We start from the raw sequence: 72,089 nt of genomic DNA, 5'->3' as shown, positions 1-72,089 counted from the left end.
AAACATTCTAAATGTAAAGCATGTTGTCTGTCTTCCTCTGCCTTCTAAACATTCTAAACATTCTAAACATTCTAAACATTCTAAATGTAAAGCAGGTTGTCTGTCTTCCTCTGCATTCTAAACATTCTAAACATTCTAAACATTCTAAATGTAAAGCATGTTGTCTGTCTTCCTCTGCATTCTAAACATTCTAAACATTCTAAACATTCTAAATGTAAAGCAGGTTGTCTGTCTTCCTCTGCATTCTAAACATTCTAAACATTCTAAATGTAAAGCAGGTTGTCTGTCTTCCTCTGCATTCTAAACATTCTAAACATTCTAAATGTAAAGCAGGTTGTCTGTCTTCATCTGCATTCTAAACATTCTAAACATTCTAAACATTCTAAATGTAAAGCATGTTGTCTGTCTTCCTCTGCATTCTAAACATTCTAAACATTCTAAACATTCTAAATGTAAAGCATGTTGTCTGTCTTCCTCTGCATTCTAAACATTCTAAACATTCTAAATGTAAAGCAGGTTGTCTGTCTTCCTCTGCATTCTAAACATTCTAAACATTCTAAACATTCTAAATGTAAAGCATGTTGTCTGTCTTCATCTGCATTCTAAACATTCTAAACATTCTAAACATTCTAAATGTAAAGCATGTTGTCTGTCTTCCTCTGCATTCTAAACATTCTAAACATTCTAAACATTCTAAATGTAAAGCATGTTGTCTGTCTTCCTCTGCATTCTAAACATTCTAAACATTCTAAACATTCTAAACATTCTAAATGTAAAGCAGTGTTGTCTGTCTTCCATCTGCATTCTAAACATTCTAAACATTCTAAACATTCTAAATGTAAAGCATGTTGTCTGTCTTCCTCTGCATTCTAAACATTCTAAACATTCTAAACATTCTAAACTCGTAAAGCATGTTGTCTGTCTTCCTCTGCATTCTAAACATTCTAAACATTCTAAACATTCTAAATGTAAAGCAGGTTGTCTGTCTTCCTCTGCATTCTAAACATTCTAAACATTCTAAACATTCTAAATGTAAAGCATGTTGTCTGTCTTCCTCTGCATTCTAAACATTCTAAACATTCTAAACATTCTAAATGTAAAGCATGTTGTCTGTCTTCCTCTGCATTCTAAACATTCTAAACATTCTAAATGTAAAGCAGGTTGTCTGTCTTCCTCTGCCCACTTCTAAACATTCTAAACATTCTAAACATTCTAAATGTAAAGCAGGTTGTCTGTCTTCCTCTGCATTCTAAACATTCTAAACATTCTAAACATTCTAAATGTAAAGCATGTTGTCTGTCTTCCTCTGCATTCTAAACATTCTAAACATTCTAAACATTCTAAATGTAAAGCAGGTTGTCTGTCTTCCTCTGCATTCTAAACATTCTAAACATTCTAAACATTCTAAATGTAAAGCATGTTGTCTGTCTTCATCTGCATTCTAAACATTCTAAACATTCTAAACATTCTAAACATTCTAAATGTAAAGCAGGTTGTCTGTCTTCCTCTGCATTCTAAACATTCTAAACATTCTAAACATTCTAAATGTAAAGCAGGTTGTCTGTCTTCCTCTGCATTCTAAACATTCTAAACATTCTAAATGTAAAGCATGTTGTCTGTCTTCCTCTGTATTCTAAACATTCTAAACATTCTAAATGTAAAGCAGGTTGTCTGTCTTCCTCTGCATTCTAAACATTCTAAACATTCTAAACATTCTAAATGTAAAGCAGGTTGTCTGTCTTCATCTGCATTCTAAACATTCTAAACATTCTAAACATTCTAAAGGCATGTGCTGCCCCGACAACTCACCGTAAAGCAGGTTGTCTGTCTTCCTCTGCATTCTAAACATTCTAAACATTCTAAACATTCTAAACTCCCCCGTAAAGCAGGTTGTCTGTCTTCCTCTGCATTCTAAACATTCTAAACATTCTAAATGTAAAGCAGGTTGTCTGTCTTCATCTGCATTCTAAACATTCTAAACATTCTAAACATTCTAAATGTAAAGCAGGTTGTCTGTCTTCACTCTGCATTCTAAACATTCTAAACATTCTAAACATTCTAAATGTAAAGCAGGTTGTCTGTCTTCATCTGCATTCTAAACATTCTAAACATTCTAAACATTCTAAATGTAAAGCATGTTGTCTGTCTTCCTCTGCATTCTAAACATTCTAAACATTCTAAATGTAAAGCAGGTTGTCTGTCTTCCTCTGCATTCTAAACATTCTAAACATTCTAAACATTCTAACATTCTAAACATTCTAAACATTCTAAATGTAAAGCAGGTTGTCTGTCTTCCTCTGCCTTCTAAACATTCTAAACATTCTAAATGTAAAGCAGGTTGTCTGTCTTCCTCTGCATTCTAAACATTCTAAACATTCTAAACATTCTAAATGTAAAGCAGGTTGTCTGTCTTCCTCTGCATTCTAAACATTCTAAACATTCTAAACATTCTAAATGTAAAGCAGGTTGTCTGTCTTCCTCTGCATTCTAAACATTCTAAACATTCTAAACATTCTAAACATTCTAAATGTAAAGCAGGTTGTCTGTCTTCCTCTGCCTTCTAAACATTCTAAACATTCTAAACATTCTAAATGTAAAGCATGTTGTCTGTCTTCCTCTGCATTCTAAACATTCTAAACATTCTAAACATTCTAAACATTCTAAATGTAAAGCAGGTTGTCTGTCTTCCTCTGCCTTCTAAACATTCTAAACATTCTAAACATTCTAAATGTAAAGCAGGTTGTCTGTCTTCCTCTGCCTTCTAAACATTCTAAACATTCTAAACATTCTAAATGTAAAGCAGGTTGTCTGTCTTCCTCTGCATTCTAAACATTCTAAACATTCTAAATGTAAAGCAGGTTGTCTGTCTTCCTCTGCATTCTAAACATTCTAAACATTCTAAACATTCTAAATGTAAAGCAGGTTGTCTGTCTTCATCTGCATTCTAAACATTCTAAACATTCTAAACATTCTAAATGTAAAGCATGTTGTCTGTCTTCCTCTGCCTTCTAAACATTCTAAACATTCTAAACATTCTAAATGTAAAGCAGGTTGTCTGTCTTCCTCTGCATTCTAAACATTCTAAACATTCTAAACATTCTAAATGTAAAGCATGTTGTCTGTCTTCCTCTGCATTCTAAACATTCTAAACATTCTAAACATTCTAAATGTAAAGCATGTTGTCTGTCTTCCTCTGCATTCTAAACATTCTAAACATTCTAAATGTAAAGCATGTTGTCTGTCTTCCTCTGCATTCTAAACATTCTAAACATTCTAAACATTCTAAACATTCTAAATGTAAAGCAGGTTGTCTGTCTTCATCTGCATTCTAAACATTCTAAACATTCTAAACATTCTAAATGTAAAGCATGTTGTCTGTCTTCCTCTGCATTCTAAACATTCTAAACATTCTAAACATTCTAAACATTCTAAATGTAAAGCATGTTGTCTGTCTTCCTCTGCCTTCTAAACATTCTAAACATTCTAAACATTCTAAATGTAAAGCAGGTTGTCTGTCTTCCTCTGCATTCTAAACATTCTAAACATTCTAAACATTCTAAATGTAAAGCATGTTGTCTGTCTTCCTCTGCATTCTAAACATTCTAAACATTCTAAACATTCTAAATGTAAAGCATGTTGTCTGTCTTCCTCTGCATTCTAAACATTCTAAACATTCTAAATGTAAAGCAGGTTGTCTGTCTTCATCTGCATTCTAAACATTCTAAACATTCTAAATGTAAAGCATGTTGTCTGTCTTCCTCTGCATTCTAAACATTCTAAACATTCTAAACATTCTAAATGTAAAGCAGGTTGTCTGTCTTCATCTGCATTCTAAACATTCTAAACATTCTAAACATTCTAAACATTCTAAATGTAAAGCATGTTGTCTGTCTTCCTCTGCATTCTAAACATTCTAAACATTCTAAACATTCTAAATGTAAAGCAGGTTGTCTGTCTTCATCTGCATTCTAAACATTCTAAACATTCTAAACATTCTAAACATTCTAAATGTAAAGCAGGTTGTCTGTCTTCATCTGCATTCTAAACATTCTAAACATTCTAAATGTAAAGCATGTTGTCTGTCTTCCTCTGCATTCTAAACATTCTAAACATTCTAAATGTAAAGCATGTTGTCTGTCTTCCTCTGCATTCTAAACATTCTAAACATTCTAAACATTCTAAATGTAAAGCATGTTGTCTGTCTTCCTCTGCATTCTAAACATTCTAAACATTCTAAATGTAAAGCATGTTGTCTGTCTTCATCTGCATTCTAAACATTCTAAACATTCTAAATGTAAAGCAGGTTGTCTGTCTTCATCTGCATTCTAAACATTCTAAACATTCTAAACATTCTAAATGTAAAGCAGGTTGTCTGTCTTCATCTGCATTCTAAACATTCTAAACATTCTAAACATTCTAAACATTCTAAATGTAAAGCATGTTGTCTGTCTTCCTCTGCATTCTAAACATTCTAAACATTCTAAATGTAAAGCAGGTTGTCTGTCTTCATCTGCATTCTAAACATTCTAAACATTCTAAACATTCTAAATGTAAAGCAGGTTGTCTGTCTTCCTCTGCATTCTAAACATTCTAAACATTCTAAACATTCTAAACATTCTAAACATTCTAAACATTCTAAATGTAAAGCAGGTTGTCTGTCTTCCTCTGCATTCTAAACATTCTAAACATTCTAAACATTCTAAATGTAAAGCAGGTTGTCTGTCTTCATCTGCATTCTAAACATTCTAAACATTCTAAACATTGTAAATGTAAAGCTGTAACTTAGCTAGTGCTGAAGTCAAACCAAATAATGCAACGTAATGCTTGACTTGGGGATCCTCTGTAATCGGTGTGTTTGGTGGACGTGTTTAACCAAACTTGAAGACCAGATATCCACACAAGAATAGTAATCAAACACTAATGTGACCAACTGGGGACATTTTGTTGGTCCCCACAAGGTCAATTTCTATTTCTAGTGGGTTAAGGATAGAATTAGGTTTAGAGTTAGAATTAGGTTTAGAGTTAGAATTAGGTTTAGAGTTAGGAGCTAGGGTTAGGTTTAGAGTTAGAATTAGGTTTAGAGTTAGAATTAGGTTTAGAGTTAGGAGCTAGGGTTAGGTTTAGAGTTAGAATTAGGTTTAGAGTTAGGAGCTAGGGTTAGGTTTAGAGTTAGGAGCTAGGGTTAGGTTTAGAGTTAGGAGCTAGGGTTAGGTTTAGAGTTAGGAGCTAGGGTTAGGTTTAGAGTTAGGAGCTAGGGTTAGGTTTTAGGGAAAATAGGATTTTGAATCAGACTGAATTGTATGTCCCCACAAGGTTAGTTATGCAACACTGTGTGTGTGTGTGTGTGTGTGTGTGTGTGTGTGTGTGTGTGTGTGTGTGTGTGTGTGTGGCTCTGACCAGGTTAATGATTAAATACATTGCAACAGATTTAGACAAACACTTAGTCAGATAAGCAGAGCACCAACAACCTGTATAACTAGAGGTTAGAGACAGGTCAGAGGTTAGAGGTTAGAGAGAGGTTAGAGGTTAGAGGTTAGAGGTTAGAGAGAGGTTAGAGGTTAGAGGTTAGAGACAGGTCAGAGGTTAGAGGTTAGAGAGAGGTTAGAGGTTAGAGAGAGGTTAGGGGTTAGAGAGAGGTTAGGGGTTAGAGGTTAGAGAGAGGTTAGAGGTTAGAGGTTAGAGAGAGGTTAGGGGTTAGAGAGAGGTTAGGGGTTAGAGGTTAGAGAGAGGTTAGAGGTTAGAGAGAGGTTAGAGTTTAGAGGTTAGAGAGAGGTTAGAGGTTAGAGAGAGGTTAGGGGTTAGAGAGAGGTTAGAGGTTAGAGGTTAGAGAGAGGTTAGGGGTTAGAGAGAGGTTAGAGGTTAGAGAGAGGTTAGGGGTTAGAGAGAGGTTAGGGGTTAAAGAGAGGTTAGAGGTTAGAGAGAGGTTAGGGGTTAGAGAGAGGTTAGGGGTTAGAGAGAGGTTAGGGGTTAGAGAGAGGTTAGAGGTTAGAGAGAGGTTAGGGGTTAGAGAGAGGTTAGGGGTTAGAGAGAGGTTAGGGGTTAGAGAGAGGTTAGGGGTTAGAGAGAGGTTAGAGGTTAGAGAGAGGTTAGGGTTTAGAGAGAGGTTAGAGGTTAGAGAGAGGTTAGGGGTTAGAGACAGGTTAGGGGTTAGAGAGAGGTTAGGGGTTAGAGAGAGGTTAGAGGTTAGAGAGAGGTTAGAGGTTATAGGTTAGGGGTTAGAGAGAGGTTAGGGGTTAGAGAGAGGTTAGGGGTTAGAGAGAGGTTAGGGGTTAAAGAGAGGTTAGGGGTTAAAGAGAGGTTAGGGGTTAAAGAGAGGTTAGAGGTTAGAGGTTAGAGTGAGGTTAGAGTGAGGTTAGAGGTTAGAGAGATGTTAGGGGTTAGAGAGAGGTTAGGGGTTAGAGTGAGGTTAGAGGTTAGAGAGAGGTTAGGGGTTAAAGAGAGGTTAGAGGTTAGAGCGAGGTTAGAGGTTAGGGGTTAGAGAGAGGTTAGGGGTTAGAGAGGGGTTAGGGGTTAGAGAGGGGTTAGTGGTTAGAGAGGGGTTAGTGGTTAGAGAGAGGTTAGGGGTTAGAGAGAGGTTAGAGGTTAGAGAGAGGTTAGAGGTTAGAGAGAGGTTAGAGGTTAGGGGTTAGAGTGAGGTTAGGGGTTAGAGTGAGGTTAGAGGTTAGAGAGAGGTTAGGGGTTAGAGAGGGGTTAGGGGTTAGAGAGAGTGTAGAGGTTAGAGAGAGGTTAGGGGTTAGAGAGAGGTTAGGGGTTAGAGAGAGGTTAGGGGTTAGGGGTTAGAGAGAGCTTAGGGGTTAGAGGTTAGGGGTTAGGGGTTAGAGAGAGGTTAGGGGTTAGAGAGGGGTTAGTGGTTAGAGAGAGGTTAGGGATTAGAGAGAGGTTAGGGGTTAGAGAGAGGTTAGGGGTTAGAGAGAGGTTAGAGGTTAGAGAGAGGTTAGGGATTAGAGAGAGGTTAGGGGTTAGAGAGAGGTTAGAGATAGAGAGAGGTTAGGGGTTAGAGAGAGGTTAGAGATAGAGAGAGGTTAGGGGTTAGAGAGAGGTTAGAGGTTAGGGGTTAAAGAGAGGTTAGGGGTTAGAGAGAGGTTAGGGGTTAGAGAGGGGTTAGTGGTTAGAGAGAGGTTAGGGATTAGAGAGAGGTTAGGGGTTAGAGAGAGGTTAGGGGTTAGAGAGAGGTTAGAGGTTAGAGAGAGGTTAGGGATTAGAGAGAGGTTAGGGGTTAGAGAGAGGTTAGGGGTTAGAGAGAGGTTAGAGGTTAGAGAGAGGTTAGGGATTAGAGAGAGGTTAGGGGTTAGAGAGAGGTTAGAGATAGAGAGAGGTTAGGGGTTAGAGAGAGGTTAGAGATAGAGAGAGGTTAGGGGTTAGAGAGAGGTTAGAGGTTAGGGGTTAAAGAGAGGTTAGAGGTTAGAGAGAGGTTAGAGGTTAGAGAGAGGTTAGAGGTTAGAAGGAGGTTAGAGGTTAGAAGTTAGGGGTTAGAGGGAGGTTAGAGGTTAGGGGTTAGAGAGAGGTTAGTGGTTAGAGAGAGGTTAGGTGTTAGAGAGAGGTTAGGGGTTAGAGAGAGGTTAGAGGTTAGAGAGAGGTTAGGGATTAGAGAGAGGTTAGAGGTTCGAGATTAGGGGTTAGAGAGAGATTAGGGGTTAGAGAGAGGTTAGGGGTTAGAGAGAGGTTAGAGGTTAGGGGTTAGAGAGAGATTAGAGATAGAGAGATGTTAGGGGTTAGAGAGAGGTTAGAGGTTAGAGAGAGATTAGGGGTTAGAGAGAGGTTAGAGGTTAGAGAGAGATTAGGGGTTAGAGAGAGGTTAGGGGTTAGAGAGAGGTTAGGGGTTAGAGAGAGGTTAGGGTATAGAACGCTGTCATATAGATAGATGATAGATGTACCAGTATAGAATGCTGTCATACAGAGCCCTATGTAGAGCCCTATACAGAGCCCCATGTAGAGCCCTATGTAGAACCCTATGGGAACCCTATGTAGAGCCCTATGGAAGCCCTGTGTAGAGCTCTATGGGAGCCCTATGTAGAGCCCTATGGAAGCCCTATGTAGAGCCCTATGGTAGCCCTATGTAGAGCCCAATGTAGAGCCCCGTGTAGAGCCCTATGTAGAGCCCTATGGGAGCCCTATGTAGAGCCCTATGTAGAGCCCTATGGTAGCCCTATGTAGAGCCCTATGTGGAGCCCTATGGGAGCTCTATGTAGAGCCCTATGTAGAGCCCTTTGGGAGCTCTATGTAGAGCCCCGTGTAGAGCCCTATGTAGAGCCCTATGGGAGCCCTATGTAGAGCCCTATGTAGAGCCCTATGTAGAGCCCTATGGAAGCCCTATGTAGAGCTCTATGGGAGCCCTATGTAGAGCCCTATGTAGAGCCCTATGGTAGCCCTATGTAGAGCCCTATGTAGAGCCCTATGTAGAGCCCTATGGGAGCTCTATGTAGAGCCCTATGTAGAGCCCTTTGGGAGCTCTATGTAGAACCCTATGGGAACCCTATGTAGAGCTCTATGGAAGCCCTATGTAGAGCTCTATGGGAGCCCTATGTAGAGCCCTATGGTAGCCCTATGTAGAGCCCAATGTAGAGCCCCGTGTAGAGCCCTATGTAGAGCCCTATGGGAGCCCTATGGGAGCCCTATGTAGAGCCCTATGGTAGCCCTATGTAGAGCCCTATGTGGAGCCCTATGGGAGCTCTATGTAGAGCCCTATGTAGAGCCCTTTGGGAGCTCTATGTAGAGCCCTTTGGGAGCTCTATGTAGAGCCCCGTGTAGAGCCCTATGGGAGCCCTATGTAGAGCCCCGTGTAGAGCCCTATGGGAGCCCTATGTAGAGCCCTATGTAGAGCCCTATGTAGAGCCCTATGGAAGCCCTATGTAGAGCTCTATGGGAGCCCTATGTAGAGCCCTATGGTAGCCCTATGTAGAGCCCTATGTAGAGCCCTATGGGAGCCCTATGTAGAGCTCTATGGGAGCCCTATGTAGAGCCCTATGGTAGCCCTATGTAGAGCCCTATGGGAGCCCTATGTAGAGCCCAATGTAGAGCTCTATGGTAGCCCTATGTAGAGCCCTATGGGAGCCCTATGTAGAGCTCTATGGGAGCCCTATGTAGAGCCCTATGGTAGCCCTATGTAGAGCCCTATGGGAGCCCTATGTAGAGCCCTATGGTAGCCCTATGTAGAGCCCTATGTAGAGCCCTATGGAAGCCCAATGTAGAGCTCTATGGTAGCCCAATGTAGAGCCCTATGTAGAGCCCTATGTAGAGCCCTATGTAGAGCCCTATGGGAGCTCTATGTAGAGCCCTATGTAGAGCCCTTTGGGAGCTCTATGTAGAGCCCTTTGGGAGCTCTATGTAGAGCCCTATGTAGAGCCCTTTGGGAGCTCTATGTAGAGCCCTATGGGAGCTCTATGTAGAGCCCTATGGGCACTACATAGGCAATAGGGTGACATTTGGGATGCACCCACAAACAGTTCTTTGAAAACAGAAGTCAAAACAAAGCATTTATGTGTGGTTATGCGAGTACAGACACAAACACACATTTGTAACTTACTTGCAACATGTCTGTTTAGGTGAGCGATGGTTGATTGCCGCTGTTTCATTAAAATCTTTGATGTCTTCGAATGACAAACACTTTCAAGTTCTATTTAGGCAATGGAAAGGAGTCCGCTAGCTGTAATATGATTGGCTAATCATTACATTAACTGTAATATGATTGGCTAATCATTACATTAACTGTAATATGATTGGCTAATCATTAGCTAATTATTACATTAACTGTAATATGATTGGCTAATCATTACATTAACTGTAATATGATTGGCTAATCATTAGCTAATTATTACATTAACTGTAATATGATTGGCTAATCATTACATTAACTGTAATATGATTGGCTAATCATTACATTAACTGTAATATGATTGGCTAATCATTACATTAACTGTAATATGATTGGCTAATCATTGTTGCTTTCCAGGAGTTGTTTTCTGTCTTTTCAACAAGACCAATAAAGCATCATGGTGCTAGACCATAGAAATAGGATGACTAGAAGGGAACCAAGCCACTCGGGCCCATGACTGGAATGAGAATGTCCATTCTAGTCATCCTATTTCCCTGTGCTAGAGTAGACAGTACAGCAGTAAGAAGCAGATACACTAGGGTTGCTTTCCAGAAATCCTGATTGGGACATTCTGAATTTCCTGCTTATTCTCTTCCAAAACCAGGATTTCCAGAAAAGCTGGGAATTTTAAGAACGTTTCCAGAATTCCACAACTATTATTAGACAGCGTGTAATATGAACATAGCATTATTTAATGTCTCCTTAATGCACTGGTTCAGTAGTTCCCATAGAGTTCTCCTCTCCAGAACTATTACCCATAAAGCCCATTATATTTCAACACAACAATAATATGAACATGCAAAATAACAACCATTAAATACATTTAGAAACACACATTTCACCTTTATTTAACTAGGCAAGTCAGTTAAGAACAAATTCTTATTTACAATGACGGCCTAGCGGGGAACAGTGGGGTTAACTGCCTTGTTCAGGTTGCAGAACAACAGAACAACAGAACGACCTTGTCAGCTCGGGGATTCGATCTTGGTTACTGGCGCCAAGGCTCTAACCACTAGGCTACCTGCCGCCCCCTCAGTACAGTGAGCTCCAAAATTATTGGGACAGAGAAACTTGTTTTGTTGTTTTTGGCTCTGTACTCCAGCACTTTTGATTTGAGGGTATTTTCATCCATATCGGGTGAACCGTTTAGAAATTTCAGCACGTTTTGTACATAGTCCCTCCAATTTTAGGGGACCAAAAGTATTGGGACAAATTCACACTTATATATGTGTTAAAGTAGTAGAAGTTTTTTGTCCCATATTCACAGCACCTAATGACTAAATCAAGCTTGTGACTCTACGAACTTGTTGGATGCGTTTTGCTGTTTGTTTTGTTTGTGTTTCGCATTATTTTGTGCCCAATAGAAATGAAGAGTAAATAATGTATTGTGTCATTTTGGAGTCACTTTTATTGTAAATGAGAACAGAATACGTCTTGGGGGTATATTTGTGCGTCTGTAACTTTCTCAGTCGTCATTATTCAACAGTAAAAAAAAAATGCTAAACAAAACAAACAGCAAAACGCATCCAACAAGTTCGTAGAGTCACAAGCTTGATTTAGTCATTAGGTGCTGTGAATATGGGACAAAAAACTTCTACTACTTTAACACATATATAAGTGTGAATTTGTCCCAATACTTTTGATCCTCTAAAATGGAGGGGTACTATGTACAACAAAATGCTATAATTTCTAAATGGTTCGCCCGCTTTGGATGAAGATTACCTTCAAATTAAAGCTGACAGTCAGCACTTTAACCCCATAGTCATTGTTTGATTTCAAATCCAAAGTGCTGGAGTACAGAGCCAAAACAACAAATATTTTTTTTATTTATTTAACCTTTATTTAACTACGCAAGTCAGTTAAGAACAAATTCTTATTTACATATAATGTGTCACTGTCCCAATACTTTTGGTGCTCACTGTATATAAACACACAAAAACACACACAGAAGCACTGACGAAATGAAGTGAGTAACACACGGACACACACATATTTGGTCTTGATACAAAAATTGGAAATAACATTGGTACAGCCCATCACCACCTTCTAGTGGTAAACTACATCTAAAACAGTAACTATCATAGAGAATGATAGAGGCCTCTGGTGGTAAACTACATCTAAAACAGAACCCAATTAGTTCACCACCATAGAGAATGATAGAGGCCTCTGGTGGTAAACTACATCTAAAACAGAACCCAATTAGTTCACCACCATAGAGAATGATAGAGGCCTCTGGTGGTAAACTACATCTAAAACAGAACCCAATTAGTTCACCACCATAGAGAATGATAGAGGCCTCTAGTGGCCAAAAGGCCGTTTTAACATAGACAGTGCCATTGAGGGCTTACGCCATTTTAAAGTAGTCAAAGTAGTCAACTGGGTGGGGATTCCTATGAGTTGTAGCCTCAATGGTGCTGCCCATGCTGTTACAGACGGTATAATGGCACAGATAGTTTTATGTGCAATACATACTGTAGGGAATAGGGTGCCATGTCGGACACAGCCCCAGTTTTTATGTGGGTGACCCTACTAAACTCTCATTAGTCACTAGGACTCTACTGTAACTCTCGTTGGTCACCGGCCTGTTTGACAGCCATCGGATAGAAAGGAGTTGGTAACCAGGGTAACGTACACTCGCGGCCACCAGGTGGTGCAGCTGGTCTAAAGTATAATCTCCTCTGGCCTTCTCTTTGTGTACAGTCTGAGTAGGACCAGGAGGTATCCCTGTCTTTAATGTCTGGGTAGGACCAGGAGGTTTTCCTGTCTATAATGTCTGGGTAGGACCAGGAGGTTTTCCTGACTATAATGTCTGGGTAGGACCAGGAGGTTTTCCTGTCTATAATGTCTGGGTAGGACCAGGAGGTTTTCCTGACTATAATGTCTGGGTAGGACCAGGAGGTTTTCCTGTCTATAATGTCTGGTTAGGACCAGGAGGTTTTCCTGTCTATAATGTCTGGGTAGGACCAGGAGGTTTTCCTGACTATAATGTCTGGGTAGGACCAGGAGGTTTTCCTGTCTATAATGTCTGGGTAGGACCAGGAGGTTTTCTTATCTGACCAGGGGAAACTCTAGGCCCTCCAGGTTACACTAGTTGTGACTATCCTATAGCTGAACCAGTCCCCCCCCCCCCCCCCTTATCTAACCTATCCCCTATCTCAGGGGCAGGGAACTAGATTCATCCGCGGGCCGATGTTTGATCTAACCTATCCCCTATCTCAGGGGCAGGGAACTAGATTCATCCGCGGGCCGATGTTTGTCGGAGCGAATGGTCGGTGGGCACGTAACATAATTATAATAACTAGTACACCGCAAATTGACCACATCTAAACCCCAAAAAACAGATCATAGATAACAATCATTTCCTACCTTGATTACATTGCGATCACCCGCGGGCCGCCTGTTGCCAACCCACGTTGAGACACGATCACCCGCGGGCCGCCTGTTGCCAACCCATGACATCTATGGTGGACTACTTTTGACCAGGACCCATTGGGAAACCCATAGCAGTGTATTATATAGTGTATTATATAGTGTATTATATAGGGAAACCCATAGTAGTGTACTATATAGTGTATTATATAGTGTATTATATAGTGTACTATATAGGGAAACCCATAGCAGTGTATTATATAGTGTATTATATAGGGAAACCCATAGCAGTGTATTATATAGTGTATTATATAGGGAAACCCATAGCAGTGTACTATATAGTGTATTATATAGTGTATTATATAGGGAAACCCATAGTAGTGTACTATATAGTGTATTATATAGTGTATTATATAGTGTACTATATAGGGAAACCCATAGCAGTGTATTATATAGTGTATTATATAGTGTATTATATAGGGAAACCCATAGTAGTGTACTATATAGTGTATTATATAGTGTACTATATAGGGAAACCCATAGCAGTGTATTATATAGTGTAATCTATAGTGTATTATATAGTATACTATATAGTGTACTATATAGGGAATATGATACCAGTCTCTCTTTGGTTGTGGTGAGAATAGATCCTATATTTATTCATATTCAAATTACACAGCTACTAACTAACCAACAAACAGAAATATAGTCAGACAAAATGTCTTCACTGTCTTTCCTTGAAGTGCTATTCTATACCATGTCAGACCTATAGACACTCTCTTTATCTGGACAGTCAATCTACACTGAACAAGAATATAAACGCAACATGTAAAGTGTTGCCCCCATGTCATGAGCTGAAATAAAAGATCCCAGAAATGTTCCATACACACAAAAAGCTTATTTCTCTCAAATTTTGTGCACAAATGTGTTTACATCCCTGTTAGTGAGCATTTCTCCTTTTGCCAAGATAATCCATCCACCTGACAGGTGTGGCATAATCAAGAAGCTGATTAAACAGCATGATCGTTACACAGGTGCACCTTGTGCTGGGGGACAATAAAAGGCCACTCTAAAAATGTGAAGTTTTGTCACACAACACAATGCCACAGATGTCTCAAGTTTTGAGGGAGCGTGCGATTGGCATGCTTGACTGCAGGAATGTCCACCAGAGAGAGCTGTTGCCAGAGAATTCAATGTTAATTTCTATACCGTAACCCGTCGTTTTAGAGAATTTGGCAGTACCGCCAAACAGGCCTCACAACCCGCAGACCACGCGTAACCACGACAACGCAGGACCTCCACATCCGGCTTCTTCATCACCTGCGGGATCGTCTGAGACCCAGCCACCAGGACAGCTGATGAAACTGAGGTGTATTTACAACCGAAGAATTTATGCACAAACTGTTTGACACCGTCTCAGGGAAGCTGAGCTATTTGTGACGAAACAGATGCATATCTGTATTCCCAGTCATGTGAAATCCATAGATTAGGGCCTAATGAATTTAAATCAATTGACTGATTTCCTCATATGAACTGTAACTCTTTGAAATCGTTGCGTTTATATTTTGTGTTCAGTGTAAAACATTTAATTTGTCTCTATACTCCAGCTTTTTGGATTTCAGATCAAATGTTTACTTGTATTTCAGTAAATTTTATGCCCAATAGCAATGAATGGTAAATAATGTATTGTCACTTTTATAGTAAATAAGAATAAAATATATTTCTAAAACACTTCTACATTAATGTGGATGCTACCATGATTACAGATAATCACAAATGAATACTAATCTCTCACCATTACCAATAACAAGGGGAGGTTAGCATTTTTGCTAATCTCTTACCATTACCAATAACAAGGGGAGGTTAGCATTTCTGCTAATCTCTCACCATTACTAATAACAGGGAGAAATGCTAACCTCTCACCATTACCAATAACAGGGGAGGTTAGCATTATTGCTAATCTCTCACCATTACCAATAACAGGGGAGGTTAGCATTATTGCTAATCTCTCACCATTACCAATAACAGGGGAGGTTAGCATTATTGCTAATCTCTCACCATTACCAATAACAGGGGAGGTTAGCATTATTGCTAATCTCTCACCATTACCAATAACAGGGGAGGTTAGCATTTTTGCTCATCTCTCACCATTACCAATAACAGGGGATGTTCGCATTTTTTTTTGGGGGGGGGGGGGTTGTACAATATTTACACTCATCATTATTCATCCATTCATTTCTATTGGGCGCATCATAATACAAAACACAATCAAAACAAACTGCAAATGCATCCAACAAGTTTGTAATCACACACTTAGTAGTCAACGTGCGCTATGAATATGGGACCAAATACTAAACATTATGAACGACAAGTGAATTTGTCCACATAGCCTACTTATGAAAAACCTTCAAATAGGGGGACTAGATACATAAAGTGCATTTAGTTTCTGAACGGTAAAACAGATCTGCATGACAATACTGTCACATTCTGTCACCTCATATAAACATTTTGATCTCAAATTCAAAACGCTGGAGTATAGAGACAAATGAAACGTTTTAGCTTCACTGTCCAAAATAAATGCGCAGGGGAGAGTACATCCTTCATACATACATAGTCATTATTACCAGACAATATTGTATATTTTCCATACTATATGCAGTACACACACACACACACACACACACACACACACACCATAGTACTTGATAGTGTGACCGACAGGTCTAGGTGTAGTCCAACTGTAATTGGGGTGTTGGGGCTATTTTGGAAAAGCTGTTCAAAAGAGAACATTGTATTATTTCTTTGTACTCCCTGAAGAAAGCTATGCAGCCGAAACATGTCGGAGTTTATAAACATTGTTTCTATTGAACATTCCATACTAATAAAGGCATTTTAATTAATTATATGAAGAGTGCCTTGGTCCTCCTTTCTATTTTGTAGTTGGGGTGTATTTAAAATGTTGTCAGAGTGTAGCTTGGGGGTAGTCCTGGTGTGTCGTAGTCCCGGTGTGTCGTAGTCCCGGTGTGTCGTAGTCCTGGTGTGTCGTAGTCCCGGTGTGTCGTAGTCCCGGTGTGTCGTAGTCCCGGTGTGTCGTAGTCCCGGTGTGTCGTAGTCCCGGTGTGTCGTAGTCCCGGTGTGTCGTAGTCTCGGTGTGTCGTAGTCCCGGTGTGTCGTAGTCTCGGTGTGTCGTAGTCCCGGTGTGTCGTAGTCTCGGTGTGTCGTAGTCTCGGTGTGTCGTAGTCCCGGTGTGTCGTAGTCCCGGTGTGTCGTAGTCCCGGTGTGTCGTAGTCCCGGTGTGTCGTAGTCCCGGTGTGTCGTAGTCCCGGTGTGTCGTAGTCCCGGTGTGTCGTAGTCCCGGTGTGTCGTAGTCCCGGTGTGTTGTAGTCCCGGTGTGTTGTAGTCCCGGTGTGTTGTAGTCCCGGTGTGTTGTAGTCCCGGTGTGTTGTAGTCCCGGTGTGTCGTAGTCTGGGGGTAGTCCATCTGTAGTTGGGCTGTAGTTATGGTCTGAAATCAATTGCAGTCTGATTGTAGTTGGGCTGTAGTTTTGGTGTGAAATCGATTGTAGTTGGGCTGTAGTTATGGTGTGCTGACAGGTGATCCCTTGAGACTGTTGAGAGCTGCGTGGATCCGGAAGTGAAGCCTGGACTCCATGGAATAGTCCTTGTAGTTCAACCTAGTCACACACACACACAGACACACACACACACACACACACACACACACACACACACACACACACACACACACACACACACACACACACACACACACACACACACACGATTTAAACACATATCATATTTTATTACAATATTAGTGTAACTGACAGAAGAACGTGGTCGTGTCTGTATCTCATTTGGTAGAGCATGACGCTTGTGTCACCGACAGCGTAGCCTAGTGGTTATAGCGTTGGACTAGTAACCGAAAGGTTGCTTGATCGAATCCCCCAAGCTGACAAGGTAAAAATCTGTCTTTCTGCCCCTGAACAAGGCAGTTAAACCCCACTGTTCCTAGGCCGTCATTGAAAATAAGAATTTGTTCTTAACTGACTTGCCTAGTTAAATAAAGGTTACATAAAATAGTGACTTTCATATGTCAAATGTATATAGCACGACAGTGGCTCTGGATAGAAGTGTTTGCTAAACGGTATATTACATGTGATCCAGGCTGCGGCCCAAAACGACACCCTTCTCCCTATATAGTGTGCTCCTTTTTTAGTAAGTGTTACAACCTATTCCCTATTTAGTGCAAAAGTAGTGCGCTAAATAGGGAATAGGGAGCCATTTGGAGAGACTTACTTGGCGTTCTCTATGTATCGCGTCGCCTTGATGTAGTCCCCCTGTTGTTTGTAGAGCAAACCCAATTCATACAGGGTGAAGGGGATCAGGTAGTGGTCATATCGGATTCTCCGCTCACTAGGGGAATGGAGAGAGGAGGAGAGAGAGGAGGAGAGAGAGAGGAGGAGAGAGAGGAGGAGAGAGAGGAGGAGAGAGAGAGGAGGATGGGTATGGAGAGAGGAGGAGAGGAGAAGAGAGAGGAGGAGAGACAGGAGGACGGGTATGGAGAGAGGAGGAGAGAGAGGAGGAGAGAGAGGAGGAGAGAGAGAGGAGGATGGGTATGGAGAGAGGAGGAGAGACAGGAGGACGGGTATGGAGAGAGGAGGAGAGGAGAAGAGCGAGGAGGAGAGAGAGGAGGACGGGTATGGAGAGAGGAGGAGAGAGAGAGGAGGACGGGTATGGAGAGAGGAGGAGCGAGAGAGGAGGACGGGTATGGAGAGAGGAGGAGAGAGAGAGGAGGACGGGTATGGAGAGAGGAGGAGAGAGAGAGAGGAGGACGGGTATGGAGAGAGGAGGAGAGACAGGAGGACGGGTATGGAGAGAGGAGGAGAGAGAGAGGAGGATGGGTATGGAGAGAGGAGGAGAGAGAGAGGAGGACGGGTATGGAGAGAGGAGGAGAGGAGGAGAGAGAGGAGGAGAGAGAGGACGGGTATAGAGAGAGGAGAGAGGAGGAGAGAGAGAGGAGGATGGGTATGGAGAGAGGAGAAGAGAGAGGAGGAGAGAGAGAGGACGGGTATAGAGAGAGGAGAGAGGAGAGAAAGGAGGACAGGTATGCCGAGAGGAGGAGAGAAGGAGAGAGAGGAGGACGGGTATGGAGAGAGGAGGAGAGAGAGCATCAGATACACTAGGCTAACAACCAAACCACCTCCATGCTCAGCTAACAACCAAACCACCTCCATGCTAGGCTAACAACCAAACCACCTCCATGCTAGGCTAACAACCAAACCACCTCCATGCTAGGCTAACAACCAAACCACCTCCATGCTAGGCTAACAACCAAACCACCTCCATGCTAGGCTAACAACCAAACCATCTCCATGCTAGGCTAACAACCAAACCACCTCCATGCTCGGCTAACAACCAAACCACCTCCATGCTCGGCTAACAACCAAACCACCTCCATGCTCGGCTAACAACCAAACCACCTCCATGCTCGGCTAACAACCAAACCACCTCCATGCTCGGCTAACAACCAAACCACCTCCATGCTCGGCTAACAACCAAACCACCTCCATGCTAGGCTAACAACCAAACCACCTCCATGCTCAGCTAACAACCAAACCACCTCCATGCTCGGCTAACAACCAAACCACCTCCATGCTCAGCTAACAACCAAACCACCTCCATGCTAGGCTAACAACCAAACCACCTCCATGCTCGGCTAACAACCAAACCACCTCCATGCTCAGCTAACAACCAACAACCAAACCACCTCCATGCTCAGCTAACAACCAAACCACCTCCATGCTCAGCTAACAACCAAACCACCTCCATGCTAGGCTAACAACCAAACCACCTCCATGCTAGGCTAACAACCAAACCACCTCCATGCTAGGCTAACAACCAAACCACCTCCATGCTCGGCTAACAACCAAACCACCTCCATGCTAAGCTAACAACCAAACCACCTCCATGCTCGGCTAACAACCAAACCACCTCCATGCTAGGCTAACAACCAAACCACCTCCATGCTAGGCTAACAACCAAACCACCTCCATGCTAGGCTAACAACCAAACCACCTCCATGCTAGGCTAACAACCAAACAACCTCCATGCTAGGCTAACAACCAAACCACCTCCATGCTAGGCTAACAACCAAACCACCTCCATGCTAGGCTAACAACCAAACCACCTCCATGCTAGGCTAACAACCAAACCACCTCCATGCTCAGCTAACAACGAAACCACCTCCATGCTAGGCTAACAACCAAACCACCTCCATGCTCGACTAACAACCAAACAACCTCCATGCTCGGCTAACAACCAAACCACCTCCATGCTCGACTAACAACCAAACCACCTCCATGCTAGGCTAACAACCAAACCACCTCCATGCTTGGCCTCTGAAGGATACAACCACCAGAGGAGATCTCATTACTTGATCTCTATCAATTTTCGCCTAGAATGAGAAACCCAAATCTAACTGCCTGTAGCAAGGATATGCATATTATTGGTACCATTTGAAAGGAAACACTTTGAAATTTGTGGAATGTAGGAGAATATAACACAATGGATCTGGTAAAAGATAATACAAAGAAATAACCAACCGTTCTTTTGTATTTTTTTCATACCATCATCTTTAAAATGCCAGAGAAAGGCCATTTTGTATTATTCCAGCCCAGGCGCAATTTAGATTTTGGCCACTAGATGGCAGCAGTGTATGTGTACAGTTTTAGACTGATCCAATGAACCACTGTATTTCTGTTCAAAATGTTGTATCAAGACTGCCCAAATGTGCCTAATTTATTTATTAATAACTTTTCATGTTCAAAATTGTGCACTCTCCTCAAACAATAGCATGGTATTGTTTCACTGTAATAGCTACTGTTATTTGAACAGTGCAGTTAGATTAACAAGAATTTAAGCTTTCTGCCAATATCAGATATGTCTCTGTCCTGGGAAATTTTCTTGTTACTGACAACCTCATGCTAATCGCATTAGCCTACGTTAGCTCAACCGTCCCACTAGGGGACCCATCTATCCTGATGAAGTTTTAAAGATGAGTTGTGTGTGTGTGTGTGTTTACTGGGATCGTTGCGTAGCTCCTCCTCTGTCTTCTCTATGGTGATGAGGAGACTCTCTGTGGTGTCTGCTCTCTTTCCTACGATGGTGAAACCATTCCATACATACATCATCTCCTACACACACACACACACACACACACACAAGCATAGACACACACACAGACACAGACACACACAAGCATAGACACACACACACACACACACACACACACACACACGGAGAGAGGGAGAGAGGCATCAGAATGGAAAAAGTTATTAAGTGTGTGTATGCTTGTGTGTGTGTGTGTGTGTGTGTCTATGCTTGTGTGTGTCTGTGTCTGTGTGTGTGTCTATGCTTGTGTGTGTGTGTGTGTGTGTGTGTGTGTGTGTCTCACCAGTGCTGGAACCACCAGTTTAACAGGGTTGCTGGCTGCGTTATATCTTCTTGATTTCCTCACTGCAAACTTCTCAGTAGGTATGGACTTCCCTGCTAGTCTCTGCTTCAGCCCCTCTACCTGCCTACACACACACACACCACACACGCACACACACACACACGCACCACACACACACACACACACACACACACACACACACATATTCATAGCTAGACCCATGAAGAATGGCAATGTATGCCCGGCCAGCGAGCTGCTATGAATGTTTTATGACCTACAATGAGCTGTCAATGAGCAGTTATGAATGTTTTATGACCTACAATGAGCTGTCAATGAGCAGTTATGAATGTTTTATGACCTACAATGAGCTGTCAATGAGCAGTTATGAATGTTTTATGACCTACAATGAGCTGTCAATGAGCAGTTATGAATGTTTTATGACCTACAATGAGCTGTCAACGAGCAGTTATGAATGTTTTATGACCTACAATGAGCTGTCAACGAGCAGTTATGAATGTTTTATGACCTACAATGAGCTGTCAACGAGCAGTTATGAATGTTTTATGACCTACAATGAGCTGTCAATGAGCAGTTATGAATGTTTTATGACCTACAATGAGCTGTCAATGAGCAGTTATGAATGTTTTATGACCTACAATGAGCTGTCAACGAGCAGTTATGAATGTTTTATGACCTACAATGAGCTGTCAACGAGCAGTTATGAATGTTTTATGACCTACAATGAGCTGTCAACGAACAGTTATGAATGTTTTATGACCTACAATGAGCAGTCAACGAGCAGTTATGAATGTTTTATGACCTACAATGAGCTGTCAACGAGCAGTTATGAATGTTTTATGACCTACAATGAGCTGTCAACGAACAGTTATGAATGTTTTATGACCTACAATGAGCTGTCAATGAGCAGTTATGAATGTTTTATGACCTACAATGAGCTGTCAACGAACAGTTATGAATGTTTTATGACCTACAATGAGCTGTCAACGAACAGTTATGAATGTTTTATGACCTACAATGAGCAGTCAACGAGCAGTTATGAATGTTTTATGACCTACAATGAGCTGTCAACGAGCAGTTATGAATGTTTTATGACCTACAATGAGCTGTCAACGAACAGTTATGAATGTTTTATGACCTACAATGAGCTGTCAACGAGCAGTTATGAATGTTTTATGACCTACAATGAGCTGTCAACGAACAGTTATGAATGTTTTATGACCTACAATGAGCTGTCAACGAACAGTTATGAATGTTTTATGACCTACAATGAGCAGTTGTGAATGCGAACAGTTGTGAACAGTTGTAAGCTCACCTGAACAACTCGACCACGTTCTCTCCAGTCTTCTTGATCTCCTCTTCAGGCAACATAGAGAGGATAGCAGCCTTCTGGTAGACGTAGATGGCCTATAGAGACACACAGGGGTCAGGGGTCAGGGTGTGTCCCTCTCCAGGGTGTGTCCCTCTCCAGGGTGTGTCCCTCTCTCTACGTGTCTCTCCCTCCCTCCCTCTCTCTCTCTACATGTGTGTCTACCTACCTTGGACCAGCGACTCTCCTTACAGAGCAGGTCAGCGTATCTGTATGCCTGCAGCCAGTCCTGAGTGAAGGAGTGACTCCACATCAACTCCCAGTAACACAGGTGGTGAATCTGTCTCCACTGAGACTGGGCTAAGATACACTCCTCAAACTTTAACTGGGCCTTAGGGGAGAGTGAGGGGGGAGAGAGAGTGAGGGGGGAGAGAGAGTGAGGGGGGAGAGAGAGTGAGGGGGGAGAGAGAGTGAGGGGGGAGAGAGAGAGAGACAGGGGAGAGAGAGAGAGTGAGGGGGGAGAGAGAGAGAGACAGGGGAGAGAGAGACAGGGGAGAGAGAGAGAGACAGGGGAGAGAGAGACGGGAGAGAGAGAGGGGAGAGAGAGAGAGGGGAGAGAGAGGGGAGAGAGAGGGGAGAGAGAGGGGAGAGAGAGAGAGAGGTAGAAAGAGAGAGGTCTTATTTCCTGTAGTGATGGTAGAAATTACTGTGTACATAATGTTTGTATGGAATGTGATGATAGTAGGTTCTATATACAGTACCAGTCAAAAGTGTGGACACACCTACTCATTCAAGGGTTTTTCTTTATTTTTACTATTTTCTACATTGTAGAATAATAGTGAAGACATCACAACTATGAAATAACACATATGGAATCATGTAGTAACCAAAAAAAGTGTTAAACACATCAAAATATATTTTATATTTGAGATTCTTGAAAGTAGCCACCCTTTACCTTGATGACAGCTTTGCACACTCTTGACATTCTCTCAACCAGCTTCGTGAGGTAGTCACCTGGAATGCATTTCAATTAACAGGTGTGTCAAGTTAATTTGTGGAATTTCTTTCCTTCTTAATGCGTTTGAGCCAATCATTGTGTTGTGACAAGGTAGGGGGGGGGGGTATACAGAAGATGGCCCTATTTGGTAAAAGACCAAGTCCATATTTTGGCAAGAACAGCTCAAATAAGCAAAGAGAAATGACAGTCCATCATTACTTTAAGATATGAAGGTCACTCAATCGGGAAAATTTCAAAAATGTTGAAAGTTTTTTCAAGTGCAGTCGTAAAAACCATCAAGCGCTATGATGAAACTGGCTCTCATGAGGACCGCCACAGGAATGGACGACCCAGAGTTACCTCTGCTGCAGAGGATAAGTTCATTAGAGTTAACTGCACCTCATGCAGCCCAAATAAATTCTTCACAGAGTTCAAGTAACAGACACATCTCAACATCAACTGTTCAGAGGAGACTATGTGAATCAGGCCTTCGTGGTCGAATTGCTGTAAAGAAACCATTACTAAAGGACACCAATAAGAAGAAGAGACTTGCTTGGGCCAAGAAACACGAGCAGTGGACATTAGACCGGTGGAAATCTGTCCCTTGGACTGATGAGTTAAAATTTGAGATTTTTGGTTTCAACCGCCGTGTCTTTGTGAGATGCAGAGTAGGTGAACAGATGATCTCTGCATGTGTTGTTCCCACCGTGAAGCATGGAGGAGGAGGTGTGATGGTGCTTTGCTGGTGACACTGTCTGTGATTTATTTATAATTCAAGGCACACTTAACCATCATGGCTACCACAGCATTCTGCAGCGATACGCCATCCCATCTGATTAGCGCTTAGTGGGACTATCATTTGTTTTTCAACAGGACAATGACCCAACACACCTCCAGGCTGTGTAAGGGCTATTTGACCAAGAAGGAGAGTGATGGAGTGTGCAAAGCTGTCATCAAGGCAAAGGGTGGCTACTTTGAAGAATGTATATATATATATATATATATATATATATATATATATATATATATATATATATATATATATATAAAAAACACTGGTTTGGTTACTACCTTATTCCATATGTGTTATTTCATAGTTGTGATGTCTTCACTATTATTCTACAATGTAGAAAATAGTAAAAATAAAGAAAAACCCTGGAATGAGTCGGTGTGTCCAAACGTTTGACTGGTGCTGTACATAACGTTTGTATGAAATGTGATGTTAGTAACTTCTATGTACATAACGTTTGTATGAAATGTGATGTTAGTAACTTCTATGTACATAACGTTTGTACCAAATGTGATGTTAGTAACTTCTATGTACATAACGTTTGTATGAAATGTGATGTTAGTAACTTCTATGTACATAACGTTTGTACGAAATGTGATGTTAGTAACTTCTATGTACATAACGTTTGTACGAAATGTGATGTTAGTAACTTCTATGTACATAACGTTTGTACGAAATGTGATGTTAGTAACTTCTATGTACATAACGTTTGTACGAAATGTGATGTTAGTAACTTCTATGTACATAACGTTTGTACGAAATGTGATGTTAGTAACTTCTATGTACATAACGTTTGTACGAAATGTGACGTTAGTAACTTCTATGTACATAACGTTTGTACGAAATGTGATGTTAGTAACTTCTATGTACATAACGTTTGTATGAAATGTGATGTTAGTAACTTCTATGATGTTTCACCTTCTCGAAGTTTCCTCTGAGCACAGCAATCCGAGCAGAATAGAACAGAATGATAGAACCCTAGGAGAGAAACACTCCCATTAGTACTCTACCATACAGGGTGTGTGTGTGTGTGTGTGTGTGTGTGTGTGTGTGTGTGTGTGTGTGTGTGCGTGCGTGCGATACTTACGTTAGGGAACTTCTCGAGGTAAGGTCCCAGTAAGGCTTCTGCCTCTACAAGGTTTCCTTCTCCAGTACCTGGAACAACCATCACACAACCATCACACAACCAATGCTGTGACAAGGTAACCATAACACAACCAGCACACAACCAATGCTGTGACAAGGTAACCATAACACAACCATCACACAACCAATGCTGTGACAAGGTAACCATAACACAACCAGCACACAACCAATGCTGTGACAAGGTAACCATAACACAACCAATGCTGTGACAAGGTAACCATAACACAACCAGCACACAACCAATGCTGTGACAAGGTAACCATAACACAACCAGCACACAACCAATGCTGTGACAAGGTAACCATAACACAACCATCACACAACCAATGCTGTGACAAGGTAACCATAACACAACCACCATACAACCACATTACAACCACCATACAACCATGTTACAACCACCATACAACCATGTTACAACCATGTTACAACCACGTTACAACCACGTTACAACCATGTTACAACCACCATACAACCATGTTACAACCACGTTACAACCATGTTACAACCATGTTACAACCACCATACAACCATGTTACAACCACCATACAACCATATTACAACCACCATACAACCATGTTACAACCACCATGTTACAACCACCATACAACCAGAATACAACCACCATACAACCAGAATACAACCATGTTACAACCACCATACAACCAGAATACAACCACCATACAACCAGAATACAACCACCATACAACCAGAATACAACCACCATACAACCACCATACAGCCATGATAGAACCAGAATACAACCACCATACAACCAGAATACAACCATGTTACAACCAGAATACAACCATGTTACAACCACCATACAACCAGAATACAACCATGTTACAACCACCATACAACCATGTTACAACCACCATATAACGTTACAACCATCATATAACCATGTTACAACAATAATACAACCACCATACAACCACGATAGAACCAGAACACAACCACCATACAACCATGTTACAACCAGAATACAACCACGATAGAACCAGAATACAACCATCACAAATAACCACAACCACCAAACAAATATCACAAAATTACTGACCTTCTCCGAAACCTGGAACACACAACAATCGTCATTCAACCATCACACAACCTTTACACAACTATTAACCAGTGTGTGTGTGTGTGTGTGTGTATCCCTACCCAGAATGAGTGTAACATAGGTATGGTACAGCAGCAACGTTAACACACTGAGGACAGCTCTGAGACTGTGGCTTGCTGCTCCTTCTCTCAGCTGAGCCAGACCAAAGTCCTACAAGACACAATAACACCTCTTATAAGCATTCATAACAGTTCATAGCCTCCTTATAACAGCTCTTACCTGTTTTTTTTTTTTTTTTATTATTATTTTTTAAAATGTAACCTTTATTTAACTAGGCAAGTCGGTTAAGAACAAATTCTTATTTACAATGACGGCCTAGGAACAGTGGGTTAACTGCCTTGTTCAGGGGCAGAATGACAGATTTTTTTTACCGTGTCAGCTCGGGGATTCGATCTTGCAACCTTTCGGTTACTAGTCCAACGCTATAACCACTAAGCTACTTAACGCCCACAAGCCCCCCCCCCCCCCCCCCACAAGCATTCATTATAATCATTCATAGCAGCTCATTGCTAAACCATTGAACTCACTCTGTTGCCAGAGAAACCGATGACTTCCAGCAACCTGAGGATTCTCTGAGGAAGGAGGGACAGCATCTGAGAGAGAGAGAGAGAGAGAGAGAGAGAGAGAGAGAGAGAGAAAACGTGTTAAAACCAAGCTGTATTTATTTATAAACCCTCTCACACACCCTCCCGTCTTTCTTACCAGGTTGAAGGATCCGATACCCAGTCTCACTCCTCCTTCGAACTGCCTGAATGATTCACTGCTATGGTCCTGAGTCACATTCAGAATATTCTGACATTCCCTACAAGAAGATAGCACAGGATGTTATGTCACAAGTACAGTCCCCCAGCCAGTTATACCCATATTATACCCATCTACTAGTCCCCCAGCCAGTTATACCCATATTATACCCATCTACTAGTCTCCCAGCCAGTTATACCCATATTAGACCCATCTACTAGTCCCCCAGCCAGTTATACCCATCTACTAGTCCCCCAGCCAGTTATACCCATATTAGACCCATCTACTAGTCCCCCAGCCAGTTATACCCATATTAGACCCATCTACTAGTCCCCCAGCCAGTTATACCCATATTAGACCCATCTACTAGTCCCCCAGCCAGTTATACCCATATTAGACCCATCTACTAGTCCCCCAGCCAGTAATACCCATATTAGACCCATCTACTAGTCCCCCAGCCAGTTATACCCATATTAGACCCATCTACTAGTCCCCCAGCCAGTTATACCCATATTAGACCCATCTACTAGTCCCCCAGCCAGTTATACCCATATTAGACCCATCTACTAGTCCCCCAGCCAGTTATATCCATATTAGACCCATCTACTAGTCTCCCAGCCAGTTATACCCATATTAGACCCATCTACTAGTCCCCCAGCCAGTAATACCCATATTAGAACCATCTACTAGTCCCCCAGCCAGTTATACCCATATTAGACCCATCTACTAGTCCCCCAGCCAGTAATACCCATATTAGACCCATCTACTAGTCCCCCAGCCAGTAATACCCATATTAGACCCATCTACTAGTCGCCCAGCCAGTTACACCCATATTAGACCCATCTACTAGTCCCCCAGCCAGTAATACCCATATTAGACCCATCTACTAGTCCCCCAGCCAGTTATACCCATATTAGACCCATCTATTAGTCCCCCAGCCAGTTATACCCATATTAGACCCATCTACTAGTCCCCCAGCCAGTTATACCCATATTAGACCCATCTACTAGTCCCCCAGCCAGTAATACCCATATTAGACCCATCTACTAGTCCCCCAGCCAGTTATACCCATATTATACCCATCTACTAGTCCCCCAGCCAGTTATACCCATATTATACCCATCTACTAGTCCCCCAGCCAGTTATACCCATCTACTAGTCCCCCAGCCAGTTATACCCATATTAGACCCATCTACTAGTCCCCCAGCCAGTAATACCCATCTACTAGTCCCCCAGCCAGTTATACCCATATTAGACCCATCTACTAGTCCCCCAGCCAGTTATACCCATATTATACCCATCTACTAGTCCCCCAGCCAGTTATACCCATATTAGACCCATCTACTAGTCCCCCAGCCAGTAATACCCATATTAGACCCATCTACTAGTCCCCCAGCCAGAAATACCCATATTAGACCCATCTACTAGTCCCCCAGCCAGTTATACCCATATTAGACCCATCTACTAGTCCCCCAGCCAGTTATACCCATATTAGACCCATCTACTAGTCGCCCAGCCAGTTATACCCATCTACTAGTCCCCCAGCCAGTTATACCCATCTACTAGTCCCCCAGCCAGTTATACCCATATTAGACCCATCTACTAGTCCCCCAGCCAGTTATACCCATATTATACCCATCTACTAGTCCCCCAGCCAGTTATACCCATATTAGACCCATCTACTAGTCCCCCAGCCAGTTATAGCCATATTATACCCATCTACTAGTCCCCCAGCCAGTTATACCCATATTAGACCCATCTACTAGTCCCCCAGCCAGTAATACCCATATTAGACCCATCTACTAGTCCCCCAGCCAGTAATACCCATATTAGACCCATCTACTAGTCCCCCAGCCAGTAATACCCATATTAGACCCATCTACTAGTCCCCCAGCCAGTTATACCCATATTAGACCCATCTACTAGTCCCCCAGCCAGTTATACCATCTACTAGTCCCCCAGCCAGTTATACCCATATTATACCCATCAACTAGTCCCCCAGCCAGTTATACCCATATTAGACCCATCTACTAGTCCCCCAGCCAGTTATACCCATATTAGACCCATCTACTAGTCCCCCAGCCAGAAATACCCATATTAGACCCATCTACTAGTCCCCCAGCCAGTTATACCCATATTAGACCCATCTACTAGTCTCCCAGCCAGTTATACCCATATTAGACCCATCTACTAGTCCCCCAGCCAGTTATACCCATATTAGACCCATCTACTAGTCCCCCAGCCAGTTATACCCATATTAGACCCATCTACTAGTCCCCCAGCCAGTTATACCATCTACTAGTCCCCCAGCCAGTTATACCCATATTATACCCATCTACTAGTCCCCCAGCCAGTTATACCCATATTAGACCCATCTACTAGTCCCCCAGCCAGTTATACCCATATTAGACCCATCTACTAGTCCCCCAGCCAGTAATACCCATATTAGACCCATCTACTAGTCCCCCAGCCAGTTATACCCATCTACTAGTCCCCCAGCCAGTTATACCCATCTACTAGTCCCCCAGCCAGTTATAACCATATTAGACCCATCTACTAGTCTCCCAGCCAGTTATACCCATATTATACCCATCTACTAGTCTCCCAGCCAGTTATACCCATATTAGACCCATCTACTAGTCCCCCAGCCAGTTATACCCATCTACTAGTCCCCCAGCCAGTTATACCCATCTACTAGTCCCCCAGCCAGTTATACCCATATTAGACCCATCTACTAGTCTCCCAGCCAGTTATACCCATATTAGACCCATCTATTAGTCCCCCAGCCAGTTATACCCATATTAGACCCATCTACTAGTCCCCCAGCCAGTTATACCCATATTAGACCCATCTACTAGTCCCCCAGCCAGTTATACCCATATTAGACCCATCTACTAGTCCCCCAGCCAGTTATACCCATATTAGACCCATCTACTAGTCCCCCAGCCAGTTATACCCATATTAGACCCATCTACTAGTCCCCCAGCCAGTTATACCCATATTAGACCCATCTACTAGTCCCCCAGCCAGTTATACCCATATTAGACCCATCTACTAGTCCCCCAGCCAATTATACCCATCTACTAGTCCCCCAGCCAGTTATACCCATATTAGACCCATCTACTAGTCCCCCAGCCAGTTATACCCATATTAGACCCATCTACTAGTCTCCCAGCCAGTTATACCCATATTAGACCCATCTACTAGTCCCCCAGCCAGTTATACCCATATTAGACCCATCTACTAGTCCCCCAGCCAGTTATACCCATATTAGACCCATCTACTAGTCCCCCAGCCAGTTATACCCATCTACTAGTCCCCCAGCCAGTTATACCCATCTACTAGTCCCCCAGCCAGTTATACCCATATTAGACCCATCTACTAGTCCCCCAGCCAGTTATACCCATATTAGACCCATCTACTAGTCCCCCAGCCAGTTATACCCATATTAGACCCATCTACTAGTCCCCCAGCCAGTTATACCCATATTAGACCCATCTACTAGTCCCCCAGCCAGTTATACCATCTACTAGTCCCCCAGCCAGTTATACCCATATTATACCCATCTACTAGTCCCCCAGCCAGTTATACCCATATTAGACCCATCTACTAGTCCCCCAGCCAGTTATACCCATATTAGAGCCATCTACTAGTCCCCAGCCAGTAATACCCATATTAGACCCATCTACTAGTCCCCCAGCCAGTTATACCCATCTACTAGTCCCCCAGCCAGTTATACCCATATTAGACCCATCTACTAGTCTCCCAGCCAGTTATACCCATATTATACCCATCTACTAGTCTCCCAGCCAGTTATACCCATATTAGACTCATCTACTAGTCCCCCAGCCAGTCATACCCATATTATACCCATCTACTAGTCCCCCAGCCAGTTATACCCATCTACTAGTCCCCCAGCCAGTAATACCCATCTACTAGTCCCCCAGCCAGTTATACCCATATTAGACCCATCTACTAGTCCCCCAGCCAGTTATACCCATATTATACCCATCTACTAGTCCCCCAGCCAGTTATACCCATATTAGACCCATCTACTAGTCCCCCAGCCAGTAATACCCATATTAGACCCATCTACTAGTCCCCCAGCCAGAAATACCCATATTAGACCCATCTACTAGTCCCCCAGCCAGTTATACCCATATTAGACCCATCTACTAGTCCCCCAGCCAGTTATACCCATATTAGACCCATCTACTAGTCGCCAAGCCAGTTATACCCATCTACTAGTCCCCCAGCCAGTTATACTCATCTACTAGTCCCCCAGCCAGTTATACCCATATTAGACCCATCTACTAGTCCCCCAGCCAGTTATACCCATATTATACCCATCTACTAGTCCCCCAGCCAGTTATACCCATATTAGACCCATCTACTAGTCCCCCAGCCAGTTATAGCCATATTATACCCATCTACTAGTCCCCCAGCCAGTTATACCCATATTAGACCCATCTACTAGTCCCCCAGCCAGTAATACCCATATTAGACCCATCTACTAGTCCCCCAGCCAGTAATACCCATATTAGACCCATCTACTAGTCCCCCAGCCAGTTATACCCATATTAGACCCATCTACTAGTCCCCCAGCCAGTTATACCATCTACTAGTCCCCCAGCCAGTTATACCCATATTATACCCATCAACTAGTCCCCCAGCCAGTTATACCCATATTAGACCCATCTACTAGTCCCCCAGCCAGTTATACCCATATTAGACCCATCTACTAGTCCCCCAGCCAGAAATACCCATATTAGACCCATCTACTAGTCCCCCCAGCCAGTTATACCCATATTAGACCCATCTACTAGTCTCCCAGCCAGTTATACCCATATCAGACCCATCTACTAGTCCCCCAGCCAGTTATACCCATATTAGACCCATCTACTAGTCCCCCAGCCAGTTATACCCATATTAGACCCATCTACTAGTCCCCCAGCCAGTTATACCATCTACTAGTCCCCCAGCCAGTTATACCCATATTATACCCATCTACTAGTCCCCCAGCCAGTTATACCCATATTAGACCCATCTACTAGTCCCCCAGCCAGTTATACCCATATTAGACCCATCTACTAGTCCCCCAGCCAGTAATACCCATATTAGACCCATCTACTAGTCCCCCAGCCAGTTATACCCATCTACTAGTCCCCCAGCCAGTTATACCCATCTACTAGTCCCCCAGCCAGTTATAACCATATTAGACCCATCTACTAGTCTCCCAGCCAGTTATACCCATATTATACCCATCTACTAGTCTCCCAGCCAGTTATACCCATATTAGACCCATCTACTAGTCCCCCAGCCAGTTATACCCATCTACTAGTCCCCCAGCCAGTTATACCCATCTACTAGTCCCCCAGCCAGTTATACCCATATTAGACCCATCTACTAGTCTCCCAGCCAGTTATACCCATATTAGACCCATCTATTAGTCCCCCAGCCAGTTATACCCATATTAGACCCATCTACTAGTCCCCCAGCCAGTTATACCCATATTAGACCCATCTACTAGTCCCCCAGCCAGTTATACCCATATTAGACCCATCTACTAGTCCCCCAGCCAGTTATACCCATATTAGACCCATCTACTAGTCCCCCAGCCAGTTATACCCATATTAGACCCATCTACTAGTCCCCCAGCCAGTTATACCCATATTAGACCCATCTACTAGTCCCCCAGCCAGTTATACCCATATTAGACCCATCTACTAGTCCCCCAGCCAGTTATACCCATATTAGACCCATCTACTAGTCCCCCAGCCAATTATACCCATCTACTAGTCCCCCAGCCAGTTATACCCATATTATACCCATCTACTAGTCCCCCAGCCAGTTATACCCATATTATACCCATCTACTAGTCCCCCAGCCAGTTATACCCATATTAGACCCATCTACTAGTCCCCCAGCCAGTTATACCCATCTACTAGTCCCCCAGCCAGTTATACCCATATTAGACCCATCTACTAGTCCCCCAGCCAGTTATACCCATCTACTAGTCCCCCAGCCAGTTATACCCATCTACTAGTCCCCCAGCCAGTTATACCCATCTACTAGTCCCCCAGCCAGTAATACCCATATTAGACCCATCTACTAGTCCCCCAGCCAGTTATACCCATCTACTAGTCCCCCAGCCAGTTATACCCATCTACTAGTCCCCCAGCCAGTTATACCCATATTATACCCATCTACTAGTCCCCCAGCCAGTTATACCCATATTAGACCCATCTACTAGTCTCCCAGCCAGTTATACCCATATTATACCGATCTACTAGTCCCCCAGCCAGTTATACCCATATTAGACCCATCTACTAGTCTCCCAGCCAGTTATACCCATATTAGACCCATCTACTAGTCCCCCAGCCAGTTATACCCATATTATAATTATTCTACTGATTCAACAAGTCAAGTTATTCCAACTAGGATCTATGGCAGGTTTGGGGAACACTGACTTGTAAATCTGGTAACTATGGCAGGTTTGGGGAACACTGACTTGTAAATCTGGTAACTTGTGCGTATTTTGATCCCTCCTTTGATAAAGCTGATCATGTTTTCATCCTGTTGAAAGAAAGAGAGAGAGAGCAACAAGTCAGAATGAATTAGGACAAGAACACTGTATTAGGGTTAGGATATTTTACCTGTGTTAGATTAGGGTTAGGATATTTTACCTGTGTAGATTAGGGTTAGGATATTTTACCTGTGTAGATTAGGGTTAGGATATTTTACCTGTGTTAGATTAGGGTTAGGATATTTTACCTGTGTTAGATTAGGGTTAGGATATTTCACCTGTGTTAGATTAGGGTTAGGATATTTCACCTGTGTAGATTAGGGTTAGGATATTTTACCTGTGTAGATTAGGGTTAGGATATTTTACCTGTGTAGATTAGGGTTAGGATATTTCACCTGTGTAGATTAGGGTTAGGATATTTTACCTGTGGTAGATTAGAGTTAGGATATTTTACCTGCGGTAGATTAGAGTTAGGATATTTTACCTGCGGTAGATTAGGGTTAGGATATTTTACCTGTACGAAGGTGAGCGTGGCTTTCTGCAGTAGGCACTCAGCATAGCAGATCTCTGCATGCATCTCCTCTGGAACACATAAACGGATACGTTAAAGTGAAAACACACACACACACGCATTCCATGTTGGTCATTCAGCAGACGCTCCTATCCAGAGAGACTTCCTGTTAGTGGCTGATCTAAATAAGGTTGGTGAGACAAACACATAGAAAGCCTTCCTCAAAACAACAGCTATCAGCCATATCAATGGTAAGTAGTGAGGAAAGTTCAGAGACAAAACTAGTCTGAGGTAGTCAGTTCAACACCAGTCTGAGGTAGTCAGTGTAGTCAGTTCAACACCAGTCTGAGGTGGTCAGTTCAACACTAGTCTGAGGAAGTCAGTTCAACACTAGTCTGAGGTAGTCAGTTCAACACTGTGTCTGAGGTAGTCAGTTCAACACTGTGTCTGAGGTAGTCAGTTCAACACTGTGTCTGAGGTAGTCAGTTCAACACTGTGTCTGAGGTAGTCAGTTCAACACTGTGTCTGAGGTAGTCAGTTCAACACTGTGTCTGAGGTAGTCAGTTCAACACTGTGTCTGAGGTAGTCAGTTCAACACTGTGTCTGAGGTAGTCAGTTCAACACCAGTCTGAGGTAGTCAGTTCAACACCAGTCTGAGGTAGTCAGTTCAACACCAGTCTGAGGTAGTCAGTTCAACACCAGTCTGAGGTAGTCAGTTCAACACCAGTCTGAGGTAGTCAGTTCAACACCAGTCTGAGGTAGTCAGTTCAACACCAGTCTGAGGTAGTCAGTTCAACACCAGTCTGAGGTAGTCAGTTCAACACCAGTCTGAGGTGGTCAGTTCAACACCAGTCTGAGGTAGTCAGTTCAACACCCGTCTGAGGTGGTCAGTTCAACACCAGTCTGAGGTAGTCAGTTCAACACTGTGTCTGAGGTAGTCAGTTCAACACTGTGTCTGAGGTAGTCAGTTCAACACTGTGTCTGAGGTAGTCAGTTCAACACCAGTCTGAGGTAGTCAGTTCAACACCAGTCTGAGGTAGTCAGTTCAACACCAGTCTGAGGTAGTCAGTTCAACACTGTGTCTGAGGTAGTCAGTTCAACAGAAACAACACTCACCTTCTCTGAGGTGGTCGTTAGACTGTTTGGTCACCAGACTGGAGATAGACTCCACCACAGAGTTTCTCTTCCTGAACCTACACACAGTAAAAGGAGTTACACGAGTGTGTGTGTGTGTGTGTGTGTGTGTGTGTGTGTGTGTGTACCTCTGGCAGGTTGTTAAGGCCTCTTTGATGACGGCCATGGCTGTCTGTATGTCTCTGTGTTCAAACGTCATGGCAGCCTGCATCACCAGAATAGAACTGTAGCCCAGAGCATGATACATACTGTCCTTCCACCTGGAATAAACACAGTCTGCATTACCAGAATAGAACTGTAGCCTAGAGCATGATACATACTGTCCTTCCACCTGGAATAAACACAGCCTGCATCACCAGAATAGAACTGTAGCCCAGAGCATGATACATACTGTCCTTCCACCTGGAATAAACACAGCATGCATTACCAGAATAGAACTGTAGCCCAGAGCATGATACATACTGTCCTTCCACCTGGAATACAATCAAACGTAGTCTCCAAAGGGACAAGCATGACAAAAACAGAGTCCATACGAAAGAGTTAAACATCACAGTGGTCATGGCAACAAACAGACACGTGTTAGTACCATGGTTTGAGGAGGTCCAGGGCCTCTGAGAATTTGTTGTTCAGGACAAGGTTCAGAGCCATAGAACACTCTTCTATGGAAGTCTTCAAATCCATCTTTCCAGCCCTGGGGGGGAGAGGGACAGACAGAGAGAGGGGTGGGGAGAGACAGAGAGAGGGGAGAGAGCGAGAGAGAGGTGGGGAGAGACAGAGAGATGGAAGAGAGCGAGAGGCGTGCAAGAAATGTTGGAGAGAAGGAGAGCGAGGGGAAAGAGGGGGGAGAGAGAGAGCGAAAGATACAGGAGAGACAGAGTGAGATGGAGTGAGGGGGGAGAGAGAAAGGGAGAGCAGGGGGTAGAGGGGGAGAGAGAGTGGGGAGAGAAAGAGAACAGAGAGAGAGAGAGGGTAGAGGGGGAGAGATCGAGAGAGGTACGAGAAAGGGGGGAGAGAGAGAAGGGGGAGAGAGATGGTGAGGGAGAGAGACAGCAATACAGGAGAGACAGAGAGAGCAAGAGGGAGTGAGACAGAGGGGAGAGAGAGAGAGGGCGAAAGAGAGAGACAGATACAAGATACAGAGCGAGAGAGGAGTAAGAAGAAAATATTAACCCAATACACACAGTTACAGGATGGAGCACTGCCATGTCACCAACCTCCTCCCTATAGGCTGTCTCGTCGTCGCGGTGATCAGGCCTACCACTGTTGTGTCGTCCGCAAACTTAATGATGGTGTTGGACTTGTGTTTGGCTACGCATTCGTGGGTGAACAGGGAGTACAGGAGGAGACTGATCACGCACCCCTGGGGGGCCCCAGTGTTAAGGATCAGCATGGCAGATGTGTTGTTGCCTACCCTCACCACCTGGGGGCAGTCTGACAAGAAGTCCAGGATCCTTAGCTTAGAGGGCACTATGGTGTTGAACACTGAGCTGTAGTCAATGAACAGCATTCTTACATAGGTTAGACGGCTACTGTTTAAAGGTCTTGCTCACATTGGCTACGGAGAGCGTGATCACACAGTTGTCCAGAACAGCTGGTGCTCTCATGCATGCTTCAGTGTTGCTTGCCTCGTAGCAAGCATAAAAAAGGCATTTAGCTCGTCTGGTAGGCTCGCATCACAGGGCAGCTCGCGGCTGGGTTTCCCTTTGTAGTCTGTAATAGTTTGCAAGCACTGCCACATCCTACAAGCGTCAGAGCTGGTGAAGTAGGATTCAATCTTGGTCCTGTATTGATGCTTTGCTTGTTTGATGGTTGGTCTGAGGGCATAACAGGATTTCTTATAAGCGTCTGGATTAGTGTCCCCGCTCCTTGAAAGGGGCAGCTCTAGCCTTTAGCTCGATGCGGTTGTTGCCTGCAATCCATGGCTTCTGGTTGGGATATGTACGTAAGGTCACTGTGGGGACGACGTTGTCGATGCACTTATTGATGAAGCCGGTGACTGAGGTGGTATACTCCTCAATGTCATCGGATGAATCCCAGAACATATTCCAGTCTGTGCTAGCGAAACAATCCTGTAGCTTAGCGTCCGCTTCAACTCTTATTGGTGAAGCCGGTGACTGAGGTGGTTTACTCCTCAATGCCACTGGGCTCCTGAGTGGTGCAGTGGTCTAAGGCACTGCATCTCACTGCAAGAGGCATCACTGCAGTCCCTGGATCGAATGATTGTGGAGTCCAATAGGCTGGCGCACAATTGGCCCAGCGTTGTCCGGGGTAGGCTGTCATTGTAAATAAGAATTCGTTCTTAACCGACTTGCCTAGTTAAATAAAGGTTAAATATATATACTTTTTTAAATAAAAATAAAAATAAAATCCTGGAACATATTCCAGTCTGTGTAAAACAGTCCTGTAGCTTGGCATCCGCGTGATCTGACCACTACCGTATTGAGCGAGTCACTGGTACTTCCTGCTTTCGTTTTTTTTGCTTGTAAGCAGGAATCAGGAGGATAGAATTATGGTCAGATTTGCCAAATGGAGGGCGAGGGAGAGCTTTGTACGTGTCTCTGTGTGTGGAGTAAAGGTGGTCTAGAGTGCAAACGGGTTGAAGTTTGCTTCTGGATGAGCATTTTCTTGTTTGCTTATGGCCTTATACAGCTCATCTAGTTTTTATCGCTTAGTGCATCGGTATGTGGTGGTAATTAGACGGCTACTAATAATTTAGATCAGAACTCTCTTGGTAGATAGTATGGTCTACAGCTTATCATGAGGTACTCTACCTCAGGCGAGCAATACCTCGAGACTTCTTTAATATTAGACATCGCGCACCAGCTGTTAAGAGACACACACATCACCGCCCCTCGTCTTACCAGACGCAGCTGCCCTGTCCTGCCGATCCCCGGAAAACCCAGCCAACTCTATATTATCCGTGTCGGCGTTCAGCCACGACTCGGTGAAACATAAGATATTACTGTTTTTTAATGTCGGATAGTCTTAATCGTAGATCATCCATTTTGTTTTCCAGTGATTGCATGTTGGCTAATAATACGGATGATAGTGGAGGTTTACTCACACGCCAACGAATTCTCCCAAGGCACCACGACCCCCCCCCCTTTTCTCCGTATTTTCTTCACGCAAATGACGGGGATTTGGGCCTGGTTTTTGCGTCGAACTCATTCAAGAAAATAAATCTTGTTCCAGTTCGAGGTGAGTAATCGCTGATTTGATATTCAGAAGCTCTTTTCGGTCATAAGAAAGTAGCAGCAACATTATATACAAAACAAACAAAATAGCCTGTAAAACAGAGGAGGTCAGAATAGAGAGGATGTAGTCTGTCTTCATGTTCTAGTACCCATAATACATCATGTTTTATCTACTGTCTACAGAGGTCAGAATAGAGAGGATGTACAGCCCCCCCCCCCCCCCATGCCATTAGTCCACTTTTGATACATTCCCACAAAATTGATATTCATACTGTAGAGATTCTTCACGTAGAAGGAGTCTAAACACATAGGAGAGGCATCTCTCTCACTCTCTCCCTCCCTCCCTCCCTCTCCCCCTCTCAAGCCGTCCTAGCTTAGCAGATCCCCCCCCCCCCCCATCTCAGAGGACGAATAGTTAAAAATAACAGAGAGACCGGGGGAGAGAGGGGGGGAAAAAAAGAGTGAGATGAGACAGAAAGAGAGGGGGTGGAGTTGGGAAGAGAGAGCGAGCAAGTAGAAAGAGAGAGGGAGAGACGGGGGGGGGGGGGGCAGTAAAAACTAGAAAGGGCGAGGATGGAAAAAGAGAGGGAGTATATTGCGGCATCTGTGATGGATGATGACTGTCTACAGCTAATCACACACACACACACACACACACACACACACACACACACCTTCCTGCCTAATATGCATCCAAAAGAAAGAGAAGGGAGGAAACAGAACAACATATAGAAAAGGGAGAGGAGAGTGAAACAGCTGGAGGTGAATGGAAAAACACGACATGACCAAAAGTATGTGGACACCTGCTATTATCTAACATTAGGTAGAAACACGACATGATCAAAAAGTATGTGGACACCTGCTATTATCTAACATTAAGTAGAAACACGACATGATCAAAAGTATGTGGACACCTGCTATTATCTAACATTAGGTAGAAACACGACATGATCAAAAGTATGTGGACACCTGCTATTATCTAACATTAGGTAGAAACACGACATGATCAAAAGTATATGGACACCTGCTCGTCGAACATCTCATTCCAAAATCATGGGTATTAACATGGGCTTGTCCCCCCCCCCCCCCCTTGCTGCTATAACAGCCTCCACTCTTCTGGGAAGGTTTTCCACTAGATGTTGGAACATTGCTGCAGGGGATTTGCTTCCATTCAGCCACAAGAGCAGTAGTGAGGTCGGACACTGATGTTGGGCGATTAGGCCTGGCTCACCGTCTGCATCCCAATTCATCCCAAAGGTGTTCGATTGGTTGAAGTCAGGGCTCTGTGCAGACCAATCAAGTTCTTCCACACCGATCTCAACAAACCGTTTCTGTATGGACCTCGCTTTGTGCACAGGGGCATTGTCATACTGAAACAGGAAAGAGCCTTCCCCAAACTGTTGCCACAAACCTGGATGCACAGAATCGTCTAGAATGTCATTGTATGCTGTAGCGTTAAGATTTCCCTTCACTGGAACTACGGGACCTGAACCATGAAAAACAGCCCCAGACCATTATTCCTCCTCCACCAAACTTTACAGTTGGCACTATGCATTCGAGCAGGTAGCGTTCTCCTGGCATCCGCAGAACCCAGCGCCCATCACTCCAGAGAATGCGTTTCCACTGCTCCAGAGTCCAATAGCGGCGAGTTTTACACCACTCCAGCCGACGCTTGGCATTGCGCATGGTGATCTTAGGCTTGTGTGCGGCTGCTCGGCCGTGGAAACCCATTTCATGAAGCTCCCAACGAACAGTTGTTGTGCTGACGTTGCTTCCAGAGGCAGTTTGGAACTCGGTAGTGAGCGTTGCAACTGAGAACAGATGCGTTTTTACGTACTTCAGCACTCGGCGGTCCCGTTCTGTGAGATTGTGTGGCCTACCACTTCGTGGTAACAGCACTTACAGTTGACCGGGGGCAGCTCTAGCAGAGCAGACTGACTTGTTGGAACGGTGTCATCCTATGACGGTGCCACGTTGAAAGTCACTGAGCTCTTCAGTAAGGCCATTCTACTGCTAGTGAAGGAGATAAGTGTTTCCAGTTTCAGAGATTTTTGTAGTTCGTTCCAGTCATTGGCAGCAGAGAACTGGAAGGAGAGACGACCAAAGGAGGAGTTGGCTTTAGGGGTGACCAGAGAGATATACCTGCTGGAGCGCGTGCTACAGGTGGGTGCTGCTATGGTGACCAGTGAGCGGAGATAAGGGGGGGACTTTACCTAGCAGGGTCTTGTAGATGACCTGGAGCCAATGTGTTTGGTGACGATTATGAAGCGAAGGCCAGCCAACGAGAGCATACAGGTCGCAGTGGTGGGTAGTATATGGGGCTTTGGTGACAAAACGGATGGCACTGTGACAGACTGCATCCAGCTTGTTGAGTAGGATATTGGAAGCTATTTTGTAAATGACATCGCCGAAGTCGAGGATTGGTAGGATGGTCAGTTTTACGAGGGTATGTTTGGCAGCATGAGTGAAGGATGCTTTGTTGCTTTGCTACGGGTTAAACATCTTTGAGATGTAAAGTAGGCTTGGGCGGTATCCATATTGTCATACGAGGATGTTCGGGATTACCGGCCCTGAACACAAGGGCTGCTATTTTCTAACCCTTACAGGCTCTGTTATGCGAGGGCTAGCAATGTCAACAAGTATATGTACAATCCCATAAAGAATGCTAACAGGGGAATCCCTCCTTCAATTTAATTCGCTCTTCTGACTGTCCATCAACTCCTGGCTGAACCGTACGACACAGCCACTGACAGAGCACATGCCTGTCATCGTTACGTCGTAGCGCAGCAAGAGAGAGTTGTTTCATCACTATAGCACATTCAGAGATTGATTTTAAAGTCGACTATCAAAAGTAATCTAAAATAATTAATAGATTTTTTTTTTTAAACAAAAAAACAAACACTTTCTGTTTGTCAAAGACGGACAAGATTAATATGAGATGAAAGGCGAGTTCCTAATGAGTCCAGGAAGCCAAGCTAGAGCTCTGTGTGACGTCCACAGCGACGGGGGCCGACATTTTGATCAAGAGACCTTTAGAAAATAGGCACGTTTTCTCTAACACTAAACATAACAAATATGTATTTTACAGTTATAAGGAAGGTGAAATCTTTAGTCATTTTATAAATTTGATTATACTATATTTAGAAAACATGTCATTTCAAGCCTTATTCATACAATTTTGTTTCACAGGAAATGTATAAAAAAAAATCATATTTTAATAATATTTTCATATTGTAATCATATTTTAATCATTTAAAAAATATATATATATATATACACACTGAGTGTACAAAACATTAAGAACACCTTCCTACTATTGTCACGACTTCCACCGAAGTCGGTCCCTCTCCTTGTTCGGGCGGCGTTCGACGTCACCGGCCTTCTAGCCATCGCCGCTCCACCTTTCATTTTCCATTTGTTTTGTCTTGTTTTCCCGCACACCTGGTTCACATTCCCTCATCAGACTAAAATGTATATTACCCTCTGTTCCCCCCCATGTCTGTGTGTGGAATTGTTCTTTGTGTAGGGTGTTACGCTACAGGCTGGCTTGCGCTAGGTTTGTTTCAAACCTAGGTTTGTTTGTTTTTGTTTAATCCGGTTCATGTTACCGTGGTTGTGCTTTGTGCTGCCTCGCCTGTGCCTTTTGGCCAGGGTGTATATTAAAGTTCTCCTGTTATCACTCTCTGCTCTCCTGCGCCTGACTTCCCGGCAACCAGTCACTCACCCCGTTACAACTATTGAGTTGCGCGTGCGAAAAACCCAGCAGCGTTTCAGTTCTTGACACGAACCGGTGCACCCGGCACCTACTACCATACCCCATTTAAAAGGCACTTAAATATTGTGTCTTGCCCATTCACCCTCTGAATGGCACACGTACACAATCCATGTCTCAGTTGTCTCAATCCTTCTTTAACCCCGTCTCCTCCCCTTCATGTACACTGATTGAAGTGGATTTAACAGGTGACTTCAATAAGGGATCATAGCTCCCTTTCACCTGGATTCACCTGGTCAGTCTATGTCATGGAAAGAGCAGGTGTTCTTAATGTTTTGTACACTCAGTGTATGTTTGCTGTTGCACTTTTAAATACAATTATAAAAGGTTGTTTTGAATGTCTTGTCCACTCTCTAGTGATGTGTTCTACATCATCAAAGATGACAATTAACAACGATAGGACAGTCATTTGCTCCTAAATTCGGTCTGGTGCTCCTAAATTCTGTCTGGTGCTCCTAAATTCTAGTCTGGTGCTCCTAACTTCTGTCTGGGCCCAACGTCTAGGGAAAAGCGTTCATTTAGAGCCCTGAACACTAAAATAGAGCTTCTGGTGTGATCACAGTAAAATAGAGCTTCTGGTGTGATCACAGTAAAATAGAGCTTCTGGTGTGATCACAGTAAAATAGAGCTTCTGGTGTGATCACAGTAAAATAGAGCTTCTGGTGTGATCACAGTAAAATAGAGCTTCTGGTGTGATCACAGTAAAACTTGTCGATATGAAAGCATAGATTATCAAAGACATCGTTTCTAATTGAGTTACAACTGAAGTGTCAGTTCAAAACAGAGACGAGTGATTGAAGCGAGCGCCCGGGAGCTGGCTCAGCTCAAGCAGCCTGCGCAACTGAAAGATGTTATCGACCAATGAGAGGATTGCATTAAATATTCTGCTAAGCAATGCATGCTTCTGATTGGACAAAAACAGATGAAAAGGAGTTTCATGTCAAATTAAAATGTCCATTAGTCTCACAACTTAAATAAAACGTAATTCGTGTTTTTTTTTTCAGGGCGTCTCGTTAACGTCATTCGCTGTTTCAGGGCGTCTCGTTAACGTCATTAGCTGTTTTTTTAGGGCGTCTCGTTAACGTCATTAGCTGTTTTTTTAGGGCGTCTCGTTAACGTCATTCGCTGTTTTTTCAGGGCGTCTCGTTAACGTCATTCGCTGTTTCAGGGCGTCTCGTTAACGTCATTCGCTGTTTCAGGGCGTCTCGTTAACGTCATTCGCTGTTTCAGGGCGTCTCGTTAACGTCATTCGCTGTTTTTTCAGGGCGTCTCGTTAACGTCATTAGCTGTTTTTTCAGGGCGTCTCGTTAACGTCATTAGCTGTTTCAGGGCGTCTCGTTAACGTCATTCGCTGTTTTTTTAGGGTGTCTCATCTCGTTAACGTCATTAGTTTCCGTCAGGAACAAGAGGTTGGTGACTAAATGAACAGTGGTGTGTGTGTGGAACTTCAAGCCCTCTAAAATACTTACACGGGTATCCGGTCGTAGGCATCTTCAAAACAATCCTGCAAAACACAAAAACAGACAAGTTACATTACACCCACAGAAACACAGACAGTATGGTGCCAGCTGGAGCAGTGATAGCAGACAGTATGGTGCCAGCTAGAGCAGTGATAGCAGACAGTATGGTGCCAGCTGGAGCAGTGATAGCAGACAGTATGGTGCCAGCAGGAGCAGTGACAGCAGACAGTATGGTGCCAGCAGGAGCAGTGATAGCAGACAGTATGGTGCCAGCTGGAGCAGTGACAGCAGACAGTATGGTGCCAGCTGGAGCAGTGATAGCAGACAGTATGGTGCCAGCTAGAGCAGTGACAGCAGACAGTATGGTGCCAGCTGGAGCAGTGATAGCAGACAGTATGGTGCCAGCAGGAGCAGTGACAGCAGACAGTACGGTGCCAGCTGGAACAGTGAGAGCAGACAGTATGGTGCCAGCTGGAACAGTGAGAGCAGACAGTATGGTGCCAGCTGGAACAGTGAGAGCAGACAGTATGGTGCCAGCTGGAGCAGTGACAGCAGACAGTATGGTGCCAGCTGGAGCAGTGATAGCAGACAGTATGGTGCCAGCTAGAGCAGTGACAGCATGTGATACAGGTGCAGAACCTGCTTCATGACTGGAACACACACAGAGACAGAGAGACTAGAAAGAGAGATGTTTTTACAAAAAGATAGCTTCAGAGTTAGATAAACTTGGATTTTTCCACAAGGACATATACAGGATACTACCCTCCACAACATAACCTTCACTCTAAATCAAAACTCCAAACCTACAACCTGATTTTGGACAAAACTACCCAGAAGGATTCAAAGATTCTTATTTCCAAGATTTACAGCAAATGGTCTGGCAAACAAACAACAGAAACCTGAAGCACCATCCAACCTGGAACTGAGTGAGTCATGTTTAATCTGAAGTCCATCCTGGAACTGAGTGAGTCATGTTCAGTCTGTAGTCCAATCTGGAACTGAGTGAGTCATGTTCAGTCTGTAGTCCAACCAGGAACTGAATGAGTCATGTTCAGTCTGTAGTCCAACCAGGAACTGAGTGAGTCATGTTCAGTCTGTAGTCCAACCTGGAACTGAGTGAGTCATGTTTAGTCTGTAGTCCAACCTGGAACTGAGTGAGTCATGTTTAGTCTGTAGTCCAACCTGGAACTGAGTGAGTCATGTTCAGTCTGTAGTCCAACCAGGAACTGAATGAGTCATGTTCAGTCTGTAGTCCAACCTGGAACTGAGTGAGTCATGTTCAGTCTGTAGTCCAACCAGGAACTGAGTGAGTCATGTTCAGTCTGTAGTCCAACCAGGAACTGAGTGAGTCATGTTCAGTCTGTAGTCCAACCAGGAACTGAGTGAGTCATGTTCAGTCTGTAGTCCAACCTGGAACTGAGTGAGTCATGTTCAGTCTGTAGTCCAACCTGGAACTGAGTGAGTAATGTTTAGTCTGAAGCTACTATTATTAAAGCCAAGAAGAAAATACATTACAATAATATATTTTACTTTATAAGGACTGAATGCTAAGTTAAGGCTACCAAGCTTGCCAGGACAGAACAGACCGGGTGCCTCAATTAGCACTGAGGTTTGAAGTGAGACGTGTCAAAGCCCTCGAGGGCAACAATGGCAGGAGAGTTTCACAGCCTCCCCCACCCAAATGCAGAAGCCTTTGAAGCTCCCTCCCTCTGTTCAGAGGTCGTTATAAAACAGTACCCCGTGGATGTAAAAAAATGAGAAGGAACGAAAAGAGTACAAAAAGTAGGCTGCTTATTGAAAATCAAGAGACACTTTTTGCTGACTATTATTTTTTTTTAAATGGGAGCATAAGCAACTTTATTTTCCACCCAGACCATCCTCTGGCATGGCACAGTGCTATATTAACACACTACCACTCTGTTAGGAGGTGGGGGTGTTAGCGATGGGTGGAAACTCAGGATGTTAGACAACGAGGACTCTGAGTCAGCCAATGTCAACCTGTTCAAGTCTGGAACAGTAATGGTACAGGGCAACGCCAAACAGTTTCAGCTGGACGTTCACCTAATCAAAGTGGGAGCACAGCAGGAGAAACTCTCTTTGTGAAGACTCCCTCACCCCGATCGTGTCAGACCAGACCTCTTAATTAAACAACCCCACAGACGAGCATCCCCAAACGGAAAGTCAACCTCCCAGCACAGAGTACTACTCCCTCACTTTTTTTATTTTTATTTATTTCACCTTTATTTAACCAGGTAGGCAAGTTGAGAACAAGTTCTCATTTACAATTGCGACCTGGCCAAGATAAAGCAAAGCAGTTCGACAACATACAAAAACACAGAGTTACACATGGAGTAAAACAACATACAATCAATGATACAGTAGAAAAAAAATAAGACTATATACAATGTGAGCAAATGATGTGAGATAAGGGAGGTAAAGGCAAAAAAGGCCATGGTGGCAAAGTAAATAAAGTATAGCAAGTAAAACACTGGAATGGTAGATTTGTTATTTGAAGAAAGTTCAAAGTTAAAATATAAATAATATGGTGCAAAGGAGCAAAATAAATAAAGTAAATAAATACAGTAGGTAGGTGGTAGTAGTTTGGGCTAAATTATAGATGGGCTATGTACAGGTGCAGTGATCTGGGAGCTGCTCTGATAGCTGGTGCTTAAAGCTAGTGAGGGAGATAAGTGTTTCCAGTTTCAGAGATTTTTGTAGTTCGTTCCAGTCATTGGCAGCAGAGAACTGGAAGGAGAGACGACCAAAGGAGGAGTTGGCTTTAGGGGTGACCAGAGAGATATACCTGCTGGAGCGCGTGCTACAGGTGGGTGCTGCTATGGTGACCAGTGAGCGGAGATAAGGGGGGACTTTACCTAGCAAGGTCTTGTAAATGACCTGGAGCCAATGTGTTTGGCGACGATTATGAAGCGAAGGCCAGCCAACGAGAGCGTACAGGTCGCAGTGGTGGGTAGTATATGGGGCTTTGGTGACAAAACGGATGGCACTGTGATAGACTGCATCCAGCTTGTTGAGTAGGGTATTGGAGGCTATTTTGTAAATGACATCGCTGAAGTCGAGGATTGGTAGGATGGTCAGTTTTACGAGGGTAAGTTTGGCAGCATGAGTGAAGGATGCTTTGTTGCGAAATAGGAAGCCAATTCTAGATTTAACTTTGGATTGGAGATGATTGATGTGAGTCTGGAAGGAGAGTTTACAGTCTAACCAGACACCTAGGTATTTGTAGTTGTCCACAAATTCTAAGTCAGAACCGTCCAGAGAAGTGATGCTGGACAGGCGGGCAGGTGCAGGCAGCGATCGGTTGAAGAGCATGCATTTAGTTTTACTTGTATTTAGGAGCAGTTGGAGACCACGGAAGGAGAGTTGTATGGCATTGAAGCTCGTCTGGAGGGTTGTTAACACGGTCTCCAAAGAAGGGCCAGAAGTATACAGAATGGTGTCGTCTGCGTAGAGGTGGATCAGAGATTCACCAGCAGCAAGAGCGACATCATTGATGTATACAGAGAAAATAGTTGGCCCAAGAATTGAACCCTGTGGTACCCCCATAGAGACTACCAGAGGTCCGGACAGCAGGCCCTCCGATTTGAGACACTGAACTCAATCAGAGAAGTAGTTGGTGAACCAGGCGACGCAATCGTTTGAGAAACCAAGGCTACTGAGTCTGCCGAAGAGGATGTGGTGATTAACAGAGTCAAAAGCTTTGGCCAGGTCAATGAATACGGCAGCACAGCATTGTTTCTTATCGATGGCGGTTACGATGTCGTTTAGGACCTTGAGCGTGGCTGAGGTGCACCCATGACCAGCTCTGAAACCAGATTGCATAGCGGAGAGGGTGCGGTGGGATTCGAAAAGGTCGGTAATCTGTTTGTTGACTTGGCTTTCGATGACCTTAGAAAGGCAGGGTAGGATGGATATAGGTCTGTAGCAATTTGGGTCAAGAGTGTCACCTCCTTTGAAGAGGGGGATGACAGCAGCTGCTTTCCAATCTACGGGAATCTCAGACGACACAAAAGAGAGGTTGAACAGGCTAGTAATAGGGGTTGCAATAATTTCGGCAGATCATTTTAGAAAGAAAGGGTCCAGATTGTCAAGCCCAGCTGATTTGTAGGGGTCCAGATTTTGCAGCTCTTTCAGAACATCAGCTGAATGGATTTGGGAGAAGGAGAAATGGGGGAGGCTTGGGCGAGTAGCTAGGTGGAAAGCATGGCCAGCCGTAGAAAAATGCTTATTGAAATTCTCAATTATAGTGGGCTTATCGGTGGTGACAGAGTTTCCTATCCTCAGTGCAGTGGGCAGTTGGGAGGAGGTGTTCTTATTCTCCATGGACTTTACAATGTCCCAGAACTTTTTAGAGTTTGAGTTGCAAGAAGCAAATTTCTGTTTGAAAAAGCTAGCCTTGGCGTTTCTAACTGCCTGTGTGTATTGGTTTCTAACTTCCCTGAAAAGTTGCATATCGCGGGGGCAGTTCGATGCTAATGCAGAACGCCACAGGACATTTTTGTGTTGGTTAAGGGCAGTCAGGTCTGGGGAGAACCAAGGCCTATATCAGTTCCTGGTTCTACATTTCTTGAATGGGGCATGCTTATTTAAGATGGTGAGGAAGGCATTTAAAAAAAATAACCAGGCATCCTCTACTGACGGGATGAGGTCAATATCCTTCCAGGATACCAGGGCCAGGTCGATTAGAAAGGCTTGCTCGTTGAAATGTTTCAGGGAGCGTTTGACAGTGATGAGTGGAGGTCGTTTGACCGCTGACCCATTACGGGTGCAGGCAATGAGGCAGTGATCGCTGAGATCTTGGTTGAAAACAGCAGAGGTGTATTTAGAGGGCACGTTGGTTAGGATGATATCTATGAGGGTGCCAGTGTTTGCGGCTTTGGGGTGGTACCTGGTGGGTTCATTAATAATTTGTGTGAGATTGAGGGCAGAGGGTCTATAGCAGGCAGCAACGGTGAGAGACTTGTTTTTAGAGAGGTGGATTTTTAAAAGTAGAAGTTCAAATTGTTTGGGTACAGACCTGGATAGCAGGACAGAACTCTGCAGGCTCTCTCTGCAGTAGATTGCAACACCGCCCCCTTTGGTCGTTCTATCTTGTCTGAAAACGTTGTAGTTAGGGATGAAGATTTCAGAGTTTTTGATGGACTTCCTAAGCCAAGATTCAGACACAGCTAGGACATCCGGGTTGGCAGAGTGTGCTAAAGCAGTGAATAAAACAAACTTACGGAGGAGGCTTCTAATGTTAACATGCATGAAACCAAGGCTTTTAGGGTTACAGAAGTCATCAAAAGAGAACGCCTGGGGAGTAGGAATGGAGCCAGGCACTGCAGGGCCTGGATTCACCTCTACATCCCCAGAGGAGCAGAGAAGTATGAGGATAAGGGTACGGCTAAAAGCTATAAGAATTGGTCGTCTGTGACGTCCGGAATAGAGAGAAAAAGGAGCAGGTTTCTGGGGGCGATAAAATAGCTTCAAGGTATAATGTACAGACAAAGGTATGGTAGGATGTGAGTACAGAGGAGGTAAACCTAGGCATTTAGTGATGAGAGAGATATTGTCTCAAGAAACAGCATTGAAACCAGGTGATGTCATCGCATGTGTGGGTGGAGGAACTGAGAGGTTGGATAAGGTATAATGAGCAGGGCTAGAGGCTCTACAGTGAAATAAGCCAATAAACACTAACCAGAACAGCAATGGACATTGCATATTGACATTGAGGAGAGGCATGCTTAGCCGAGTGATCAAAGGGTCCAGTGAGATTCAGACAGCTAGCCGGGCCATAGGTAGCAAGCTGGTAGAAGATGGAGGGAGGTCTGTTTTTAGCCACCTCGTGCGTTTCCGTCTGTGGATTAGTGGGGTTCCGTGTGGAAGGGGGGACCAGTCCAATTGGCAAAATAGTTAGTTATAGCTAAAGCCCAAGAAAAGTGTGAAGAATAAATTCACCCAGCTGGAGGTAAGACAGGTGGAGCTGGAACAGCAGGTGATTACACTCCAGTCAGCACAGACCCAGACAACAGTCCAGCACAACAACACCCCCTTAACCAGACCCAGACAACAGTCCAGCACAACAACACCCCCTTAACCAGACCCAGACAACAGTCCAGCACAACAACACCCCCTTACCCAGACCCAGACAACAGTCCAGCACAACAACACCCCCTTAACCAGACCCAGACAACAGTCCAGCACAACAACACCCCCTTACCCAGACAACAGTCCAGCACAACAACACTCCCTTAACCAGACCCAGACAACAGTCCAGCACAACAACACTCCCTTAACCAGACCCAGACAACAGTCCAGCACAACAACACCCCCTTACCCAGACCCAGACAACAGTCCAGCACAACAACACCCCCTTAACCAGACCCAGACAACAGTCCAGCACAACAACACCCCCTTAACCAGACCCAGACAACAGTCCAGCACAACAACACCCCCTTAACCAGACCTGGAGAGCTGGAGGTGGAGAGAGAGACATGTCTGCACTCTGGACTGTAGTGAGACAACTACAACAGGAGAAAGAGCAGGACAAGAACAGAGAGCACTAGAGGAGAGGATCAGACTGCTGGAGGAGAGGATCAGACTGCTGGAGGAGAGGGTGAGGGGGATGGAGGAGAGGGTGAGGGGGATGGAGGAGAGGGTGAGGGGGATGGAGGAGAGGGTGAGGGGGGATGGAGGGAGAGGGTGAGGGGGGATGGAGGAGAGGGTGAGGGGGATGAAGGAGAGGGTGAGGGGGATGGAGGAGAGGATCAGACTGCTGGAGGAGAGGGTGAGGGGGATGGAGGAGAGGGTGAGGGGGGATGGAGGGAGAGGGTGAGGGGGGATGGAGGGAGAGGGTGAGGGGGGATGGAGGGAGAGGGTGAGGGGGGATGGAGGAGAGGGTGAGGGGGATGGAGGAGAGGGTGAGGGGGATGGAGGAGAGGGTGAAGGGGGATGGAGGAGAGGGTGAAGGGGGATGGAGGAGAGGGTGAAGGGGGATGGAGGAGAGGGTGAGGGGGATGGAGGAGAGGGTGAAGGGGGATGGAGGAGAGGATCAGACTGCTGAAGGAGAGGGTGAAGGGGGATGGAGGAGAAGATCAGACTGCTGAAGGAGAGGGTGAGGGGGATGGAGGAGAGGGTGAAGGGGGATGGAGGAGAGGGTGAGGGGGATGGAGGAGAGGGTGAAGGGGGATGGAGGAGAGGATCAGACTGCTGAAGGAGAGGGTGAGGGGGATGGCGTGTGACAAAGAACAACCCACTAGGGAGGTGGCCACCACCACAGAGAAGCCAGCAGAACAGCCCACCTCAGCTCCCGACATAAGTCTGGACACCACAGCAGAACAGTCCACACCAGACCCTGACCATAGAGGACCACCCCACCCAGACCATAGGGGACCATAGAGGACCACCCCACCCAGACCATAGGGGACCACCCCACCCAGACCATAGGGGGACCATAGAGGACCACCCACCCAGACCATAGGGGACCATAGAGGACCACCCCACCCAGGACCATAGGGGACCATAGAGGACCACCCCACCCAGACCATAGGGGACCATAGAGGACCACCCACCCAGACCATAGAGGACCATAGAGGACCACCCCACCCAGACCATAGGGGACCATAGAGGACCACCCACCCAGACCATAGAGGACCACCCCACCCAGACCATAGGGGACCACCCCACCCAGACCATAGAGGACCATAGAGGACCACCCCACCCAGACCATAGAGGACCATAGAGGACCACCCCACCCAGACCATAGGGGACCATAGAGGACCACCCACCCAGACCATAGGGGACCATAGAGGACCACCCACCCAGACCATAGAGGACCATAGAGGACCACCCCACCCAGACCATAGGGGACCATAGAGGACCACCCACCCAGACCATAGAGGACCACCCCACCCAGACCATAGGGGACCATAGAGGACCACCCCACCCAGACCATAGGGGACCATAGAGGACCACCCACCCAGACCATAGAGGACCATAGAGGACCACCCCACCCAGACCATAGGGGACCATAGAGGACCACCCACCCAGACCATAGAGGACCACCCCACCCAGACCATAGAGGACCATAGAGGACCACCCACCCAGACCATAGGGGACCATAGAGGACCACCCACCCAGACCATAGGGGACCATAGAGGACCACCCACCCAGACCATAGAGGACCACCCCACCCAGACCATAGAGGACCACCCACCCAGACCATAGGGGACCATAGAGGACCACCCACCCAGACCATAGAGTCAATCATTAAAGACGACCAGAACCCACTGGATTCTCCAATTACATTGAATGAACAACAGGACAAAATATAAACCCTCCAACCCAAAAAGGCCTGTGGTGTTGAGAGAGAACACAGTGGCAGAATACCTGACCACTGTGACTGACCCAAACTTACATTTAACTTAAGGAAATCTTTGACTATGTACAGACTCAGTGAGCATAGCCTTGCTATTGAGAGAGGCCGCCGTAGGCAGACCTGGCTCTCAAGAGAAGACAGGCTATGTGCAACACTGTCCACAAAATGAGGTGGAAACTATGGAAATACCACTAACTTCCTGCCAAATGTATGACCATTTAAGAGACATATATTTCCCTCAGATTACACAGATCCACAAAGAATTCCGAAACAAATCCAACCTTGATAAACTCCCATATCTACTGGGTGAAATACCACAGTGTTCCGTCACAGCAGCAAGATGTGTGACCTGTTGTCACAAGAAAAGGTCAACCAGTGAAGAACAAACACCATTGTAAATACAACCCATATTTATGTTGATTTATTTTCCCTTTTGTACTTTAACTATTTGCACATCATTACTTATATCCCTTTATGTAACTAGGCAAGTCGTTGTGTAGATGTACAACACTGTACACAAACATAATGACATTTGAAATGTCTTTATTCTTTTGGAACTTTCGTGAGTGTAATGTTTACTGTAAACGTTTTGTTTATAGTCCATTTCAGTTGCTTTGGCAATGTAAACATATGTTTCCCATGGCAATAAAGACCTTTAACAGTAAACATTACACACACACAAGTGTGTGTGTGTGTGTGTGTGTGTGTGTGTGTGTGTGTGTGTGTGTGTGTGTGTGTGTGTGTGTGTGTGTGTGTGTGTGTGTGTGTGTGTATCTCTCAATTTCACTTTAATATCTTCATTGTTTTGTTTCTTCACTTGGCAGTGTAAACCTGTTCCCATGCCAATAAAGCCCTTTGGCATTCTCTCTCACACACAGTTGGTTCACCTAAGACAGCTTCCCTACTCTCTCCTATCCAGTCCCCAACCCCTGTCCTGCTCTGAGAGGTTGCAAGCTAATAATAGCATGATAGTCACTTACATAAAATCGTGACAACAGCCCACACACACACACACACACAGAGAGCACTCGGTCCCCCGTCCCCGTCCCCCGTCCCCGAGGCAATGTTTTACTGTCTAGAGCAGATCGATGGTTTCTACACAACGACATCACCCAGGCCTGTTAAAACAGACAGCTTTTAACAGTGAACACATTGTCTCCCTGTCCAACACACACACACACACACACACACGTGTCCTCAATAACACCCTCCTAACAGTGGGCTCTAGGTTTAATGGTATGACTGAGGATCAGGATCAGTATAACTACATTACAACAGCTGAGCCTACCGCAGGTTAAATAGGAGGGGACTGGTGTGTGTATACAGCAGAGAGGAGAGGAGGGTAAATCACAGCAGAGAGGAGAGGAGGGTAAATCACAGCAGAGAGGAGAGGAGGGTAAATCACAGTAGAGAGGAGAGGAGGGTAAATCACAGCAGAGAGGAGAGGAGGGTAAATCACAGCAGAGAGGAGAGGAGGGTAAATCACAGTAGAGAGGAGAGGAGGGTAAATCACAGTAGAGAGGAGAGGAGGGTAAATCACAGTAGAGAGGAGAGGAGGGTAAATCACAGTAGAGAGGAGAGGAGGGTAAATCACAGTAGAGAGGAGAGGAGGGTAAATCACAGCAGAGAGGAGAGGAGGGTAAATCACAGCAGAGAGGAGAGGAGGGTAAATCACAGCAGAGAGGAGAGGAGGGTAAATCACAGCAGAGAGGAGAGGAGGGTAAATCACAGCAGAGAGGAGAGGAGGGTAAATCACAGTAGAGAGGAGAGGAGGGTAAATCACAGCAGAGAGGAGAGGAGGGTAAATCACAGCAGAGAGGAGAGGAGGGTAAATCACAGCAGAGAGGAGAGGAGGGTAAATCACAGTAGAGAGGAGAGGAGGGTAAATCACAGCAGAGAGGAGAGGAGGGTAAATCACAGCAGAGAGGAGAGGAGGGTAAATCACAGCAGAGAGGAGAGGAGGGTAAATCACAGCAGAGAGGAGAGGAGGGTAAATCACAGTAGAGAGGAGAGGAGGGTAAATCACAGCAGAGAGGAGAGGAGGGTAAATCACAGCAGAGAGGAGAGGAGGGTAAATCACAGCAGAGAGGAGAGGAGGGTAAATCACAGGACAGTAGAGAGGAGAGGAGGGTAGTTTATTCATGGCTTCAGTAGTCAGTATCAGGGCAGGGTAGTTTCAGCAGGAGGAAGGCTCAGTCTGCCTTGAAGCTAAAACCACTGGAGAAGATCCTCAAAACTTCAACATGCCTGCCAACACCAAACGCCATCTCCTCCATTCAAATCAAAATACAAGAGCTAGTTTGCTAGCAAGTTTTTAGCTAAAGGTCTTAATGACGGTGAAGCATCAGTTACGCTAATCCATAGAGATAGACTAATCATTATAGCGTCTGTGACAGCATGGGCAGCGCCATTCAGAAGTAGTACATTTTCTTTTTCACAATTGGCTGATCCCTCCTGATGACCCAATTAGACATGACTCCGATTGGCTGATCCCTCCTGATGACCCAATTAGACATGACTCCGATTGGCTGATCCCTCCTGATGGACCCTATGAAGTTGGAAGTCCCACCCAGTTGACTACATTAAAATGGTGGAAGTCCTCAATGGCGCTGCCCATGATAATACGGCCTCTATCATCATATTTTTTTTAACCTCAATTTTAACATATTCTCCTGCAACCTACCCAATGTGGTACGGATCTGCTATTTTCTATACTTTAGAACCGGAACCCCCATCAGAAGCTAGCCAGCTAACTAGCTAACTAGCTAGTAGTCAGCTAGCCACAGCTAGCGGTCATCAGCTAACCTTTAGCCTGGTCAACTCCTGCCAGTCTGCACAGCGCGATTCAACCCAGAGCATACCGGATTGCCTTTTCTCCACATGTCTGGATTCCTACCGCAAGCTCTGAACCTTTTCACCTGGATCATCGCAGCTAGCTAGTTGCTATCCGAGTGGCTACCTCCTGGCTAAGGTCTCTGTCCCGAAACAAGCACCAATTAGCCTGGAGCAAGCCTGTGCTAGGCCCATCTCCCGGCTAGCTGAAGAGGTCCATCAGCCACTCCTTCGGCTACAATACCGATTTTGCCAATTGGCCTGGACCCCTTTTGTCTTCAACCAGGATCTCAGCAATCACTGCCTCATTGCCTGCGTCCGTAATGGGTCTGAGGTCAAACGACCACCTCTCATCACTGTCAAACGCTCCCTAAAACACTTCTGCGAGCAGGCCTTTCTAATCGACCTGGCTGGGGTATCCTGGAATGACATTGACCTCATCCCGACAGTAGAGGATGCCTGGTTATTCTTTAAAAGTGCCTTCCTCATCATCTTAAATAAGCATGCCCCATTCAAAAAATGTAGAACTAAGAACAGATATAGCCCTTGGTTCACTCCAAACCTGACTGCAATTGATCAGCACAAAAACATCCTGTGGCATACTGCATTAGCATTGAATAGCCCCAGCGATATGCAACTTTTCAGGGAAGTTAGGAACCAATATACACAGGCAGTTAGGAAAGCAAAGGCTAACTTTTTCAAACAGAAATTAGCATCCTGTAGCACAAACTCCAAAAAGTTCTGGGACACTAAAGTCCATGGAGAATAAGGGCACCTCCTCCCAGCTGCCCACTGCTCTGAGGCTAGGAAACACTGTCACCACCGATAAATCCACAATAATTGAGAATTTCAATAAGCATTTTTCTACAGCTGGCCATGCTTTCCACCTGGCTACCTCAACCCTGGCCAATCCTCCCCCATTTCTCCTTCACCCAAATCCAGATAGCTGATGTTCTGAAAGAGCTACAAAATTTGGACCCCTACAAATCAGCCGGGCTAGACAATCTGGACCCTCTTTCTAAAATTATCCGCCGCAATTGTTGCATCCCCTATTACTAGCCTGTTCAACCTCTCTTTCGTATCATCTGAGATCCCCAAAGATTGGAAAGCTACCGCGGTCAACCCTCTCTTCAAAGGGGGAGACACTCTAGACCCAAGCTCTTACAGACCTATATCTATTCTACCCTGCCTTTCTAAAATCTTTGAAAGCCAAGTTAACAAACAGATCACCGACCATTTCGAATCCCACCGTACCTTCTCCGCTATGCAATTTGGTTTCCGAGCTGGTCATGGGTGCACCTCAGCCACACTCAAGATCCTAAACGATATCATAACCGCCATCAATAAAATACAATACTGTGCAGCTGTATTCATCGACCTGGCCAAGGCTTTTGACTGTCAGTCACACATTCTCTTCGGCAGACTCAACAGCCTTGGTTTCTCAAATGATTGCCTCGTCTGCTTCACCAACTACTTCTCAGATAGAGTTCAGTATGTCAAATCGGAGGGCCTGTTGTCTGGACCTCTGGCAGTCTCTATGGGGGTGCCACAGGGTTCAATTCATGGGCCGACTCTTTTCTCTGTATACATCAATGATGTCACTCTTTCTGCTGGTGATTTTCTGATCCACCTCTAGGCATCTCTCCTTCCGTGGCCTCCAACTGCTCTTAAATGATAGTAAAACTAAATGCATGCTCTTCAACCGATCACTGCCCGCACCTGCCCGTCCGTCCAGTATCACTACTCTGGACGGTTCTGACTTAGAATATGTGGACAACTACAAATACCTAGGTGTCTGGTTAGACTGTAAACTCTCCTTCCAGACTCACATTAAGCGTCTCCAATCCAAAATTAAATCTAGAATCGGCTTCCTATTTCGTAACAAAGCATCCTTCACTCATGCTGCCAAACATACCCTCGTAAAACTGACCATCCTACCGATCCTTGACTTCGGTGATGTCATTTACAAAATAGCCTCCAACACTTTACTCAGCAAATTGGATGTAGTCTATCACAGTGCCATCCGTTTTGTCACCAAAGCCCCATATACTACCCACCACTGCGACCTGTATGCTCTCGTTGGCTGGCCCTCGCTACATATTTGTTACCAAACCCACTGGCTCCAGGTCATCTATAAAAGTATTTGATAGGTAAAGCCCCACCTTAACTCAGCTCACTGGTCACCATATCAGCACCCACGATCTCCAGCAGGTATATTTCACTGGCCACCCCCAAAGCCAATTCCTTACCTCCCTTATCTTACCTCATTTGCACACACTGTATATAGACTTTTCTATTGTATTATTGAATGTATGTTTGATTATTCCATGTGTAACTCTGTGTTGTTGTTTATGTCACACTGCTTTGCTTTATCTTGGCCAGGTCGCAGTTGTAAATGAGAACTTGTTCTCAACTGGCCTACCTGGTTAAATAAAGGTGAAATAGATTAGATTAATTTTGGTGCTGTCCAATACACAATATCTCCCATTTCTCTCTCTCACATCTCAAGGTTGACGTCTATTCTGTCAGTTCAGCATTAACAGATGATGATGTGTCACAAGGACATTCTCTCAGCATTACACACACACACACACACACACACACACACACACACACACACACACACACACACACACCACAGCAGACACACCACAGCAGACACACACACACACACACACACCACAGCAGACACACACACACACCACAGCAGAGACACACACACACACCACAGCAGAGACACACACACACACACACACACACACACCAGCTGATTTGTTCCACCACAGGTAATGGAACACTCCTAACTAATTGATGAGGACTGACGCTGGAGGCTAGTGGTGTGTGTGTCTGTGTGTGTGTGTGTGTGTGTGTGTCTGTGTGTACAAAGTACAAAGTACAGTGTGTTTGTGTTTCCAGTCCCTATTCAAATGGCGCCTAACTTATCAGTCTGTCACTATCACTTTATGTCCAGCAATGAGTGTGTCAATAACGTACTGACTACTAACTACTGATGACTGACTACTGACTACTGATGACCGACTACTGATGACCGACTACTGATTATCTCTTCCCCTACTGTATTTATTTATTTATTTAATTTGCTCCTTTGCACCCCATTATTTCTATTTCTACTTTGCACTTTCTTCCACTACAAATCTACCATTCCAGTGTTTTACCTGCTATATTGTATTTACTTTGCCACCATGGTATTTATTGCCTTTACCTCCCTTATCTCACCTCATTTGTTCACATTGTATATAGACTTATTTTTCTACTGTATTATTGACTGTAAGTTTGTTTTACTCCATGTGTAACTCTGTGTTGTTATATGTTGTCGAACTGCTTTGCTTTATCTTGGCCAGGTCACAGCTGTAAATGAGAACTTGTTCTCAACTAGCCTACCTGCTTAAATAAAGGTAAAATAAATGTAAAAATAAAATAAAATACAATGTAGCGAATAGAGAACTTAACTTACAGAGCCAAGTGACTTCAGAAGTGCCTGGAACTTCCCGAAATAACCCACTGCTAAGGGGCATTTAGTCTCACAGTCCAGCTGTCTGCCCTGTCTGTCTGTCTGTCTGCGCTGCCTGCTGCCTGTCTGCCTGCGCGAAAAACGTGAGCCACGTCACAAAGGGCCTACCGGGATATTTAAGCGATCTGCAGTTTTTACTGCTACTGGCTGCAGGACAAACATGCATTTAATACATGCAATTATGTAGGCGACTTATTGGGGCTCCCGAGTGGCGCTGCATCTCAGTGCTAGCAGGCGTCACTACCAGACACCCTGGTTCGAATCCAGGCTGTATCACAACCGTCCGTGATTGGGAGTCCCATAGGGCGTCGCACAATTGGCTCAGTGTCACCCGGGTTTGTCCGTCATTGTAAATAAAATGTGTTTTTTAGGCCCAAGACAGACACACAGAATGTCAAGGACAGAGCGATAAGGAAGTAGTCTGTCTGTGTGTCTGTAAGAAACAGTAGACTATTGTGATAACTTAATGAAGGGTGTAAACTTAATTGTAACTCTGACACAATAGACTATTTATTTTCTAACTAGCTAATTTACTTCCAGGACATATCCACGGCAACCGTTACGGTCATATAACGTAATCTTCCGCGAGGTAACTATGCAACACACTATGCAACACGGTGTAATAGGATAGCCCGTGTCCAGATAATGTCCATATAAACGCATTGGGTGTGAGAAATGCGCTTTACAAATGAAATGTAATATTATTATTATTAAAATTAGGTTACACAACGAGTCAACAACATAAATAACCTTTTGTAGCCTACTTCCGTCTTGAGCAATAATGAGAGTATCTAAACCAAGAGTAATGCAGGCGAGAACACGGCCGTAGTTTAACATACATCATCATCATCATCATCCGAGTATCATAACCCATGTCACATTCCCTCCTCTTCCTCACCTCGTCGTCGGCGTTATTCCCAGGTCCATTCCCGACGTGGGCCATGGTTAGCTGGGGAGAAGGCGAGCAGCAAAGCCACTAAAGGACTGGAACTGTTAACAAAGTTAGGGGTTTAACAAAAGACTAGTTAATCATTAGGTCCGAAAATTATTTCGTTTTAGTCCAGCTCTCTCTCTCTCGGTGGTGAGTGTCTCCGTTTCTGTTCAGACAGAAAATCCAGTTGGAGTGTTTTTTTCCTGGACGGTTCGGTGTTTAGCCAGCTGCTGCTTTCCTTCCACCTTCCTTTAACGGGATACACACTCCCAAGGAACGGTCAACACCGGTCCGCCTTCCTCCAACACAATAGAAAAACCTTTTCCACCGGGCCAGCCCAGTCCATCCTGACTACACAGCCTTCCTCCGGTCAATCACGGAGACAACGAGAGTCTTCTCCAGGTGTCACGTCAGCAGTCAAGAAACTGAAACAGGATATAAAGCAGCGCGTAACCGGCCGTTGAGATATCAACAACCCCGGTAAAACGCCGGTATTAAACCTATTTGTAGCAATCCGCGCTTTGTTCACTCTCTACTGCATATAGACTAGTCTAGTAGAGAATTCATTTATATATGTAAATCTGTCCTTCTTATTTGAACGTTTATTCAGCCTAGACAAAAATAGGCCCAGAGAGGACAGTCTCGCCTATAGACTATAGTAATCTTTGCCGTGGCCCAGTTACGTGCTTCTGGGTTGTGATGTTCTAGTATCGAATCAACTGTAGACTTTGGAAGCGATCATTTCATTTGAATAATAATATGACTCGAGTCCAAAACAAGCGACGCACCACGACGCGCATGTGGATCCGCTGTGTCTTTATTTATTTGTTTTACGCAGAGAGGGGGGGTGGCCTGGGTATCAATTCAGATGAATAGTCACGCACAAAATCATATTTTATAAATGCCAGTTAATTATGATCCATAATTTAAAAAAAATACAGGTCCTAGGATAAGAAGCGGGTTACAGTCCTTATTCCATCGGTGCCTGAATGATACCCTATGGGTGTTGTTGTACCCTAATAAGTAATGAAAAATGGAAAAAAAATGTACCGGATTAATATTGGTATTTTCACTGTGTGCGCACTGCGCGGAAAATTGTTCTTGCTATGTGGCAAATATAAATCGCTCCTCCCCTCCCACTAGTCAGTGGTCCTCTTCACATGCACCACCCAAAGACAGCCACTAGAGAGAGGCAAGGCGCTCTCACTTCCTCTAAGCACCTGGAGAGAGACAGAGAGAGGGAGAACGATCTCATCCTGGAATATACAAGGTCTGAGGTCATCTGCCTTTGGTAGGTTTCTAAATTACTTTTACACTACTTTCTACACTACTAAAGCGCAGGAACCCAGACTTAAATCAAAGAAATGGGAAAATACAGACATTGTCATCCTACAAGAAACATGGTATAAAGGAGACGGACCCACTGGTTTCCCTCTAGGTTACAGAGAGCTGGTAGTCCCATCCACCACACTACCAGGTGGTATAGAGGAGATGGACCCACTGGTTGTCCTCTAGGTTACAGAGAGCTGGTAGTCCCATCCACCACACTACCAGGTGGTATAGAGGAGATGGACCCACTGGTTGTCCTCTAGGTTACAGAGAGCTGGTAGTCCCATCCACCACACTACCAGGTGGGTGGTATAGAGGAGATGGACCCACTGGTTGTCCTCTAGGTTACAGAGAGCTGGTAGTCCCATCCACCACACTACCAGGTGGTATAGAAGAGATGGACCCACTGGTTGCCCTCTAGGTTACAGAGAGCTGGTAGTCCCATCCACCACACTACCAGGTGGTATAGAAGAGATGGACCCACTGGTTGCCCTCTAGGTTACAGAGAGCTGGTAGTCCCATCCACCACACTACCAGGTAGGTGGTATAGAGGAGACGGACCCACTGGTTGTCCTCTAGGTTACAGAGAGCTGGTAGTCCCATCCACCACACTACCAGGTGGTATAGAGGAGACGGACCCACTGGTTTCCCTCTAGGTTACAGAGAGCTGGTAGTCCCATCCACCACACTACCAGGTGGTATAGAGGAGATGGACCCACTGGTTACCCTCTAGGTTACAGAGAGCTGGTAGTCCCATCCACCACACTACCAGGTGGGTGGTATAGAGGAGATGGACCCACTGGTTGTCCTCTAGGTTACAGAGAGCTGGTAGTCCCCATCCACCACACTACCAGGTGGTATAGAGGAGATGGACCCACTGGTTGTCCTCTAGGTTACAGAGAGCTGGTAGTCCCATCCACCACACTACCAGGTGGGTGGTATAGAGGAGACGGACCCACTGGTTGTCCTCTAGGTTACAGAGAGCTGGTAGTCCCATCCACCACACTACCAGGTGGTATAGAGGAGATGGACCCACTGGTTGTCCTCTAAGTTACAGAGAGCTGGTAGTCCCATCCACCACACTACCAGGTGGGTGGTATAGAGGAGACGGACCCACTGGTTGTCCTCTAGGTTACAGAGAGCTGGTAGTCCCATCCACCACACTACCAGGTGGGTGGTATAGAGGAGATGGACCCACTGGTTGTCCTCTAGGTTACAGAGAGCTGGTAGTCCCATCAACCACACTACCAGGTGGTATAGAGGAGATGGACCCACTGGTTGCCCTCTAGGTTACAGAGGTAGTCCCATCCACCACACTACCAGGTGGGTGGTATAGAGGAGACGGACCCACTGGTTGCCCTCTAGGTTACAGAGGTAGTCCCATCCACCACACTACCAGGTGGGTGGTATAGAGGAGACGGACCCACTGGTTGTCCTCTAGGTTACAGAGAGCTGGTAGTCCCATCCACCACACTACCAGGTGGGTGGTATAGAGGAGACGGACCCACTGGTTGTCCTCTAAGTTACAGAGAGCTGGTAGTCCCATCCACCACACTACCAGGTGGGTGGAATAGAGGAGACGGACCCACTGGTTGTCCTCTAGGTTACAGAGAGCTGGTAGTCCCATCCACCACACTACCAGGTGTGAAACAGGGAAGAGACTCAGGGGGGATGCTAATCTGGGATAGAGCAGACCTTACCCAATCTATTAAATTAATCAAAATAGGAACATTATACATTTGGCTAGAAATTAATAAGGATTTTCTCAACAGAGAAAAATGTCCTCCTGTGTACTACCTATGTCCTCCCAATAGAATCCCCATACTTTAATGAGGACAGCTTCTCCATCCTAGAGGGGGAAATAAATCATTTCCAGGCCCAGGGACATGTACTAGTCTGTGGCGACCTAAATGCCAGAACTGGACAAGAACCCGACACCCTCAGCACACAGGGGGGACAAACACCTACCTGGAGGTGACAGCATTCCCTCCCCCATATGCCCCCCTAGACACAACTACGACAACATAACCAACAAAAATGGGTCACAACTCCTGCAGCTCTGTCGGACGCTGGGTCTGTATATAGTCAATGGTAGGCTTCGAGGTGGACTCCTACGGTAGGTACACCTATAGCTCATCTCTAGGCAGTAGTACTGTAGACTACTTTATCACTGACCTCATAAGACAGACCACGTATTCACCCTGCACACCCTAATTCACAACACAAAACACAACCAAAGTCTTCTCAATTTTGACGAGGGTTCTAGAACAGTCTGCAGCACTCTAGAACCGGAAGTCAAATGTCTACTGTTTGCTGATGATCTGGTGTTTCTGTCCCCAACCAAGGAGGTCCTACAGCAGCACTTAGATCTTCTGCACAGATTTGGGCCCTGACAGTTCATCTACCTTAGCCTAAACATCAACGCCACAGGTAACTTCCACAAAGCTGTGAACGATCTGAGAGACAAGGCAAGAAGGACCTTCTACGCCATCAAAATTAACATTTACAGCCTACCGAGTGGCACAGTGGTCTAAGGCAGTGCATCGTAGTGCTGGCTGTGCCACTAGAGATTCTGGGTTCGAGTCCAGACTCTGTCGCAGCTGGCCGCGACCGGGAGACCCATGGGATGGCGCACAATCAGCCCAGCGTTGGCCGGCAGGGATGTTAATCTCGCTCTAGCGACTCCTGTGGCGGGCCGGGCCGGGGGACACAGTCACCAGGTGTACGGTGTTTCCTCCGACATGTTGGTGCGGCTGGCTTCCGGGTTGGATGGGCATTTTGTCAAGAAGCAGTGCGGCTTGGTTGGGTCGTGTTTCGGAGGACGCACGGCTCTCGACCTTCATCTCTCCCCAGTCCGTACAGGAGTTACAGCGATGGAACAAGACTGTAACTACCAATTGGATACACATGAAATTGGGTAAAAAAATATTTTTAAAAAGGAACATAAAATTCGACATACCAATTAGGATCTGGCTAAAAATACTTGAATCAGTTACAGAACCCATTGCCCTTTATGGTTGTGAGGTCTGGGGTCCGCTCACCAACCAAGAATTCACAAAATGGGACAAAACACCAAATTGAGACTGCATGAAGAATTCTGCAAAAATATCCTCTGGGTAAAACAGCAAATAATGCATGCAGTTCATAATTAGGACGATTCCCGCCAATTATTAAAATCCAGAAAATAGCAATTCAATTCTACAACCTGCTATAACTGGATTCAACAAAGCCTTCACCTACAAAGAGATGAACCTGGAGAAGAGTCCCCACAGAGCCCCAGGACAGCAACACAATTAAACCCAACCAAATCATGAGAAAACAAAAAGATAATTACTTGAAACATTGGAAAGAATTAACAAACAGAGCAAACTATACTGCTATTTGGCCCTAAACAGAGAGTACACAGTGGCAGAATACCTGACCACTGTGACTGACCCCAAATGAAGGAACGCTTTGACTATGCACAGACTCAGTGATCATAGCCTTGCTATTGAGAAAGGCCGCTGTAGGCAGACCTGGCTCTCAAGAGAAGACAGGCTATGTGCAACACTGCCCACAAAATGAGGTGGAAACTGAGCTGTACTTCCTAACCTCCTGCCAAATGTATGACCATATTAGAGACACATATTTCCCTCAGATTACACAGATCCACAAAGAATGAAAGTGAAAGTAAAATACCACAGTTAAGTGAAATACCACAGTGTGCCATCACAGCAGCAAGATGTGTGACCTGTTGCCCTTTTTAGAAACGTTTTAACCGAATCGACGGAATTAATACACACCGGATCCCACCGAGAGATAACTAACAGTCAGCGTGTAGTCGGAGTGCGTTGCGTTCAGAGCGCACACCATATATATATAATTCATTCTCGCATCTGTGCTCTCTCTCTCTCTAGCCTTTTTCCCATTCACTTGCGAACTTCTGTGCAAAATACAACAACTGCCTGGGGACCAGCTGTGTGGTTGGGTTTTTGTGGGTTTTCACACTTTATGTAGGTGTCATAACCAGCCATAAAATAATGTAAATGTGTCACAACAGGTCTAACTAGGGGTCATGACAGTGTTATGGCAATATAACAGGTTATGACCGTGTCATAACGTACTATGACGCTGGGTGTCAAGTGTTACACACTTTTTATTAAATTGACTTTTTCCCAGTTGCTTTGGCAAAGTTAACATGTGTTTCCCATGCTAATAGTTTAGCGCGAACAAGAGCTGCCATAGGTTACCCAGCATCTCATCTGGTAGTCTGTCTTGACTGCATCAAATGTATGTTAAGAAGCTAGTCACCGACAGTAGCCAGCTAATGTAGCCAGATAGGTAGCTAATTTAGCAAGTCTAATTCAGTCCATTTTGCTGTGCTTCTCATCCTTGTCTACAACAACTCCATTCGTATTCCCGAGTGGCGCAGCGGTTTAAAACACTGCATCTCTGTGCTAGAGGCTTTCCTGGTTCGAATCCAGGCTGTATCACAACCAGCCGTGATTGGGAGTACCATAGGGCGGCACATAATTGGCCCAGCGGCGTCCGGATTTGTCCGGTGTAGGACGTCATTGTAAATAAGAATGTATTCTTAACTGACTGGCCTAGTTAAAACAAAGGTAACATATTAAAACAGCCCACACGTCATTTTAATTCCATGTTGTATCTATTAGAAATCTCCCGCTACACACCGCGCCGCCTCAGACGCTGTTTCCGCGCCGCCTCGCGCTGCCGCGCCGCCCAGCGCTGTCCGCCGAGCCGACAACAAGCTACAGGTGTTTAACGGGTGTAGGCTACTTATTGGCCACCCTCATAAAAACTGTCCTAAAATATCAAATGTAAATGTTATGTAGAAATGTCACACAATTGTATTACATTTTTATTTGTTTAGACAAAAGCATTTTTCATTGAAATAGGCCTATTTGTATTCCTTAAATTAAAAAATACACTAGCAAGTTATAGATTACCTAACGTCCGTTCAGATAACCGTGTCCGTCCCGAATCTCATTTTATGTAGAACGGTTTATTGACCAACAGTGTAACCTGAATTAATACTCATTAATAACGTGACAGAACGGTTTATTGACCAACAGTGTAACCTGAATTAATACTCATTAATAACGTGACAGAACGGTTTATTGACCAACAGTGTAACCTGAATTAATACTCATTAATAACGTGACAGAACGGTTTATTGATGACAGTGTAACCTGAATTAATACTCATTAATAACGTGACAGAACGGTTTATTGACCAACAGTGTAACCTGAATTAATACTCATTAATAACGTGACAGAACGGTTTATTGATGACAGTGTAACCTGAATTAATACTCATTAATAACGTGACAGAACGGTTTATTGATGACAGTGTAACCTGAATTAATACTCATTAATAACGTGACAGAACGGGTTTATTGATGACAGTGTAACCTGAATTAATACTCATTAATAACGTGACAGAACGGTTTATTGACCAACAGTGTAACCTGAATTAATACTCATTAATAACGTGACAGAACGGTTTATTGACCAACAGTGTAACCTGAATTACTCATTAATAACGTGACAGAACGGTTTATTGATGACAGTGTAACCGGAATTAATACTCATTAATAACGTGACAGAACGGTTTATTGACCAACAGTGTAACCTGAATTACTCATTAATAACGTGACAGAACGGTTTATTGATTACAGTGTAACCTGAATTAATACTCATTAATAACGTGACAGAACGGTTTATTGACCAACAGTGTAACCTGAATTAATACTCATTAATAACGTGACAGAACGGTTTATTGATGACAGTGTAACCTGAATTAATACTCATTAATAACGTGACAGAACGGTTTATTGATGACAGTGTAACCTGAATTAATTCTCATAAATAACTTGACAGAATGGTTTATTGATGACAGTGTAACCTGAATTAATACTCATTAATAACGTGACAGAACGGTTTATTGATGACAGTGTAACCTGAATTAATACTCATTAATAACGTGACAGAACGGTTTATTGATGACAGTGTAACCTGAATTAATACTCATTAATAACGTGACAGAACGGTTTATTGATGACAGTGTAACCTGAATTAATACTCATTAATAACGTGACAGAACGGTTTATTGACCAACAGTGTAACCTGAATTAATACTCATTAATAACGTGACAGAACGGTTTATTGATGACAGTGTAACCTGAATTACTCAGTAATAACGTGACAGAACGGTTTATTGATGACAGTGTAACCTGAATTACTCATTAATAACGTGACAGAACAGTTTATTGATGACAGTGTAACCTGAATTAATACTCATTAATAACGTGACAGAACGGTTTATTGATGACAGTGTAACCTGAATTAATACTCATTAATAACGTGACAGAACGGTTTATTGATGACAGTGTAACCTGAATTAATACTCATTAATAACGTGACAGAACGGTTTATTGATGACAGTGTAACCTGAATTAATACTCATTAATAACGTGACAGAACGGTTTATTGATGACAGTGTAACCTGAATTAATACTCATTAATAACGTGACAGAACGGTTTATTGACCAACAGTGTAACCTGAATTAATACTCATTAATAACGTGACAGAACGGTTTATTGACCAACAGTGTAACCTGAATTACTCATTAATAACGTGACAGAATGGTTTATTGATGACAGTGTAACCTGAATTACTCATTAATAACGTGACAGAACGGTTTATTGACCAACAGTGTAACCTGAATTAATACTCATTAATAACGTGACAGAACGGTTTATTGACCAACAGTGTAACCTGAATTAATACTCATTAATAACGTGACAGAACGGTTTATTGATGACAGTGTAACCTGAATTAATACTCATTAATAACGTGACAGAACGGTTTATTGACCAACAGTGTAACCTGAATTACTCATTAATAACGTGACAGAATGGTTTATTGATGACAGTGTAACCTGAATTACTCATTAATAACGTGACAGAACGGTTTATTGACCAACAGTGTAACCTGAATTAATACTCATTAATAACGTGACAGAACGGTTTATTGACCAACAGTGTAACCTGAATTAATACTCATTAATAACGTGACAGAACGGTTTATTGATGACAGTGTAACCTGAATTAATACTCATTAATAACGTGACAGAACGGTTTATTGACCAACAGTGTAACCTGAATTAATACTCATTAATAACGTGACAGAACGGTTTATTGATGACAGTGTAACCTGAATTAATACTCATTAATAACGTGACAGAACGGTTTATTGACCAACAGTGTAACCTGAATTAATACTCATTAATAACGTGACAGAACGGTTTATTGACCAACAGTGTAACCTGAATTAATACTCATTAATAACGTGACAGAACGGTTTATTGATGACAGTGTAACCTGAATTAATACTCATTAATAACGTGACAGAACGGTTTATTGACCAACAGTGTAACCTGAATTACTCATTAATAACGTGACAGAACGGTTTATTGATGACAGTGTAACCTGAATTAATACTCATTAATAACGTGACAGAACGGTTTATTGACCAACAGTGTAACCTGAATTACTCATTAATAACGTGACAGAACGGTTTATTGATGACAGTGTAACCTGAATTAATACTCATTAATAACGTGACAGAACGGTTTATTGATGACAGTGTAACCTGAATTACTCATTAATAACGTGACAGAACGGTTTATTGATGACAGTGTAACCTGAATTAATACTCATTAATAACGTGACAGAACGGTTTATTGACCAACAGTGTAACCTGAATTACTCATTAATAACGTGACAGAACGGTTTATTGATGACAGTGTAACCGGAATTAATACTCATTAATAACGTGACAGAACGGTTTATTGACCAACAGTGTAACCTGAATTACTCATTAATAACGTGACAGAACGGTTTATTGATTACAGTGTAACCTGAATTAATACTCATTAATAACGTGACAGAACGGTTTATTGACCAACAGTGTAACCTGAATTAATACTCATTAATAACGTGACAGAACGGTTTATTGATGACAGTGTAACCTGAATTAATACTCATTAATAACGTGACAGAACGGTTTATTGATGACAGTGTAACCTGAATTAATTCTCATAAATAACTTGACAGAACGGTTTATTGATGACAGTGTAACCTGAATTAATACTCATTAATAACGTGACAGAACGGTTTATTGATGACAGTGTAACCTGAATTAATACTCATTAATAACGTGACAGAACGGTTTATTGATGACAGTGTAACCTGAATTAATACTCATTAATAACGTGACAGAACGGTTTATTGATGACAGTGTAACCTGAATTAATACTCATTAATAACGTGACAGAACGGTTTATTGACCAACAGTGTAACCTGAATTAATACTCATTAATAACGTGACAGAATGGTTTATTGACCAACAGTGTAACCTGAATTACTCATTAATAACGTGACAGAATGGTTTATTGATGACAGTGTAACCTGAATTACTCATTAATAACGTGACGAACGGTTTATTTACCAACAGTGTAACCTGAATTAATACTCATTAATAACGTGACAGAACGGTTTATTGACCAACAGTGTAACCTGAATTAATACTCATTAATAACGTGACAGAACGGTTTATTGACCAACAGTGTAACCTGAATTACTCATTAATAACGTGACAGAACGGTTTATTGATGACAGTGTAACCGGAATTAATACTCATTAATAACGTGACAGAACGGTTTATTGACCAACAGTGTAACCTGAATTACTCATTAATAACGTGACAGAACGGTTTATTGATTACAGTGTAACCTGAATTAATACTCATTAATAACGTGACAGAACGGTTTATTGACCAACAGTGTAACCTGAATTAATACTCATTAATAACGTGACAGAACGGTTTATTGATGACAGTGTAACCTGAATTAATACTCATTAATAACGTGACAGAACGGTTTATTGATGACAGTGTAACCTGAATTAATTCTCATAAATAACTTGACAGAATGGTTTATTGATGACAGTGTAACCTGAATTAATACTCATTAATAACGTGACAGAACGGTTTATTGATGACAGTGTAACCTGAATTAATACTCATTAATAACGTGACAGAACGGTTTATTGATGACAGTGTAACCTGAATTAATACTCATTAATAACGTGACAGAACGGTTTATTGATGACAGTGTAACCTGAATTAATACTCATTAATAACGTGACAGAACGGTTTATTGACCAACAGTGTAACCTGAATTAATACTCATTAATAACGTGACAGAACGGTTTATTGATGACAGTGTAACCTGAATTACTCAGTAATAACGTGACAGAACGGTTTATTGATGACAGTGTAACCTGAATTACTCATTAATAACGTGACAGAACAGTTTATTGATGACAGTGTAACCTGAATTAATACTCATTAATAACGTGACAGAACGGTTTATTGATGACAGTGTAACCTGAATTAATACTCATTAATAACGTGACAGAACGGTTTATTGATGACAGTGTAACCTGAATTAATACTCATTAATAACGTGACAGAACGGTTTATTGATGACAGTGTAACCTGAATTAATACTCATTAATAACGTGACAGAACGGTTTATTGATGACAGTGTAACCTGAATTAATACTCATTAATAACGTGACAGAACGGTTTATTGACCAACAGTGTAACCTGAATTAATACTCATTAATAACGTGACAGAACGGTTTATTGACCAACAGTGTAACCTGAATTACTCATTAATAACGTGACAGAATGGTTTATTGATGACAGTGTAACCTGAATTACTCATTAATAACGTGACAGAACGGTTTATTGACCAACAGTGTAACCTGAATTAATACTCATTAATAACGTGACAGAACGGTTTATTGACCAACAGTGTAACCTGAATTAATACTCATTAATAACGTGACAGAACGGTTTATTGATGACAGTGTAACCTGAATTAATACTCATTAATAACGTGACAGAACGGTTTATTGACCAACAGTGTAACCTGAATTACTCATTAATAACGTGACAGAATGGTTTATTGATGACAGTGTAACCTGAATTACTCATTAATAACGTGACAGAACGGTTTATTGACCAACAGTGTAACCTGAATTAATACTCATTAATAACGTGACAGAACGGTTTATTGACCAACAGTGTAACCTGAATTAATACTCATTAATAACGTGACAGAACGGTTTATTGATGACAGTGTAACCTGAATTAATACTCATTAATAACGTGACAGAACGGTTTATTGACCAACAGTGTAACCTGAATTAATACTCATTAATAACGTGACAGAACGGTTTATTGATGACAGTGTAACCTGAATTAATACTCATTAATAACGTGACAGAACGGTTTATTGACCAACAGTGTAACCTGAATTAATACTCATTAATAACGTGACAGAACGGTTTATTGACCAACAGTGTAACCTGAATTAATACTCATTAATAACGTGACAGAACGGTTTATTGATGACAGTGTAACCTGAATTAATACTCATTAATAACGTGACAGAACGGTTTATTGACCAACAGTGTAACCTGAATTACTCATTAATAACGTGACAGAACGGTTTATTGATGACAGTGTAACCTGAATTAATACTCATTAATAACGTGACAGAACGGTTTATTGACCAACAGTGTAACCTGAATTACTCATTAATAACGTGACAGAACGGTTTATTGATGACAGTGTAACCTGAATTAATACTCATTAATAACGTGACAGAACGGTTTATTGATGACAGTGTAACCTGAATTACTCATTAATAACGTGACAGAACGGTTTATTGATGACAGTGTAACCTGAATTAATACTCATTAATAACGTGACAGAACGGTTTATTGACCAACAGTGTAACCTGAATTACTCATTAATAACGTGACAGAACGGTTTATTGATGACAGTGTAACCGGAATTAATACTCATTAATAACGTGACAGAACGGTTTATTGACCAACAGTGTAACCTGAATTACTCATTAATAACGTGACAGAACGGTTTATTGATTACAGTGTAACCTGAATTAATACTCATTAATAACGTGACAGAACGGTTTATTGACCAACAGTGTAACCTGAATTAATACTCATTAATAACGTGACAGAACGGTTTATTGATGACAGTGTAACCTGAATTAATACTCATTAATAACGTGACAGAACGGTTTATTGATGACAGTGTAACCTGAATTAATTCTCATAAATAACTTGACAGAACGGTTTATTGATGACAGTGTAACCTGAATTAATACTCATTAATAACGTGACAGAACGGTTTATTGATGACAGTGTAACCTGAATTAATACTCATTAATAACGTGACAGAACGGTTTATTGATGACAGTGTAACCTGAATTAATACTCATTAATAACGTGACAGAACGGTTTATTGATGACAGTGTAACCTGAATTAATACTCATTAATAACGTGACAGAACGGTTTATTGACCAACAGTGTAACCTGAATTAATACTCATTAATAACGTGACAGAATGGTTTATTGACCAACAGTGTAACCTGAATTACTCATTAATAACGTGACAGAATGGTTTATTGATGACAGTGTAACCTGAATTACTCATTAATAACGTGACGAACGGTTTATTTACCAACAGTGTAACCTGAATTAATACTCATTAATAACGTGACAGAACGGTTTATTGACCAACAGTGTAACCTGAATTAATACTCATTAATAACGTGACAGAACGGTTTATTGATGACAGTGTAACCTGAATTAATACTCATTAATAACGTGACAGAACGGTTTATTGACCAACAGTGTAACCTGAATTATTCATTAATAACGTGACAGAACGGTTTATTGATGACAGTGTAACCTGAATTACTCAGTAATAACGTGACAGAACGGTTTATTGATGACAGTGTAACCTGAATTACTCATTAATAACGTGACAGAACAGTTTATTGATG

General features: G+C 43.6%; 1 protein-coding gene across 2 annotated transcripts; it reads right to left on the bottom strand.

The window, feature by feature from the left end:
- Positions 1–15,150: 15,150 nt before the first annotated feature.
- ttc39b (tetratricopeptide repeat domain 39B) lies at positions 15,151–59,884 on the bottom strand. 2 transcript variants are annotated; one of them, XM_082965409.1, is made up of 18 exons: positions 58,777–59,884; positions 43,147–43,181; positions 35,298–35,402; positions 34,840–34,971; positions 34,694–34,770; positions 33,581–33,648; positions 33,052–33,116; positions 26,502–26,601; positions 26,327–26,392; positions 25,841–25,949; positions 24,618–24,685; positions 24,449–24,508; positions 21,973–22,134; positions 21,750–21,841; positions 20,417–20,540; positions 20,041–20,156; positions 17,260–17,484; positions 15,151–16,634 (listed from the first exon to the last, which is right to left on the bottom strand). In XM_082965409.1, the coding sequence occupies exons 1-18, from the start codon at positions 58,819–58,821 to the stop codon at positions 16,538–16,540; spliced, it is 1,746 nt and encodes a 581-aa protein (XP_082821535.1). In that variant the 5' UTR covers positions 58,822–59,884; the 3' UTR covers positions 15,151–16,537. The 2 variants fall into 2 exon arrangements, 1 of the variants encoding a protein (XP_082821535.1); XR_014381520.1 differs by lacking the exons at positions 15,151–16,634; positions 17,260–17,484 and adding an exon at positions 18,151–18,695 and having other exon boundaries at positions 18,787–20,156; positions 58,777–59,882.
- Between the last annotated feature and the right edge of the window lie 12,205 nt (positions 59,885–72,089).

This window comes from Salmo salar, chromosome 18, assembly GCF_965601325.2.
Source record: "Salmo salar chromosome 18, fSalSal1, whole genome shotgun sequence".
In the NCBI taxonomy this organism is placed as follows: domain Eukaryota; kingdom Metazoa; phylum Chordata; class Actinopteri; order Salmoniformes; family Salmonidae; genus Salmo; species Salmo salar.
This window is presented reverse-complemented; position numbering and strand designations above follow the sequence as displayed.

What these genes read in the sequence shown, in the direction of transcription:
- ttc39b (XM_082965409.1), bottom strand. Translation starts at nt 58,821, where the DNA reads ATGGCCCACGTCGGGAATGGACCTGGGAATAACGCCGACGACGAG. An exon ending in TCAGAGGAAACTTCGAGAAG is followed by an intron (nt 22,135 to 24,448) that starts GTGAAACATCAT and finishes CTCTCCCCTAAG; the next exon opens with GCCCAGTTAAAGTTTGAGGA. An exon ending in CGATACATAGAGAACGCCAA is followed by an intron (nt 16,635 to 17,259) that starts GTAAGTCTCTCC and finishes GTGTGTGACTAG; the next exon opens with GTTGAACTACAAGGACTATT.